The 72089-nt window shown below is 37.1% G+C and overlaps 1 protein-coding gene and 1 pseudogene across 2 annotated transcripts; one reads left to right on the top strand and one right to left on the bottom strand.

Moving 5' to 3' along the window:
* Positions 1–5415: 5415 nt before the first annotated feature.
* Positions 5416–7763, top strand: LOC101721528 (leukosialin-like; annotated as a pseudogene).
* Positions 7764–14193: 6430 nt separating this feature from the next.
* Positions 14194–47759, bottom strand: Arl6ip6 (ARF like GTPase 6 interacting protein 6). 2 transcript variants are annotated; one of them, XM_004835938.3, is made up of 4 exons: positions 47336–47759; positions 45699–45749; positions 36425–36557; positions 14194–15301 (listed from the first exon to the last, which is right to left on the bottom strand). In XM_004835938.3, exons 1-4 carry the CDS (start codon positions 47733–47735, stop codon positions 15208–15210), a joined length of 678 nt encoding a protein of 225 aa, XP_004835995.1. In that variant the 5' UTR covers positions 47736–47759; the 3' UTR covers positions 14194–15207. The 2 variants fall into 2 exon arrangements, with proteins under 2 accessions (XP_004835995.1, XP_021121841.1); XM_021266182.2 differs by lacking the exon at positions 14194–15301 and adding an exon at positions 15311–34253.
* Between the last annotated feature and the right edge of the window lie 24330 nt (positions 47760–72089).

The raw sequence follows: 72089 nt of genomic DNA, 5'->3' as shown, positions 1-72089 counted from the left end.
CCTTCACACTAAAATCAGGAACAAGACAAGGATGTCCACTATCACCACTCTTGTTCAGTATAACTTTGGAAACACTAGCCATGGCAATTAGACAAGAGAAAGAAATAAAAGGAATAAAGATAGGAAATGAAGAAGTCAAATTGTCATTATCTGCATATGACATGATACTCTATATAGAAGACAAGAACATCAACAAACGTGTTCTAGACTTAATAACCAAATTCAGTCAAGTAGCTGGTTACAAGGTCAACACACAACAATCAATAGCTTTCCTCTACACCAATGACGGACTCAGAGAGAAATAGGGCCAATAATTCCTTTCACAATAGCATCCAAAAAACTGAAATACCTAGGAATCAACCTAACAAAAGAAATCAAAGACCTCTTCTCTGAAAACTATGGCACTCTGAAAAGAGAGATTGAAGATGATATCAGAAAATGGACAGACATTCTCTGCTCCTGGGTAGGAAGGATTAATATAGTGAAAATGGCCATACTTCCAAAACTGCTATATAGATTTAATGCAATTCCAATTGAGATCCCAGCAGCATACTTCATGGACCTTGAGAAAACAATCCAAACATTCATTTGGAACAAGAAGAGGCCCAGAATAGGAAAAGCAATTCTAGGTAATAGAGATATGGCAGGGGGTATCACAATCCCCAACCTGCAACTATACTACAAAGCTACTGTGATAAAAACAGCATGGTACTGGCAAAGAAACAGACCTGAGGACCAGTGGAACAGATTAGAAAATGCAGAAACAACTCCACACACACTTACCCATCTCATCTTTGATAAAGGAGCCAAACACCCTCACTGGAGGAAAGATAGCCTCTTTAATAAATGGTGCTGGAAAAATTGGGCTTCAACTTGCCAAAGATTAAAACTAGACCTATATCTCTTACCATGCACTAAACTAAAATCAAAATGGAGTAAAGATCTAAATATTAAAATAGAAACTCTGAAACAGTTGGAACAGAGGTTAGGTAGAACCCTTGAAGACATTGGTGTAGGAAAAGATTTTATGAACAAAACCTCAGTTGTCTGTGAACTAGTACAAACAATCAACAAGTGGGATCTCTTCTCATTAAAAGGCTTCTGGACAGCAAAAGAAACCACCAGCAGTGTGAAGAGACAACCCACAATGTGGGAAAAAATCTTCACCTGCTCTTCCTCAGACAAAGGTCTACTATCTCAAATCTATAAAGAACTTAAAAAGATCAGACCTCCCAAATTTAAAGACCCAATCCAAAAATGGGCATCTGAAATGAATAGACATTTCTCAGACAAAGAAGTAGAAATAGCAAATAAATACATGAAAAAATGTTCAACATCACTGGTCATTCGAGAGATGCAAATGAAAACAATGCTGACATTCCACTTCACTCCAGAAAGAATGGCTGCTATCATGAAATCAACCAATAACAAATGCTGGCGGGGCTGTGGGGAAAGAGGAACCCTGCTCCACTGCTGGTGGGAGTGTAGACTGGTGCAAGCACTGTGGAAATCAGTATGGAGATACCTCAAAGAACTAGGACTGGAAGTCCCATTTGACCCCGCTATTCCACTGCTGGGGATCTTCCCCAAAGAATTAAAAGAATCATACCACAGTGATATATGTGAGCCCATGTTCATAGCAGCACAGTTTGTAATAGCTAAAACTTGGAAACAGCCCAAATGCCCAACAACTGGAGACTGGATAAAGAAAATGTGGTTTTTTAATAAAATGGAGTACTACTCAGCCATAAAAAATGAGAAATTAGAGACATTTATAGCTAAGTGGATGCACATTGAGGCAATATTCTTAAGTGAAATGAATAGGACACACATGTATAAATACCACATAGTTTTTCTCTCCTGTGAGAAACTGAAAGTGTAAATAAGGACTAAATGTATAATAGGTAATGTGAAATAGGAAGAAAAGGGGCAAAGGGGAAGGAAGTGGGAGGGCTAGGGAAAAGGATAGAAGGGAATGGGAGTAATATGAGAAAATGGAAAAATAGGAACAAAATCTTTGTAAATAGGGAGGACTGGAGGGGTTGAAGGGAGGGCTGGGCAAGGGTGAAAAGTAAAAATGAAGAGAGACTATGTAAAGGTGCAAATTTCCAATGATGAATGTCATTATATTGTATACCTAAAATGTACCAATGATTAGAATGAATAATTGATAATGCAAAATAGGAAGAAAAGGTCCAAAGGGGTAGGGGTAGTGGGAGGGGCAGGGGAAAGGAAAGAAGAGAAAGCAAAAATGCTGAGAAATGGAAAAAATGGAAATAAAGTCTTTGTAAATAGGGAAGGGTGGAGGGGGTGAAGGGAGGGCTAGGAATGGGGAAAAAATAAGAACCAAGATGCATTCTGTAAAGGTACAATTCCCAATGAGAAATGTAATTGTGTTGTATACCTACAATATACCAATAAAAGAATTTAATAAAGTGCAAAAAAAAAGTATAAAAATGAGTAATATATACTGAGTAGGAAAGATGTAAGTCTTCATGGGACTCTAACAAGAAGTGCTCACAAAATATTTATAGTAGGCAAAGCATATTCACAGAAGCAGGAGCAAGAATGCAAAGGAAAACATTAGCAATATCCAGAACAGCCAGGTGAAGTTTCAGATCCTCTCTCATTCCGAATAGATATGCTTCATCTCTAGAGTGCAAATCACCCAAACATGGGTAAAATATCTGTTTCAGGAAGCCAAATTTCAATGGGTTTAATTGCTCCCCTAAAACTATGTCCCCTTGGAACATCACAGGGTGACCTCATTTGGAAGCAGCATCTTCGTAGATGTTATTGAGATGACATTATACTGGATTAGAGTAGACCCTAAATCCAATCCCAATATTATGAGACAGAAAAGGGCACATTGAGAAGGTGCTGTGAGGAGAGGCAGAGATCAGAGTGATGCATCCATGAGACAAGGAATGCCAGAAGCTGCCAGAAGCTGGAGAATCCTCCCCAGCAATCTTCAGAAGAAACATAGCTCTGCTGGAATCTAGATTTTTGGACTTCTGGCCTCCGGAACTGTGAGAGAATAAATTTCTCATGTTTTATGCCATTGTTTCAAATTTGTGGAAATTTGTTAAGACAGCCCTAGGAAACTAATATAGTGAAGGCATGTTTACTGAAGGATCTTTCATACTGCACTAGTCACATAACAAAAGCAAGCTGTGAAACCAAGTATAAAAAGTCAAAGCCATAAATTTTATATTTTCCATAAACAATGTCGAGAAGCTGGTACTTAACATTTTCAGAGGCACTTTAGACTTAAAAGAGCATGTTGTGTTATAAATCAGTGTATCAGCATATTCCATTCCATGCTGGCCAAGGGCCAGTACACTATTTCCAGGTGACCCAAGAGATAAACAAAGAGCGACTACAAAACAGTGGCAAAATGTCCCCTAGTTTCAACTTGACCTGACATCCAGATGCTTAGAGATCCTTGACTTGACTTCTAGTGCCAGCACCGTCTAGTTAAGGACATGTGGGCAGGTGTGTATGGCTCAAGAAGAGCTTGTCGCTTTGGGGGAGGGTGGTTTAATTACATCACTGAGATGTACTTACTGTACTTAACAACTTAAGTTTTCACTTAAAGCTGTATCATGAATATCTTTATTTTCAATGTCTAATAGATCTACCTCATTCTTTTTCATGACTACATAATCTTCCATTATGTAGATAAACAAAATATAATCAATGCTCTGTTGTGATCATGTAGGTTGTTTCCTATCTGCTTTTAAAATAATTGTTTAATGGATATCCTTGAAAGCATGCATAAGTAGAACTACAGACTTGAATTTATGCAGGATGCAGAGATTTATTTTTGTTATGGTTTTCTAACAGCCATAGGAGCAAGCCTTGATTGCTAGATGGGGAAGCCACCTATTCTCTCATTTGTTTCTAAGGAAACACTCACCATGTGCTAGAATTTCATATTCAATGTTATGCAACCCTCACAAGAACTATAAGTAGCTAACTACTATTCTTATTTTTCAATATTTTTATTTATTAAATAATTTATGGAAACTTTAGAAAATGTAGGACCGTATATGGAAATAAATAACATAAACTATAATTTAACTGCTCGTATAGAACTCCTGTTTTAACAAATCTTTATGACTTCTTCCTGTGTACTTTTACATCTTTGAAATTCTGCTTTATAAATTTTATATCCTGCTTTATATTTAATGTTTTATGTTCCTCTTGATAAAATACCAATTTTTGAAATACTGCATAATATTCCATTGCCTGTACCATGGTATTGGTCTTTTGGTTTGCTTTCATTATTTCCTACCACAACAAATTACATGATATATATAAAAAGATTTTTCTGTGCTTTATATTACTTTTTAGGATATTCCCCTATAAGTGGAATTAGGAGATAAAAGTTCAACACATTGCCAAACCAAAAGAAAGTTTCATTAGTCACTTACTAAATTGTTTGTACTAACTCTCCAGATACTCAACCAAGAAGGACCACATCCTAAACTGTGAACTTAGTATTTCTCATAGTCTTTTAGCTTCATTGTACCAACATCATTGATTTACTAAACATATTTTTCTTATTCCTATATAATCAGAAAAATGTTAATATAGGACTAAATGAACATAACACTTTGTAGTAAGAGCTCTGCTATAATTACTTTCAAAATTGTTCTTTGATATTTCTGTTCATATTCCATAGTGGGGAGGTGGGAAGAAATATTCTTTGTCCTAGCCACATAATAAGGTTTATTTATTTAATACTAAGAAATTCCCAATTACTTAGGAGTTTCATTGTTGGGTTGCTGTATTTCTACCTGCTATGGGTAGCAATAAGTTACCAAAATTATTTACATTTCTTTTTTAGGATTCTTCTCTCTGAAAAATTATTTTTCTTTATATGTATATCTTTAAAGTCCTAAAACAAGGAGAAACCCTCTGGAGACTCAATAGGGTGGGCGTTATTTTCCCCATTACAAAAGGGAAAAGGAGAAAGGATTTATTCAAAGCTGGCTCGGAGGAGATGGGGGCCCCTTTACCTCACATCGCCGCCTTCCGCACAAGTAGGTCGGGTCTCAGGCTCTTTCCGGCCTCCCCGCCTGAGGAGCAGGGAATGGAGTCCGGCCTGGGCCGCCCTTTTGCCAGCTCCTTCTTCCTGCAGGGAAACTGAGGCTGGAGGGGCCGGAGAACCTTGGTAGTGGCGCAGCCTCCTCCGGGCTGGCGGCCCCGCAGCCCTCAGGCCTCTCCTCTGGCGGCGGAGACGCCCAGTCAGTGAACCCCACGAGCCCTTCTGCACACTGGGGCGCAGGGTGAGCAGGCAGCACAGCCCCAGGTCACGGACACCCAGGCCGGCGAGGGAGAGAGAGGAAACCCAGAGACAAGATCTCACGCTGATGAGGGCGGAAAGGCGAGGTCCCCACCTCAGTAGGTGAAGAGCTGGACTGATCAGGAGGTCCTCCCTCCCCAGCTCGGGTCCCAACTCCTGCTCATCCCTGCTGTCCTGGAAATGGCCCTGTTGCTTCTCTTCTTTGGGAGCTTCTGGAGCCCGCTGGTGAGTCCACAGGAGTCTTTGCCGATCTCCATTTTGGGAAACTCCACTTCTTTGGTCTCGGACTCAGAGACCTCCATGGAGCCAGTGGCGAGGACCTCTTCAGAGCACAGCGCAAGCAATCAGATCTCCGCCCCAGTCCCCTCCACTCCCTTGAAAGACAGCGAGGTGCCCTCTCTTGGGACTTCTGTTGGTGCCAGCACTGGCCCTGCTGTTTCTGAGCCAGCGCCCTCCAAGGTGGATTCTACCCAGAAGCCATCAGAGCTTCTGGAAATCTCTAAGGCAACCAGTGGCCCTGCTGTCCCTGCAGCAGTGAGCTCTCAGGGACACCCCACTGTGACAGGTGAAGCCATGACATTTACCTCTCTGGAAACCTCTGATGGAACCAGTGAATCCTCTATCACCTGGGCAACAAGCTCTCTGGAGACCTCCAGTGGACCCCCTGTCACCATGGCAAAAAGTTCTGTGGATACTGCCAGTGGAACCTCTGTTACCATGACAACTAGCTCTCCAGTGGGACCAGTGGCCCTCCTGTCCCCATGACAATCAGCTCCCCGGTGACCTCCAGTGCGGCCAGCAGCTCCACGGTCTCCAGCATAAAAGTATCCATGGTGACCACCCCAAAGCCTTCCGCAAGCACAAGCACTGAGCCCTCTGGAAGCCCAGGCCAGGGGCGGAAGGGCATCCTGCTGGTGCCCATGCTGGTGGTCACGGTGCTCGTGGCACTGTTCCTGCTGTGGCGCCAGCGGCAGCGGGGGTCCTGACGCTGAGCGGCGGTAGGAAGCACAATGGGGTAGTGGATGCCTTAGCTGGGCCCCGCACAGGTCCCTGATGAGGAGGCTGTGACAGGAGCAGTGGGAGGGCCCCTGGGTGACAAGGGCTCTGGGGTCCCCGAGACAGAGGGATCTGCCCAGCGGCCCACGCTCACCACTTTCTTCAGCAGACGGAAGTCTCGCCAGGGCTCCTTGGCGATGGAGGAACTGAAGTCCGGGCAGGGCCCCAGCCTGCAGAGGGAGGAAGAGCCGCTGGTGGGCAGTGAGGACGAGGCTGTGGAGGACCCTGCTCCCGGGGGCCCCGCCTCGGACAGGGCGGCACCTCAGTGGCTATGAATAACAGGAACCTCCCGGTTTCCACCAGCCTCCCTCTCAGCTTCGCTTCCCCCCATGCCCGCACGGGCACCCCCAGGATTCTCGCTCTGCCCAGCGTCTGCCCTGGGCCCCCAGCCAGCGCCCTTCCACATCTGCATCTGCGTCTAGACCTGGCCGCAGCCCGCCCCTGCTGTTGCAGACCAAATCAGCCTGCCTCCTGGTGAATCCCTCAGTCCCCTCCCCAACTTTCTTCATCCTGGAACCAGTTGCTGAATCGCCTGGATCCCAACCTTACTGACCCACGATTTCTCCGAGGACGCCCCTGGGGAGATCGGATATTGGGAAGAAGGAGGAAATGACAATCCGGCCAACTCCCCAGGACAAAACTTTGTGAAGTGTGCATACGCGGGGGCCCTCCTTGGGACATCCTATGGGAACAGGCATGAGCCCCTCTCTTGGGGCTTCAACCCTCAGGAGGGGCTTGCTCTGGGCCTCCCTGGAGCCTCGGCTGGCTGAGGCTGTCCACCTTTGCTCTGAGGGAGCCTGTGACCTCCTGAGCCCCAGGACCCAGGGCTGCCCTAGCCCAAGCCACCACTCTGCCCCATCTAGGGACTGGGCTGCTGGGACTTCGCCACTTCCCTGGCCGGGGTGGGATGGTTCTCGGGAAGGCTGCCATCTGCGAGGGACCCCTCCTGGGTGTGCTCTCTGTGCAAGAGGTGGCGGTATTAAAGGGACAGTTCGAAGGAGTGAGCACGAGGGGGGGACGGAGGCTGAAGAGGGGCTGCCTCAGTGTGGGGTACAGAGCCACTGGGAACACAGGTGCCCTCACTTTTGCTCAAATATGGACTTATGGGCAACTTTAACTCGGTAGTCTGAGTCTGAGCAAGAGTGCAGGCTTGACAGGCCCAGTGTGTGGTGCGCGCCTGTACTCCCGGCACTCAGGAGGGCCAGGCAGGAGGATCTCCGTGAGTTTAAGGCCAGCCTGAACAACAGAGCAAGACTCTGTTGCAAAAAACAAAACCAAAGGAGAAAATTCAGGCTTCTCAGAAAGACGGAACATGTGACCAAGTGCTGGCTCTCAGCCACCGCATCCCCTCTTCAAAGGCTCCCTCTCTTCAACGCACGCACGCACGCACGCACGCACGCACAGGCCCGAGAGGGGATCTGACCGAGCAGCGGGACGGCGTGGTAAGTCCCGCTGACATCCCCATATTCTAGGGTGGGCCAGTGTCTCCCCTTTCTGCCGCCCTTCTCCAGGCTGAGTGGAGAGGAGGTCGCAGGGCAGCCCACAGGTGGCTGGTGTCCCCAGGCGAAGGGAAGTTTGCACAGAGGGAGTCGTTGAGTCAGAGGGGCAGATGCCAAGACAGACTGACCTACTAAAGGGGTGTGGGAGTGGGAGTGACTGTGCTGGCCTGCGGCCTGGGCAGGGCGGCCCAGGCGGCTCTGTTGACAGTGGGAGAAGGGACAGGTAGCGTCCACAAATCCAGCGGCCCCACGTCTGCGACCCCCCCCACTGGTCTGTGGCAAAGGGCTGAGCCACGCGCGTGGATGGAGCGGAGCAGATGGAAATGCAGCCTGTGCCCCCCGGCCCAGACCAGGCCACATGGAGCGCCCCCCCCCCCCGCCCCGTGCTGTGGGCGCAGCCTGAGGCCCCAACAGCAGAACTCACTTGCAGAAATCCCTCAGGGATACAGCGCTGTGGCCTCAGACGTGTCAAAACATTGCACCCCAGTTACAGGTTTAGACAATACTGCCACTCCCACTCCTTTACAGAGGTGGTGGTTCTGAATCCTGTAGGAAGCAGAGTGGGGAAGGAACCCCAATAATGGTTCCCAGTCCAGAAAATGGCAGATGTTATGAGTGTTAAAGTGGAGGCGCAGGTAGTTTCACCAAAAGAAAAGGCACGCTGCTTCTGAGGGAGGAGTGGGCTTCCTGGGAGCATCTGTCTCCGGGACTTTGTCACCTCCACCGTTGTCTTTCTGGTGGCCACTGTGCCTGGCTCACACCTGGTCCTCAGTGAATGATCACTTGAATGAATGAGTTAATCCCCTCAAGGGGATTTATATTTGTTTTATTTTTCCTCCCTTGGTACTGGGATTGATCCCAGAACCTTCACACTGAGCTATGTTCCAAGGCCTTTTTTATTTTGAAACAGGGCCTCATTAAGTGGCTAAATTGCCCAGGCTGGGCACGAACTTGTGATTCTCCTGCCTCAGCCACCCAGAGTGCTGGGTCTCGGAGATTTTGAAAGCTAAGAACGATTTTGTCAGGCTGGAAAAAGGGAAGAGCATGTGTGTAGAGGGCATGGCGGGTAGAAAAGCCCAATGGGGAAAGTGGAGCAGTTCTTTTTTAGGCAAACATGGAGTAAATGCCTTCCAATTCTGTAGAGGGAAAAAGTAAGTAGGGGCAACAGTAGATATTGTAAGAACAAAATGGGGAAAAGAAAGAAAAGGAGAATGAGAAAAACAAGCGAATAGACAATATAGTGATAGTTTCGAATATATCAGTTCTGAAAATAGTTTTATGTGTATTTTTATGCTTGTCATAGTCACCAGAAATCATGTTTTCAAAAACTATGAAAAAAAGAAAACTAAAACAAACTTTTACTCACTATTTGAGACACTTCTGCAAAATAAAATTTCAATTCTTACTGGGAAACAGAAATACGAACTATGTTTTCATTTTGAAAATATACTTCCATTATTCTTTTTAATTCTTTGTCTCTGTAGATTTATACATGCCATGAGACTGAGTATAAAATTTTATTAAGAAAGGTTTGTAAAAACCTTTTATGGGTTTTATTCTACCTCTTTCAATTTAAAATATTTTATATCAATTATATAAAAAGTTTATTAGATTTCATTATACTTAAAAACATGACTCACTTTCTCTTAACCTGAATACAAATGGAAATTTGCTCACTCTAAAATTACAATTTCATATAAAAATTACAGAATAAATGTCATTCACTTTGTAATTTATGTCAATAAAAACTTGTAACATCCAACAGTGTAGACGTTAGCTGTATTTAATGAAAAATGGAAAATTATACTGTCATTAAACTTTTAGACTGCTTCTCAGCCTTTTGGCTAAGATTAAGTGTAGTATTAAACTTTTAGATTCAGCATACTGACTTTCACCTTAAGCAAATTTTACCAGCACTAAGAATTGTAACTGATTATAACTTGCCTAGAAGTAATAATTATTTTCTCTGTATCTAGCTAAAATACAGATAAAGTCTTATCTTTTTGAAATATAAATTGTGCTGACAAATTTTAACATGATAATTTTCTGAAAGGCTAAAATTTCAACAACAAAACCAACACCTACAAAATTCTTAGGGTAGTTAGGATTTTTTTTTTTTTTTTTAAATTTTGAAGGCTTTTAGGAATTCTTCTTCCCTGGTACAATACAACAAACAAAGAACATCAGGGCTGTTTTGGAGCTGATCAAAAGCCACTAAGTGACTGCTCTTACCGTATTCTCTAAAAAGAAAAAAATATGAATGTGATGAGCCCAGGATGAGCTCATTACCACAGTTAATTACACATCAGCAAATGTAAAACAAAGTTCTCTCTGAGATTACAAGGAGAAGCAGGGAATAAGTGCTGGAAGAGATGTCAAGCAGTGTTATTAAGTTTTATTGGAAAGAAAAGCCTGCCAGGGTAAATGTCAGAAACTAATAGTTCTGTTCGATATCCTTTCATAGTGGTTATACAAAACAATTCTTGATTGCTTTCCAGAGCTTTTTTTCCCCTGTAAGATTAATTATATCTCTGAAGCATTCTACCTTTAAAACCAGAAATATTCATCATTCATGGTTTTATAAGCACTTTCATAAGTTTGCAATGAGCTGAGGATCTTTTTTAAATTCTAAAACTACCAGTTAGGAGCTTTAAAACACTTTTATTATTCTTATACTTTTGGAACTTGCACAAGCTCATTTTAATTCATTTCCTTTATGATTTCTTATGTCACTAGTGACCAGTCTGTAGTAACAACCCACTATCCTCAGAGGTTTTTTAAACTAAGAACTTACATTGAACTTTGGTCCATCTTTTCAGCATGGATTTGAACTGTTTTTCTTGAGGATCAGAATCCCGGAATTTAGTTCAAAGTATGTACCTGTATTTCAGTTTGTTTCTAATATTTTTCTTTGTGGTCCTTATGTACATATTTTGGATTTTCTAATAATGTTACCAGGTTTTGTTCACTTTAAAACATACCATTTTTCTACACACTTGCATGGCATTCTGGGGGTATTCATGTAGTTTTTCCAAATTCTAGTATCTAAGAGAGTTTAGTGTCATCTGTAAATTTGGATATATTTTTGTGCACAGCTTGGTCAGCTCATAAATAAAAACATTATTACTATAAGCACCGATCTTTGATGAATTTCTTATATTGTTGCATATTTCTTTACAGAGAAATAATATTATTTTTTATAATTTAGGTCTAAACCAGTGACTACACATGTAAGATTTTATTGCAGAGGGTTATGATACAGTATATTAATTTATGAAAATATGAACAAACTGTCCCTTAATGACATCATCTATCTGCTTGGTCCAGTGGGACTGCAAATGGTCAGAGCTAAAGGAAATAAGAGGATATGTTTTTAGATATTTTTTATTTCCCTTTTAGCTTTTTGGTATTTGAAAAAAGTTTTAGTACTGTATAAGCAGATTATTTGTACTAGAGAATATTTGCTTATGTGCTTATAGTAGGCTTTCTTATTGTTTATATATTTATAATATGTCTAAGATTTGAAGTCATTTTTCCAAGATCTTTTTATATTTTCCTAAAAGACTTTGTAATTCTATGCATATATTAGTTAATAAATGTCATAAACTATTACTAAGAAGCTGCTTGTGTATAAGCTTCAGCCTAGTTACTGAATACATAAAAAGGAGTCTAAAAGACTTTCAGAAGATAAGTCATTATAAAATAATAAGGGTTGGTGATATATGATAATTTTAAAATTAGTAGTGTAAGAAATGAGTTCTGGGGGCTGGAGATTTAGCTCAGTGGCACCACACCTGCCTCACAACCACAAGGTCCTGAGTTTCACCCCCAGTACTGGAAAACAAAACAAAACAAACAAAACAATGAGTTCTGCTCGCAGGAGTTACAGTGAAACAAAGAGAACCTTTGTGGACAAGTAGCAAATGGTGGTGGAATTAAAACATAATGAATACTTGGTTCTTGCTTTTAAACACTGGAATATAACTTTGGTTAGCTTAAGAATAAAATAATTTTATTACATGCTTAGGGAGTAGCTCACAGAATTGAAGGAAAGGCCAGAGGATAAGGACCATGAAAGGGAAAAAAGCCGAAGAAAAGCTTAGTAGCAGAGATTACAGTTAAAATCATGCTTCACAATGAGTTATGCTTCTGGTTAGGATTCTATTTCTGGTCTGATACTGTGGAAGACTGCTAGAAAACACTGCACTGCTACTGAATAGCATAACTACACATGAATTCTAAATTTTCTGCTAGTTATTGTGGCACCCATTCACAATTCAAAGACTTGGGCAGGAGCATACAATTGGTATGTTACATATCCTAGCAATCAGTCTGGAAAAAAAAAAAACTATCTTGAAGTAAAGGGTGGGAGGGATGGGAGATGGGGGTGCAGTATCAATGTGATACTGAGTTCAAGATAGGGGCAAGAATTTCTGGTGTGCTATTACATATAGGGTGACTATAGACAATAATGTACTATACATCTCAAAATACTGGAAGAAAGGATTTTGAACTTCTTTGCCATGAAGAAATGATGTCTGAGGAGGTAACTATGTTTAACCTGATTTAAATATACACAAAGTATATATGTACTGGAACATAACACAGTACCTAATAAATATGTAAAACTTTTATGTATCAATAAAAATTAGGTATCTAATTTCTTAGCTCTTTTGAATGTATCATGGAAATTTCCCTCCCACAAACACTAACATTACAAAGAATTCTTGCAAAATAGAAATGGGTTTAAGGGTGAATAATCAAAAAGCAAAATATTCCCTAGAGTCTATCCCTCTGCCTGTCCAATGTACACAAACTCATTTAGCACTTCTTCCAAAAAGCTATACTACCTCACACAGTATAAACATTTCCTGTTCAATTGAGGATGCACACCTTCTTCACTGGAAGACTCTCAATTCTCATTCATTGCCATATCTGGGGTCGTAAGGGATGCCCACTCCTCCCCAGGCCTACAGTAACCCTATCACAGTATTCTGTAACCTCACCATTACATTGTACAGTTAGCCAATGTGAAAAATCCCATGTACAGTAATGGGAGAAATTCAGGAAAAATAAATATGAAAAGTTAATATACCATATGACATAGGAGGAAAAAATATGAAACAAATTTCATTTTTGAAACTAGTTATAAAACTCTAGGATAGCATTTGATTTATTTCATCCATTATCTACTCTATGTTCCCCTGACTTGCAGCAAAATTCTAACAAAGGCAGAGATTTTCATCTGGTAGGATGACCAAATTCTCATTTCTGAGAGATAGGTAAAATTGTTGTAATATTCTACTAGCTGAATACTGAATGAGAGTGTAACAAGGCAACTTCCAGCCTTTGTAGTTAATCCATACTTCTTCTGGCTCCCATTGTATGGCAGTAACTTGATTCCTCCTTGGTGGAGTATTAATCACACTAGTCAACACTCTAAAGAGCAATTTTGCCTGTTTACCCAATTGCATAAAGAATTTTAAATGGCCAAATGTAGTCTCAATTTCCAATTTAGTAACTGCATTTTTGTGTAACCTTATTATGTAACCTTTTTGTGTAGAGATTTATACTTTTGTGAATGAAGTTCTTTGGCCAGAAGCAGTATTATGTGCGGAACTTCAATAATATAGAAGGATATAGTACTTAAAGGTCAGTGTCTCTGGTAGACCTTGTGGGGTAGAGAAATATCAATCATACATATACATACATACATACACACATATAAAGTTTTTTAGGCATGAGATTAGGGTTTACTGAAATAAACTGTAATGAAGACCCCTTTCAAGTCAAAGGGTGGAGGAAAGGAGAGAAAAGGGTAAGAATAGATTCACTGCAACAACCACACTGGTAGAAATACTTAAACCATGGGATTGGTATTTAAACACATACACTCATGTTAGTATAAACATTTCAGATAACTTAAATTGAAGCAGCACTAGTCATTTCCAACTAAAGATTTTTGAACAGTAAAAACAGTTGGACTTTTAGAACCCTGGCTTACTTAGTAACAACATTCAGAGGGAGAATGTACTATATTTACATATTTCTCACTTAGCCTGAATAAGCAGTTTGGTTATCCAATGGTTTCCTAAAGATTTTTTTATAACCAGAGAAAGTACCTGTGTAAATCATCAATCTTTCTAAAACTGAGGTGACTTTCTAAACCCTTAAAGGATTTAGTAAGAAAAGGGAAAAATTAAGACACAGTTACTATGCAAACAAAAATTCCCAATATCATAATTACAGAAAAACTTTTAAACAGAAAAATTATAAAACTATAGTTATATGCAAGTCTTATCATATATACATATATGTAGTATCAAAATACCTCTTCTACTTTGATAACTAAGTTTTTGAGATTAAAAATAAATGATTTCTGGGCTGGAGATTTAACTCAGTGATTCTGGCACCTGCCTCTCAAGCACAAGGTCCTGAGTTCGATCCCTGATACCTAAATAAATAAATAAATAAATAAATGATTTCAAACATTTCTACATACAAAACCTTCAGGTTTTCATTTATTCAAAACAAAAGAAATTGAAGTAACCATATGTACATCAAAATAAATATTTAAAATTGTGAAAAATAGAAATAGTAAACACCTTCAAATTTCTCAGTATCTCTTTTTCAGCCATCTTTGCTAAAAAATACATTTATTTGATTTTAAACTTATGTCAATGTTTTTTGCTTTTAAAAAAGAGACAAAATACTTGGAAAAATTGGCAAGTATTAGGTTTGCACCATTAAGTAGTAACATTTACAATTATCTAGATGTCTTAATTTTAAAAACATATAAATTCAATATATAGGAAAATATGTTAAAAAACACACATAAAGAACTATGTCCCATAAAAAATATAAATGCACCTTCTATTGATTATATGGGCAAACTATTCTGACTTAAAAGTAGATTTTATAAAATGTCAGAGTAGTAGGCATTGTTTTACAAATAGAGCATCTAAATAAGATTACTTTTACCCCAACCAAACATTAATATCAAGATTTCTTAGCAAAAGTATAGCATATATACATGGAAAGGCAGGCATTGTCTTGTATTTGTTTCTAAGTCTGATTTCTACTAAAACATTTTCTATAAATTATAAGAACTACAGACACAAAAAAGATGAGGTAAGCATCTTATACTTTTAAGAAGGTCCATGAAACTTAATGCTTAGATATTCCCAATGCTTAAACTCTAGAATGATACTTTAAAAGATCCTCCATAATGATGATTATGACATTATTTGAACCACATAATGGTCTTCTTAATCTTCTGAGTAGACAATGACATTCTTTTCTGATCATGACTTTTGCCAACAATATTGTTCCAGTGTGGGTTTACATGAGGCACCATGCCACAGTAAGAGCAGCTACAATGCCATTCAAAATTGCCATGCTATAACCCATGTGGAAAGAATGTCCAGTCAGTTTCCTAGAGAAAAAGGAAAAACACAAATCAAAAAGGGAAAGCGTAACTTGGTATAAGAGAAACACCAAATTTTTACTGAAAATGCTTTAGACTTGGGAGTATGTTTCCCACGTTTTTACTCATTAATACATAAGTTAAAAACAAATTGGATGTTTTGCAGCATTAGTAGTAGATAACACATCTTAAGTTCTCTTTCAAAACTTCCCTTTAACAGTAATGAAAGCAAAATACTGAATTTCATTCCTATACTTTAATATATTTCATAGTTACTTTGTGCAGCCATAACATACTCAGTAAAAAAAAAAATACGGTTAATGTTTTAATTTTCAAAAAATTACATAAGACACGCTGACATTAATTCCCATCAAAATACTCCCTTTGCCTTAAGTACACTTATACCATTATTCTTGCCACTTTCTAAAACACTTCTGGGGGGTCCTCTTTTATGTCTTTAAGTTGTGCTGTTCAAAACTTTTACCTTTCATGGTAATTTTAACTTTGGGGAAGATCCAAAAGTTGCCCAGTACAAGATCCAGTGAACAATGTGGATCAGGACACACCGTAATGTTTTTATTTTACAGAAGTCGCCATAAACATTTGCTGAAAAAGGGGTGATTAAAAAATAGTGAATATTTAAATAAAATTTATTACCATTAAGACACATTGCCACTAATCTCCCTCAAAACACTCTTCCTTTTGAACACATATCCCACTATTCTTGGCAATGTGTCTTTTACTGTAATAAGTTTTTAAAAATTTAAACACTCACCACATTTTTCAATCACCCCAAGATAATTCTAAGGTATGAATTTTGTTGTATTATAAACATGTTCTTGCATTAATTAGCACTGTGTTTCTATGCTCTCTTGTTCTTATTTAGATCTAACTTAAAATATACAGTACTTCAAACACTTATCCTGTTTGTATCATTTTTGGGTTACACAAAGAAACCTTTTCTTTGAGTACATGTCTAGGTAAATGGTTCAGAGTAAATCTTTTAAAGACATTTCAGTTTTCAACCTGACAGATTACTTAGTTGAAGTGGTTTTTGATGAGTTCCTATGAATCAGCAAAGACATATCTCTTATTTATGACTACTCTGAATGCCAACCAGCTAAGAACTTTACATACACAGTTTCTCTGACATGTTTCCTCGATAACTTAATAGTCTTTCCATTAACTGTATTGCAATAATAATTTTTTCCTTATCCTAGCAAGGATAAGACATACTAAAAAGAAAAAAATGTATGTCCAACTGGTTTGACATTCCTCCCTTCACTAGAGTATATCAAGTTGAAAATTTGTGTGTGTAAAAGTGCACTGTGAATCATAATAAATACATACGTGAATTATAGCTCAATTTTTAAAAGTTTAACTGATGGACACTGAAAGAACCTGAGTGAAGGAAAGTTCTTAGAATAATCTGGGAATACTTCACATTGTAACCATGTCGATTTCTTTTTAAAACTCTACAAATTTAGCACTGACACTATGACACTAAGTTTATATTATACACTAAATGTATAAAAGAGAAATTCAAATCACAACATAAAAACAAAGAGGCAAACTGATACAGACATTGGAATATACTACTGCATCCAGAGACAGATTTATGTATGTATGAAGAGATCTAACCCCAGAAGAATGGAACACCCAATTAGAAGAACCTTCTTTTATTAGGTAATTTATATCCATAAAGCAAAATGACTATAATTTATTTTTGTAACTCCCTTATAATAGTTTAACTGGGAAAACCACATAAAAAGAAAAATTCCCATCAAGAATAAGTAAAATTATAGCATTAGTTATTATTAATACTGTCAAGCCATAAAAATGGATGAATAATACTGGGCCTCACCAAGCTGATTTGATTTTCTTGTCATATCATTTGGATTTCCAATCTAGACTACACAATTGAATGAAGGTAACAAAACAATTTCCATAGTTTCAGAACAATATAAAGGAAATGTTTAACTTTGAACACTTTCCATTTTATTTCAATATGCAGGGATTCTGAAATGGGCATAAGGATCTTTTGAAAATGGCACTACGATTTTTGGAGATGATGGTACAATAACTATTTGTATACAGGAATCTGATGTAGAAATCCAACTCACAATGAAATTTTTTCAGAACTACTGACGTTCTCTCCATATACCTAAAACACACTGTATAGATTAATTTTTCTAAAACATCATTTTGCTCAAAATGCTTTTTGTGTTAACTGCATAAAAAATAAATAAGCAAAGTAAACAATACAGTTAACAAGGACAAGTTTCTTTCTTTTCTTTTTTTTTGCGGTACTGGGGATCGAACTCAGGACCTTGCACTTGCCAGGCAGGCGCAGCGCCACTGAGCTAAATCCCCAGCCCTAGGACAAGTTTCTTAATGATACAAGTTTGACCTACAGCCGGGCATGGTGGTGCACATGGGTAATCCCAGAACTTGGGAGGCTGAGGCAGGAGGACTACTGTGAGTTCAAGGCCAGCCCAGGCGACACAGGGCTACATAGTGAGTTTAAGGCCAGCCTGAACTACATAGTGAGACTCTGCCTCAAAAAAAAAAGTTTGACCTAGGTTTTACAAGACATGGAGTGGGTTGGCAGACAAAAAAGACATGGTATAATCAGAAAAGGACAGAATCAAAAGTGGAATTCACACTTAACATCTTATGCTGCTGGGGATTTTAGCTCAGTGGCACCACACCTGCCTCGTAAGCGCAAGGTCCTGAGTTCAAGCCCCAATACAAAAAGAAAAAAAAAAATCTCATGCTTATCTAGTGAAAATAACAGACCAGGTAAATTTAAGATTTCTTCTAGTTTTAAATTTTTATGACTATTCCAGTTTGCAGAGACAGAATAAGTAAAACATTTTTAAAAATTTACATTGTTCTGCAGTTTTTTTCCTATCTATTTAAAGAGGTAACTGAAGTATTGTAGTCCAAAGAGTTAATCAGTGCTAGTGGTTTAGCGGTGAGCATAGCTGCCTTCCAAAGAGTGAAAGAAACTTGCCGATATAATGAAAATTAGTGAATAATTTAACAAATTTCAAATTTTAAGACCCAATAAGTTCACTTGACCATATAAAATAACAAGCAAAAATGTAAACAGAATTCAATGACAAAAGCAAAAGTTAGGATCCCAAACATTGATTTTACTAGGCTTACATTGTTTTCTACTGCAATACATTTCTGAAACCAAAACGAAAATATAAAACACTGCTCAAACGAATAAAATACTGAAAATACTGTTACAAGGAAAGGCTCATTACAACAGAACTACTTCTATATCTTAGAAGATAAATTGTACAAAGGGTACCATTATCTTGGTCTAGTTCCAAAGACTTCCTTTCTAATAATAAAGACACATGCAATGAAATACTTATGTGGTCCCTGTTAGTGGCTGAATTCAAGCTCTACAGCTAGACATAAGCTTGAGTGTCAGCACTGAGCAAGGAGTATGGAGTCAGAAAAACTGTGTGATCTTTCTGAACTTCAATTTCTTCCTCTATACAATTGAAATAAAAACAGAACTTACCCTTACAAAATTGTGAGGATCAGGTATCTGGCACATAGCAAATGATAGTATTACCTATATAGAAAAGGAAGCTTAGCTACAGAAGAGATTTTTAAATACTCTTGGTTATCTACCTCTCTCTTCTAAGCCAAACACCTAAACCTAAGCTCACCTCAAACCAATAAAACAATACCAGTGTACAAATAAAACTTGAGAGTTAGATGGAAGAAATGCACAGGTGTGTGTGTATATATATATATGTGTGTGTGTTTTGGCTTCACATTCCTCTACTTGTTCATAATCACTTCTACTTCATAATTTCCCAGAGAATATACACTTCTTTTACTTATATCCAGGTTTTATACTGTGGAAATTAATTTCTAGCAATATATTTCTATCAGTATTTAATTGTAACTTTAAAGTATTAAGAATCACATCTTAATTATTTTCATTTTTGGGGAATGGAATACATTTATATATTAGTCTTAAATACAAAATCTAAGACTAAAATGAACTCAATGACTGGCAACGTGACTATACTCTTTACTTTTGAATCACAAATGGACTGAATAAGCAACTGCTAAAAGTGCCAAATAATATTTGGGGTTGTTTATTGTTTTTACATTGGTTGATCTGAACTGAACTCTGTGTCAGTCATAATTAGCAGATACTCTATCCTCCTGGGATTTTCACTCCTATGCCATATTTATTCATGTATTTCTTCTCTCTCACACGTAGTCTCACATGAGAGATGCTTTCATGGCAGAATTCTTATAATTTAAAATAGTAACTTCAATCCCAACTGATTTTGCTTTAAGACAAAGCACTCTTATGTTTGGCAGAATAAGTAATTACAGTTTTTTATTTGGAATCAGAAGTATCTACCCCAACCTAGAATATGGGAAAAAAAATTCTAAGAAAAATTTTAATTATGTCAGGCCTTCCATATCTACAGGTTTCACATCTACAGATTCAATCAACCTTGAATCAAAAATACTTGGAAAAAAATTGTGTCTGTACTGAACATATGCAGACTTTTTCTTGTCCTTAATCCATAAACAATACAGTACACTACTATTATGCATAGTAGTGACATTGCATACGGTATTAAAAATGAGATGATTTAAAATATACAAAAGTATGTGCATAGGCTTTGTGCATTTTAAGTAAGGGACTTTAACATCCTGATTTTGGTATATGTAGGGGTGGAGTTACAGTCTTGGAATCAATTTCCTGTGGATACTAATGGACAACTGTACTTAAAAACATTAATTTCTTTTAGAAACAAAAAACTATATAAATTATTTTGTATACGTGGCCCTATTTATTAGAAACTGCTGAAGAGAAGATGAAGTTGTGTATATGCCACTGATCTTCATCTATGTTAACATAGGTTAGAATTTCAAAAATAAATCTGATTTCACGTTGTCTCTCATAAAGTAAAAATTAAGACATACTTCATTTACCTCTTAATTTTTATTCTAAAGTTCTTTATAACTTTCTCAGCTCCTTTTAATTCTGAAATTTACAGAATGAATATTTCTATAAGGAATATATATGGGAAATAAAAAAAAGAATAAGAATCAGTAGTGCCCTTCAAGGTAACAGAATTAGTGACACAGTGTGCTAAGTGTTAAAAGTTAGGTAAACAGCATTACTGGAACATAAAAGAGCCACTCATCTGTATTATGAAAAAAAATTGGGGTGGGGAGCTTATGAGACAGGTTCTCACTTTGCAGTTCAGGGTGGCCTTGTAGCCCAGGCTGCCTCAAACTTGTGGTGATCTCTTCTGCTTCAGCCTCTGGGGTGCTTGGATTACAGGTGTATATGACCACACCCAGCTATGAAAGAAATTTTAAAGAGCTAATACCTAAGCTAAAATGGAAGACAAGAGATTTCAAGTTCTAAAAAAGCAATAATTTGTGCAGAAGCAAAAGACAATGGAGAGTACAGAAAAGATAATAGTTTGATACAGTTACAGTGAAGGATGTGAAAAGTTAACACTCTCCTCAGAAGTTTAATCACAGCTGTACTACTTATAGGACTATTTTAACCCACCTGAGTCTAATTATCTATTTGTAAAATGACAATCCTCATTAGTGTTCTTGTGAAAATAAAAGAAGATACTAGCAAGTACTTGTTGAACTGTCAGGAGTTTACTGAGCACACACTCAGTAAGAGAAGAGATGTCAGCCATTACTGTTGGTCCTTGACTGGTTAGAGTTGCAGAGAGAGAAGGAAGAACATGAGGCAATATGAGATTTCACACTTGAATACTGGCTGGATGAACTATCATTCATTAACCATGATAGGAAACCCATGAGAACACAGAAGCAGAAAACACATCAATTTTGGATATGCTAAACTGGAAATACCTGTAGGACACTGAAGTAAATTTCCAGGAACCAAGAGGAAATACTAATGAGAATCAGAGAGGTTCTCAAGAGAAGGCCCAACATAATCTACTAGAAAGAAAAGGAGGAGGAAGTGGTATCACAGAAGTTACAACAGAACATCAGATTGGAAAATGAAGATTAAATTTCATAATTAAGAGTTCTACAGGAACTCAAGGAGGAAAAAATGTTGAAGTCATATGAAAAAGGGAATGGGGGAAGAGGGAAAAATTGGATCTGGAGCACTAGAAATAAAATCCAATAAAATCCAATTCTTCATTTATAGCAAGTATACACAGACCTGAATTTTTATATATACCTTGTGATTTTTAATCCTGCTAAATTCAAGTACAAGTTCTAGGAGCTCCTAGAGATTTCTTAGTATTTTCTCTGTAGATGATCATTTCGTCTACATATAAAGATTTTGCTTCTGCCGTGCCAATCCTATCCTAGTTGTGTCATTTTATTGCCAGACTATTTTGGTGGGGACTAGGTTTCAAAGTTTAATGGACAGATAAAGAGTAAGCATATCTGCCCTTGTTCCCCACCTTAGGGAGAAAGCATTGTATCTTTTCCATTCATATAAGGCGTTCTCGTTGGAAGTATGGAGTACATGTCTTTAATCTGTTGAGAAGTTTCTGTTCTACTTCTAGCCTCCTGATAGCTTTTACCATGAACAGCTGTAGAATTTAGTCCAATACTTTCTCTCCAAATAGTGACAGGATCATATGGCTTTCTCCTTTCCTCTGTTAAAACGATGACTTTTGGGGGTGGATCTTCCAATGCTGAACAAACACTGTCATCTCTGTAACAAAAACCACTTTCCACATACTGCCAGATCTGACTTCTAATAGTTTGTTTTGTTAAACAAATTTCTATCTATGTTCATACTCTTTTCTTCTATTACCTTTATCCAGTTTTAGGATTAGCACAATGTTGAGTTCCTAAAACGAGGGGAGAAGTGTTCCTTCTTTTTTCTGCTTTAATTGTTTGATATAATTTATCAGTTAAAATGTATATGAGCCTGCTGTTGTCATATAGGTAGGTTTTCAAGCTAGAAATATACTTTCTTTGATAGGTGCTATTCAAATTTTATATTTCCTCCAGAGTTAGTTTCATTAATTTGTCTTCCAAGATACTTCTTAGAAGTTGTCAAATTTATTTCAAAAAAGATTTTTGTAATATGCTTTCTATATCCTTTTAAATTCTGTAAAATCTGTGGTAATGTCTCCTAGATCTTAATATTGTAATTTTAAAAATGTGTAACTGATATTGTGTAACAGGAAGAAAAGGTCTAAAAGAGCAGGGGAATTGGGAGGGGTAGGGGAAGGGAAAAAAGGGAAAGGAAAAAATATGAGAAGAGGAAAAAAATGGAAACAAGGTCTTTGCAAATAGGGAAGGGTGGAGGGGGTGAAGGGAGGGCAAGGGAAGGGGAAAAAAAATAAGAACCAAGAGACTCATGCAATGGTACAAGATCCCAATGATGAATGTAACTGTATTTTATACCTAAAATGTACCAATAAAGTTAATGGGGGAAAAAAATAATAAAATAAAATCAAGTTTGGAAAGATAGAGACACCTCATCTTTGAGATAAAAGGACTAAGTAGAATGATGGATATGTATACAAGGTTAAGTTTGCACCACACAGAGGGTAGAAGTTAGAAGTAGAAAGTGGAGGAAATCCCTTCACAGTGACTTAATGAACTAGAAAATGGAGATCCACTGAATAGTTCAATGTAGTGTAAATTTTGAATGGCCACAAAAACAAATGACAAAGGATACAGAAAGATAGATGGGTGCATCATATTAGTTGAGACTCTTAGCTCAGACTGTGAAGCTGTTAACTCTAGTTATTTAGAACATGGTTTAGATGACTGAAATCCTTGCCTTCTTCACATGGAACAGCATAAGCCTCAGGATATTTAAAAATGAATTTGTGATCTGCTATTTTCATTATGTTGCTAGCTTTATTTAGTTGTGCCTTCTACCTGAACTTTCTTTTGCTGTCTCTATAAACTTCCAATTTTACAGGACAGGTACTTCATACTTCTTTCTTTATACAAAGCCTGATAAAAGGAAGCTAATTTTTCTTAGAGTTCTTAACAATTGGAACAATATTTGATTTATTTTCTTTGGCTTTCCAATTCTTAAATTTAAAATAAATTTATTTCCTTGCCATTAATTTATATCTCCTACTCTGCTGCTTAGCCCTGGAAAACATTTCCCAGAGCTAACAACAAAGATGCTTACTGTAGACTCACAATCTAAAAAAAGGAGTGAAATGAGTAAAATAAATATAATGGGTTTATAACTGTCATTATATACTTTGTTATAAAAGTAGTAAGCTTTCCTGTTTCTTCTCACAGATAAGGCTAATCTACTTTTTCATTTTATTCATTAAAGCTCAAATATTCAGTAAATCAGTAGGTTTACCAATCAAGTATAAAGTACAGTAATTATTTGTTTTTACTTATGTTTTTCAATATTAAAAACCTCATGTGTCTTATCCTTGTGACTATAACAAGATAGAATGAAACTATCTGAAAAAAATGAGTACCTTATCCTTTTGTCCCTGATGGTATACGAATATATTTTTTGACTAAAAATTAGAAGTTTAATTATCTAATTTCACAGCAGTCTACTAAAGCAGGTATAGGCAAACTAAAGCCCACACATCCTATTACCTGTTTCTATAACTGAAATTCTATTGGAACACTCTTGTTCTTTCTTTATAGATTGTTTATGGTAGCTTTGGTGCTACAATGGCAGAGCTGAAAAACTGTGGCCAAGATCATGTAACCCACAAAGCCAGAAATAACCATCTGACCCTAACAGGAAAAATGTGCTAATTTCTATCTAAAAGCTCCCTTTTCAAAGTTTAGTCTGCAGAGCAGAAATTGCCAGCATCACCTGAGAATTTCCTAAAAATTCAGTCTTGGACCTCACCCTAGACATACTAAACCAGAATCTATAACTTTAGCTATTCTAGTAAATAGCATTATTAACATTATAGCATTCATTATTTAGAAACATATAAATCAGCACAATATAGCAATTAGCAGAATTCTATATAAAAGCTTCAAAGTTAATGTAAGTTTAAAAACAAATTATAAATTGAATAAATATAAAATTTATTTCACTGTATTGTCATGTTCCTCAACAGTGGATGTTAAGATTTCTTAAAAATTGTACATGGCTGATAACTCCAATAAGAAATTAAGCAAGAAACTAAGGAAATATTTTTCCTGTCTTTCTTACATAGATGTCATGTGTGAACTATGTCTCTCATGTTTCATATGAATATACATATACACATATTGCTAGGACAGTGGTTATGTTTTTGTGTGTGTGTGTGTGTGTGTGTGTGTGTATGTATATTTGTATTTCAAAGTAGCATGTTAGGACAAAAATATGATAAAATATTTTTAGAATGAAGTGGTTATAGAATAAAATTTAAATTATTATATTGTTTACCAGATTTTTAAGTATGGTTACATTAGGGTGGGATACAATTTTATCAAAGTCTAAGATATTTTAAATATATACACATATAAAAACCACACACATATATAGGCACATATATATTCAGTTTTATTACTCAAAAAATATTACAAAATAATTGTAAACTGATTCTTTGATCCATACTATAGTGGAATAATATTATGAGCTGTAATTAAAATATCACAGGACTAATTTAATGAAACCACATCAGTTTTTAAAAAATAAAATTTACATAAATGCTAACCCTAAAGTTAAGACAAATTATGTATATGTATTATACGTCTATAAAAACAGAAATATTTTCATGTGCATATATATTTTTTAATCTGGAGGTCTAACCCCCATAACATTAGTTATTTCAGGATTTTAAAAAATGAAACTTTGTGCTGGGCATGGTGGTGCATGCCTATAATCTTAGCACTCAGGCAGCTGAGGCAGGAGGATCACTGCATGTTTGAGGCCAGCCTGGACTACATAGTAAGTTCAAGGCCAGCCTGAACCACATAGCTAGACCCTGTCTCAAAAAACCAAAAAAAAAAAAAAAAAAAAGTAATTAAATAAGTCTTTTCAATCTTTCACTTTCAGATTTATATAATTCTGTGGTGATTTACAATGGGTATGAACTTATTCTAATATAAAGAAAGAGAAAGTTTAACTCAGAGTTACTGTCTTAGCAATGTAAATATCCTCTAAGTTATTACTGGGAAATAGAAAACGCCATTGAAGGAGAAAGTTAGCAGAAACATGGCTGTTTAGTCACTTTAAGGTTTTTGTTTTGTTTTGTTGTGGTATTGGGGATTAAGTCCAGGGCTGTGAGCATGCTAGGCAAACACTATTACTGAGCTACATTCCCAGTCCTTGACTTCAAGGTGTTATGAAAATCCAAGGTAAAGATCACTGAATAAATATTTACTTTAAAGATGTAAAAGGTAAGGAAAAGGTGTATATACAATTAATATTGAAATGTAATGCACCATTAATAAATAGATGATGTCATGTGACTACATGACTACATTGAGCATTTCCTCCACTGGCCCTATATTTAGTCTAATAATTTGCGTTACACATAAATATTGGTTAATGAAGAGTCCATCATTTTAATGAAACACGTTGATTCATCAACCTACATAGCTGTAAGCTACATTACTATGGAACTCAAATTTTCAAGTTTAAAGAGTTTGTCATTTTAAGACATTATTTTCATTAATGTATTTTGCTTCCTAATTATATTGCCAATCTCTCTGGTCCTACTTCCTCTCATATCCTGTAAGGATCATCTACATGGTCTTGATACTTACTTCTAGACCTCAGTTCTGTAATAACTATTTCTCTATACAGACATTAACACCCTTTATATTGAATTCTACCAACAAGAAATTTTAACTGAGTCACAATCCTATGCTAGTGCACTGTTAACCATCATAATGACACAAGGGCACAGGAGGATTCTAAAGATGAGTACAATTCTTTAAATAGACTGTACATATATACATATATGTAAATAAATAGACTATATATGTACATATTTTAAAATATCTCTTATTGTACTAAAAACCTATGAGAGAGAAATGGATAAAGGTACATAGAATTGGATGAAAGTGCAAATATAATCTATGGTCTATTTTACCTATGTTAGCAGTCAATGCAGTTGTAAAGTAAAGAAAGTGAGATATATTAACTTTATTCACCAGTATGTCACGGTAAAAAAATGCATGCTGCACACTGCCTGGATTACACAAAGTACTTATTTACTAGGAAGTCAGGACAAACAGTACAAAACTTACAAGAAAAATGAGATCCTCAAACCTTAAAATTTTATGAGTTAAAAATATTTTTTAAAGGAAATAACCGAGTGTTGACAAAAATTTATTTTGCTCAGAACAAAGCTTAAAACCCACTATTATCAGCATTATTTCATAAAAAGGATCTTAATATCAAAGAATTTTTTAAAAAGAACAGAAAGAGTAAATATGTAAGAATAGGTAAGAATTACTACCCAAAACAACAGGCAACCTATGGTAGGCCATAGTCAAGACTTTGAGCGGCCAGGGATTTAGCTCAGTGGCTTTGCTGCCTGCTGCGCAAGTGCAAGGGCCTGAGTTCAATCCCTGGTACCAAAAAGAAAAAAAAAAGACTTTCAGCTTGAAAAATCTTAAGCAAAGCTAAGCTTTGGCACCATATATCTGCTTTTGCCGTCTGACTTATCTATTGCTTTACCTAGTAAACTTATACAAAATGCTAAATGACTTGCTCAAAAGTCCTTCTGCTAGTATATGGGAAATAGGGTGGATTTGGAAACCACTTTCTATGATTTCAAAGCCCTTTCTAATATAACAGGATGTCTCTCATAATTTATAGAATGCTGAACACACAGAACGTGTTCCAAGTGCAAAACCGGTCAGTGCTTTCTCTCAGGTAATTATCAGTGCTGTTAAGTGTAGACACCAGTGCCTTTTCAATAGCGCACAAATACACATTGTAAATAGCGTGAACAAGCACAACGGCAAACAGGTGGAAATACTCACTAGTCAGTTATATCACATTATGTAAGCAAGAAAACCAAGACTAGTCAATACAATTTCTTCAAAGACTGTTATATCTATGTGTGTCTCTACTCAGAACAGTAAAGGAATAAGGCAAGGATATATATTATATATTAACCCCTTATTTTCAAAAGCTGTAGTACATAGCACCATTAATAACAGGATTGCAAATGATTGCTCCAAACAGTCCCTAGATAATGAAACTTCATATTTAGCTATCAATGCCATGAACTATCTGCAATTCATGATCTATCTTTTTTGTCAGTAGCTTTTCTCTTTTACTGCAATTAGCCATCTGACATCTGTTTCATTAGTTCATGGCAATAAAGAATCTGATTCACCAAGGAGGCAGAACTCCAAAATCTGTATGAAGGAGTAGTAGATTCAAATCATTTTGCTCAGGGCGCTTGGAAAAGAAACTTCTAATTTAAACACTAAATCACCCACTTCTCTTGACCTCCAAGGCTTATATTACTGCTCAATATAAGAACCTACATTTTTCTAATATGCATTTACAAGATTTTTCTCTTTTTAACTTCTATTGTGAAGAGCAAGAAGTCAGAGAAAACCCAAATAAAAAACTAAGGTTGTAAAAAAGTTATTACAATACAGTAGTATCTATCCTAAATTCTGATTTTCCAGAAAATTCACGTAACATTCTATTGTCTGTTGCCCCTTAAAACAGTTTAAACAACAAACGTAAGCTCACACACAACTTTCATGAAAATTCAAATATACTTAGCATCTAATTTCATACAGAATGTTTTACACAGGAAGTAACACATGTAAATCAAGTAGATGACATGTGTTAGTCTATAAAATAGTTACCAAAAAGGAAAAATAAAAATCAACTTTTAATTATATCTTTATTTTAACCAATATTCATATTGTAAAAACAGAATTTAAGGTCATTAAACTCTACACAGAATTATGTTCAAAGTTGAAACCATTCTTATAAAACAATTCATTCTACACCTCAGAAAGGCTCATGTGTAGTTCTAAGATTCAAAATGAGAAGACTTTCAGCATAGAAGTCAATAGAGGATTGATGAAGAACTGAGACATTCTCCAAAATCTACAATGTTATGACTACAAAACATGCTATTTCTACATCATTTCTCAAAAAAAAAAGAAAAAACAATTATCAGTTTCTCAATAAGTTAATAATCTAAGCTTTGGATGCAAACATGGAATTCACCAAAAATCATACACTTTTATCTAACCCTGGATTAGCTTAAGCTTGAAATTTCTAGCAGCACTTGTTATCTGTAACAGCCCATCCTTACTTTAAACACAAGCATTGATTTTTTTTCTCCTTGCAAATAAGTCTCTTTAAATATCTCCAGCATAAAAGTTTTATCTTATTGACATAAAAAGCTTCCTTGCCTTAGTAATTCCTTTCACTATCAATTTCATTTAACATGCTAAGGAAATCTCTAGGTACTAAGGAGTGCTTGTCACTTTGTGTTTGTTATGCAAATTAACTGTGGATTTAAAATGAATGAAATCAACTTTACTTACCAAAAATAGCTTATTTTGTAATCCTCATTTATTTTAGATTTATACCCCTACAAAATTAATGTCTTAGCATAAAGGTTATAGGAGCAAAAGCTGTTAAATTTTATGTTTTTTCCATGTTAGCAAAATTAAGACTTTCATAACCACTACTGACTGCAGTTGGCTCCTGATCTGACTACAGATAAATTTATTAACTTTGTAATTTTTCATAGTACTGTTACTATTTTGACACCCAATTATAAAACTAGCTTTCTATACTGTGCTTTTTTTCTAGAGCCATCAGTTATGCTATCATTTTTCCACCAAACTTACTGCTAGACTATAAATATTTCTACCACGGTTAGGACTTTCAGTAGCTGAGCAGCTTTTATTTCTAGCACATGAAATAACTAAAAACCTGTAGCAACATTATTTTACCGCTAGATGGGGCTTGTGCACAGGTAATGTGAAATATGTGCAGTCTGAAGTGGAGAGAACTGGTTGCTGGGAGAAAAATGAAGAGGACAAATATCGTGAGATGTTAAGAAGAGATTTTTAAAATTGAATTTAGCAGCATTACAGAAGCAAAGCTGCCACAAAGCAAAAGCTCAGGATGCTTTTTAATTATCAATAAAATGATAGTGAAATTCTTATTAATTCATTTCATATTCAGAGGAGGTGGTTGGTTAGTAAGGCAAACAAAAACAATTAACAGGTGAAGGTCTATTATACGCAAATAATTTGACTTTGTGGAAGTTGCTTTAACTCCTGGAACTTGCTTTTTTTCATGTGTTAAAAAATGGGGCCATTAGACTAATGGGTGGTCTAAACCACCCACTGTGGGTGCTTTAGGAGGGGCTTGGTTGCTCTCACTAGGTTGCTAAATTTCCCAAATAGGGCTCAAACTTTCCATCCTCCTGTCTCAGCCTCTTAAGAGCCTTGGGATTATGGGCCTGTACCACCACACCTGCTCCCCATCTTCTTTAACAAGAACCTCTAGTTCAATGCATATCTTGTATCTAGCTTAAGGAGGACTTAAAAGGTCTGGTCCCGCCACTAGCTCATCCTAGAGTGAACCCCAAGATTACCTCTAGATTTGAATTCTCTTTGTATTATTTTTGCACGGGTAGGCGACAATACATGGACATATTAACTCCTGGAAACTAATTACAGCAGAAAATCACAATGTGAAATAATGCATACATTGTTATATTAGCCTGCTTGGAAATTAGACAAAACCCAATGAATGAGGAAGGAAAATTAAAGAGACAATTAAGGGGCTGGGGATTTAGCTCAGTGGTTCTGGCACCTGTCCTGCAAGTGGAAGGACCTGAGTTCGATCCCCAGTACCAAAAAAACAAAAGAACTAAAAAACAAAAACAACGAGACAATTAAACCAGAGATTTTGATTAGGTAGTATTTGGGGAAAAAAAAGGATAACACATTATAACTTAATGAGAAATAAGGAATGCTATTTAAATACTCTGAAGAATTTAACCTTCCTCTGCCTTTTGATTTTTAATATTGCAGTTACTCTTAACAACTAAGACAAAGCTCTCCATATAATTTAGAGGTATATGAGACCAAATATACAAAGAAAATGATGGCTTACCAATAGATATTTATATATTTGACAATGTATCTTTTTAAGTCAGTGAAGTTCGTATATGCATGAAACCATCCTGAAAAATATTCCTGCTGAAGCCCATTAAGTTACTGTTCAAAAATACATTACTTTATAAAAATCATGTTTATGTAAAAATGAGTTTCTAAGATATATCAAATATAGAATGGAAAATATAAAAAAATAAAAAACTATTTTCTTCCTAATCTCAATATCTAATAAATTGACCCAAATTGTTGGTTTCATTAAATATTTCACTAAATATTTACTAAGTATCAATAAATATCACTTTTTCTTCCCTTAGGGGGTTAATATGTTTCAGAAAAAAACAACTGACAGCCACAATCTTCTTGATTTCTTTCCCCACAAATAGTTAATCTGTTTTAAAAGAAGTCAACATGCCTTAGTTTCTGAGGAATAGCAAAATACTACTTTTTAATCATCTAACAAAATAGTACGTACAGTGGTTCCAATTTTGATTTTAAAATTAATATACTAGAAAGATGTACATTAAAATGCTGGTAGCCATCTTCCCTGATTATTTCCATTATTTTTCTTTGTTTTTTTTTTTGAGATAAGGTCTTGCTATGTATTTCAGGCTGGCCTTGAACTCACAGTGATCCTCCTGCCTCCACCTCCCAAGTCCTGGGATTGCAGGTGTGTGCCACCACACCCACCTTGCTCTTCTGAATTTCCAACAAAGGACCAGAATTACTTTTGTATAATCAGGAAAACTTTATATTAACATCATTATATATTTTACATAAGAAAATATATGTTTCATTTTTACAAAAATGTAATGTGGTGTATTAATGAAATGTATTCATTTCATTTCTAAAAAAAATTATGAAGAATTCAACTTTCTTAAAAAGGTTATTTCCCTGTACAAGGACTCACTCTACTGGTGACAGAGAATATACAGTATATTCTAGAATTTCTGAATTGCCTATTTTCCACAAACACTAGAGGGCAGTATTTTCAGTATCAAACTCAACTTCCTTCTATTTGTGTTTTTTCGTTTGTAGATATATTTCACTTGTGGATATAAATATATTTTGTATTTTATATTCATTTGTATATATTAAATGAATTTTTTTGCAGTACTTCAGATCAATTTCAACCCTGATTTTTTTTTTTTTTTTTTTTTTTTTTTGAGACAGGATTTTGTTAAGTCATTAAGTTACCCAAGCTGAGCTTGAATTTGCAATCTTCCTGTCTCAGGTTCCCAGAGTATTAGGATTACAGGCATGTGCCACCACACCTGGCTAGAAAATATATTTTGTATACATATTTCAAAACTATTTGTAGAGTTGTATTAACACAAATACATAATCTAAGACTGTGATCTGACATTCTCATTAAAACAAATATTGAAAAGATATCTTTCACTACTGCAGTTTAATAAAAAATCCTACATTTTCAAAAATTAAATACAATCAGTTAATAGTAGATCCTTATGAGAACACCAGAAGACTTTTCTCTAAAAAACTCCAAATTTTATTATTTATGAGGCTTATGAATTGTGGTGGTCATAGAAGAGAAAGTGAGAGGGGAAAATAATATTCCAGGAAGAAAAATGTGCCAAGAATAAATAAAGTTCATGATGTCTCAGAATTACATAATTTACTTGAGGGATACTAAGGTAATGTGGCACCTGGCTACAGAAACCATATAGTGCTAGAAAGTATATGCACTGCAGAAATAAGTGAAGATGAAATTGGAAGAATAAGGCAGGGTCATTTGCTACACTCAAGAGTTGAACTTTATATTAAAGGCGATAGAAAAGCCACTGAAGAGTTTTAGATAAAAGACAGCTGTAAATAGATTTGTTTGGTTTTAAATAACAATATGTAGGGCAAATGAGAGGAGTAAAAGTTTGGAGGAAAAGTTAAAAACACAGGCCGAAACCTTAATAGTGCAAAAACACTAGTGATGCAAAGAGGAAGTCTTCCAGTATCATTTGAAAACACAAGAAGAACTAGACTTGGTGAAGTTGAACGAGCCTACTGATAAGGGTTTCAAGCTTTGGTGAGTGAATGAAAAGTGTCTTAAGGACTAGAGATTTTAAATCATTTTTATGTGTAGATCCTTTCTGATGCCAGGCAGCAAATATGGACCTATACCTAATACCTGGAAATATGGACTATAATTCAGGGGAGAAGTGAGATGCAGGTAAAAGAAAAAAATGAGAATTTTTTTTCATCTATGAGTTTACTACATGAGACTCATACCCCTTATTAAAATAACTGATGTCAATAGGCAGCAAAAGAACATAAATTTGAATTGAACTCTTTATCTCTCAGCGACGTAAATTCTCCAACTGAACGGTACCCATGTGAACTATGAGATAGTATTATATTGTTAGATATAACTTTTAGTCTAATTAATTGAGAGTATTAATTAATTTATCCATCTCATGGACTCATAAAACTTATTTGCAAGTACACAATGTTTCATATACCCAAAGGGATTTATTCACACATTTAAAATACATACATACACAAATATAGATATTCACATTTCACTGAAAGTGAAGCTAAATTTTTTAGAGATTTATGTAAGGCAGAAAGATATATGGAAGTGTCCTAATGAAAGCCAGTAGTACTAATGATTAATAAGTTATCATTAGTGTAGCTTTGCATTTATAGACTCCCTCAAATACATATTCTTATCTCTACGACCTATCCAAGAGGTAGACTGAAGCTGGAGTAACAGTAATAGTTAACAACTATAGCAACACGCCATAAATTTAAAGGAACTTATTTACTAGCCTTCACCAACTCCTTTTCAACCACCACCTGCAGAATAAATGAAATCTTTGATCATTTCACTGAAAATTAATATTTAAAACTGGAGTCTTCTTGATACTAGATCACTGCTTACTGAATTTTCCCAAATTCTTTGAAATACAGACCAAAGAAATTGAACACTATTTAACTATAAAAAGCATCCAATCTGGTCTAGATCTATAAACTGGGTGCCACAGATGGTTGAAAATATTATACAAAATATAAATCCTGAGGAAAAGTCCAATCCAGTTATTAAACTGTTTTGAGTCTAACCATTTGTTACATGAATCTTGTAAAACATTCAAACTGTTAATATTAATTTTACCTTTATAAACTTTTATATTTCAAATTCCATCTGAGGACAATCACCAAAGTTTGTTTTTAGATAATTCCTTGAACTTCATATTTAAAAATTATATTATCTAGTGAATATAAAGTATTTCATTTATCTAAAAGAAGACCCCATAAATTAAAAATCTTGTGTCATTTGTTTCTTGTAGAGAATAAAACCTCAACCCTGGGGCATCACAGGAAATTTTTTAAATGGCACATTATGGTGGGTGTATAACACTCACATTTATTATTTAGAAGTATTTCTATTGATGAATTATTTTAATTTTATGTTTTATTATATTAAATAGTCTGCACATAACAGGAAAATATCAATAAAATAAAATATTAAGTTTTTAATATGTAATGAGTGTTTAGAACATCAGCATTTTCAACATCAACTGTTTGCTTACTAAATCTAAAAAGTAACAGCGTGTGAGCTACAATGAAAATACAAATAAATTCTACCACAAAACTAATCTTTACTTCAATTATCACACCTAAGGCAGTTTTCACAGATGAGAACAGCATGTTCCATACACAAGTATTGCTTACACTGATAGCATGTGTTTTGTTTCCTATCTTCTTTGGTATGACATACTTGACATCTTGCTAGTCTTCCTGTTTCTTAGGAGGTTCTTGTGTTGTTTCAGTTGTTTGTTCATTGGTCTGCTCCAGAATTCTTCTGTGGAGTTCTTTGGGCAGATATATACTGTTCTTCCTCTGTTGTAACTGATCATTTATCAATTCCAGTCCTAACTGTCTAAGAAAATTTTTCCATGTCATTTTGTGCTTGTTAATTTTCTTTGTCAACTATGAAATCAATTATGCCCGACACGTTTAGGATTGAGTAAAACACAACCACTGGCCAACGCTTTTTTGAGTGACATCATCATTGCTGCATAACTAGACAACATCTACTCCACCTTTCATTTTGATGCAAAATGTGACCCTTCTGGCTTCATTTGTGTTGAGGATTCACTATCCTTTTTTGTTCTGAGACAGGGTGGGTCTTGCTCTATAGTCCAGGTTAGCCTTGAACTCACTATGTAGCACAGGCTGACCTTGAATTCACAGGATCCTCCTGCCTTAGCCTCACAAAGTGCTGGGATTACAGGTGTGCACCACCATGCTAGGCCTATCAATCTTATCATTATGGTGTAACAATGACAATATCAATATTACTTTTTCTTCACCTTAAGTAGTCCAAGCTAGACTGGAACTCACTGCATAGCACAGGTTGACTTTGAACTCACAGGATCCTCCTGCATCAGCCTCCTGAATTCTGGGGTTATAGGTGTGCATCACCATACCCAGCTTCACTATCAATCTTATCATCTGGTGTAATGTTGACAGTATCAATACCAGTTTGTTTTTCTTTGCTATGGAGGCCAATGTTATGTCTTTCTGAAATCTAAAGATTGTACTGTACATTTCCCCATTGTGAACTTGCAACGTTTTTTTAGGCATTTCAGCTTTGTCCTTGCAAATAGTTTCTGTGCTGGTCAACTGGTGTTCTTTCAGCAAATGTAGTATCAATGTGTAAATAGTGAACCAACTGTCAAATGTGACATTTGGGTTACTTTTTTCTTTTTCGATTTTTTGGATTACTTTTTGAAATATGTGCAACAAGTCTGTTCACAAAGTCAGACAGTTTATTACTGCACAAAGAAAGACCTGGTGGCTGAGTTCAAGGATAAATTTCTAAATCCAAGGTGTAAAATGTCTTCACATCTACCAGGGCATATATTTTTATACCATTTTTAAAGATTAATTTGACATATATTGCCAAAAGCTTCAACAAGCACAAAATGATGCAAACTGTTCGTCAGTTGTCATGTATTCGGACGATAAATTGCTTGACAGTTCAAAACAAACCTTTCAAAAACTGAGCAAATAGCAACCAAACTGTCGGATTTTTCCTTTCTGGCAGGTCTTTTTGTGGTCAAAATGCAGGAAATTTTGAAGGAAACCAAATCTCTTGAGTGTCATTATTGTTCTAAAAATCTCAATGCCACATCTGTCACTTCTCCATAAATTCTCTAGATTCTGATGATTAGAATGATAAAGTCCTGCTATAAAGGCTTTTAGTTCTTACCAAGTGTCATCATAAACATATTTTTGAGTATTGTTATAGATGCATATAGAATGTTTTACTTGTATTTCATTATTAGTGTATTTCAAAACACCTTGTAGCATATCATCCGTTACAATTTCCAACACTGAATCGCAGTGTTGGTATTCCAGGCAATAGGTTTCACCCCTGGAAAGAACCTAATAACATTTTTGGACCTAGTTCTCACATTGGATTGTTCAGATATATGTGACCATTTTGTACCATTCTGACTAGTCAGATATTTATTTAATTACTGTTTTCTTCCTCAGCTAAATCAAGGACTTCATTCTGTACTTCTCTATCATATCTTGCTAACTTCTTTGGCTTACACAATAGAAGTCATCATCGGTAGCCAAGTCACCTGACAACTCACTTTCAACCTCCTCCCAAAGTTGTAAAAAAGATTTTCACGTGATATTGTACTGAATTGGGCTAATTCTACCAGAAAAATCAATAGAAAACATTTAATTAAAAAAATACATCTATAAATACACAAAAATGTAACATGGTATGTAACATGGATAGAACTCACCTGTTTACACTTAAGACACACATGCATACACCTTGCCATTTGTCGTACCAGTGGGTGAACATAAAGACTGCTTCCTGTATTCCCCCAGCGCAGCTACTGAGTCACACAGCCGACTACCATTATGCTAAAGTACACATTGTGATTAGACAAGTATGGCATAGTTGTCTGCTACCCTGAGTGAGGAGCCAAGTTATAAATGAACAGCTTCTTGCTTCTTTTAGGCTTTTCAAACAAGTTGAAATGAGTTAGGAAAAAAAAAAGAAACAAACAGGAATATTGTACTTACTTGAACCTGGCAGGTGAAAGAGGAGTAGGAGGAAACATTCCCGGTTCAAAAGAATCAAAATACGTCACTGTCCAAGAAAAGCTACAACACGAGAACCCAGCAGTTAGGGATATTATAAGGAGAGTCCAGAATCCTTAATGAGAAAAGAAAAGGGTATAAGTTAAAAGTATTAACACTAAAACAATTTAAACTAGGGTCATGTTCAGAAGAACATGTGTATTTCTGGTCTTCTGAATTATATGTAACCAGTATCTCAGTAAGAGATTTTAGTACAAGCTAATTTTGTACTTGTAGAAGTATAAACTATTGAAGTGGGGATTTAGCTCCATGGCACTAGCACCTGCCTTGTAAACGCAAAGTCCTGAGTTCAAGCCTTGGTATCGCAAAAAATAAATAAATAAATAATAAATAAGTAAATAAAAAGTAGTATAAACTATTAAAGCACAATTAGAAGACACATCACTGAATATTTTAATGAAATTATAATATGTGGGAAGGAAAATTCAACTTAAGAATATTTTCATTTTTATAAAATGCAACTACAGGAAAAATGGTTAAAAAACCTTTAAGATATCTGGACATTTTTTCATTTAATTTCATGAATCATACCTTGTTTTCTTTTACTACTTAGTACTAAGTGATTCCTTTCATTCTACACCATAGGACATATGAATCAATTGTGGAGTATCTCTTCACAGCTTCCCTATGAAAATCATAAACTTAATCTGATTCCTTTGTGTGTGGGGCACCAATTCTAGGGCCTTGTGTATGCAAGCAAGTTCTCTACACTGAGCTACAACACCAGTCCTTTCTATTTTGAGATAAAAGTATAACTAAATTGCCTAGGCTGGCCTTGAACTCTGGATCCTCCCAAGTAACTGGGATTACAGGTGTGCGCCACTAAACCCAGCTCCAAATTTAGTTAGCTTTGCTCACTCTTTGGATTCTCAATTTACCAGTGAGTTGGGGGTCCCAGATCCTACCCATAGTCAATTTGAAATTGTGTATTTGTGTATTTTTTCCGCAGAAATCAAGTCAAAAGCATGGTACTATAGTGAACTCAAGGGAAGGCTTGAGTAGTGCAAGAACAGAAAACATAAATGAAGTAATGACAAGAATAAATTAACTTGAACATTTTCAGATACTACTCATAGTACAATTAAGGATATTAAAAGGACAATGACCTGTTTTATGGTTTAGATCTGGAGTGTCCTCCCCCCAAAAGCTTCATGTGTTTGGATGGTGAGTGGATCATGGGGTTCCTACAAATGTGCTACAAATGATGTTAGTAGATGGGGGCTAGAGGTAGGTCACTGGGGGAGTAACCTGGAAGGGTTTATCTCCCTTCATTCTCTGCTTCCTGGCCTACATGAAATGAGTAGCTTTCTTCCCTAGAGTCCTTTCCTCATGCCATTTCTGCTTTGGAGTCAGCCTATGGGTTCTATTTTTTTCTGGTACCAGAGACAGAACTCAGGACCTTGCGCTTGCAAGGCAGGAGAGATGCCACTGAGCTAAATCCCCAGCCCCAGAGTAGGCCTATGATGGACTAAAGGGCCAAAATAAGTCTCTCATCCTTTAAAAGTTGTGTGTGTTGATACTGTGGTCTGACAAAGTGACTAAGATAACTTTTTTTTTTGAGAATCTAACTCCATGATCAGTGGCCTATCTTTAGCAGGACTATAATAGTTTTATTTTAATGGCAAGTTTTCAAACTTCTTTCATTTATTCATTTACTAAACAAAATACATTGAGCAACTTCTGTGTTTGTTGCTACACTGCATGATAGGCAGAATAGTGAACGAAATAGAAACCACCAATGCCTTCACAGAGTAATTATGGTGAACAGAAAATAAATGTGAAAAAAAACTAACTGTAACTGTGATAACTGTTTTTGAATAAATAAGATGTTACTTTTCTAATCAGAATTCAGATTGAGAACATGAACTTTTTTTCTTGGAAAGAAAATGCTTAAAGTTTACATGATAAACAGTAATAGTCAAAGGGAGACTAATCCTACTTGATATAGAAGTATACTATAGGACTCAATATTTGAAACAGTGGTACAGTACTGATACATGAATAGACCAGAAAAAAAGCAGAATACAGGGTTTAGAAGAAAGGCCAAAGAGTTAATTACAGCCAGGTATGCTGGTGCATACCTGTAATCCCAGCACTTGGGGAGAATGAAGCAGGAATATTGCAAGCTTGAGTCCAGCCTGGGGCAAATTAATGTCTAGCAAGAAGCCATCTCAAAATAAAAAGTAAAAACGGATGGGATGGGTTGGGCATATAGCTCTATGTAAAAACCTTAGGTTCAATCTCCAGCACAGGAAAAAAATTATTCTCTATACTGTGCCATTATTTATGATGAAGACTGGAAACAATTAAATGGTCAGCAATGAAGGTATAGCAGTCCCCCTTGATCTATAAGCCTTGTGTTCCAAGACCCTCAGTGAACACCTGAAACTACAGATAGTATGTGTATGTGCATATATATATATATTTTGCTGTAAGTGCTGCATATCTTATACATGTAAGTTTAATTTGTAAACTAGGCACAGTAAAAGATTAATGTTAATAAAACAGAAGTCATAACAATTAGTGTAACAAGTTATGTGAATGCATCCTTGTGTCCATAATACTTCATCAGCTGCTCTAATAAAATAACTACTTAGTGATTAATGGGTGGGTAGCACATATAACGTCGATATGCTGGACAAAGGAGTAATTCATGTCCCAAGTAGGATGGTTCAAGATTTTTAAAAATGCACAATTTGAAACTGCAGGTAAGGGGGTACTACTGTATCTTGGATAATTAAGTACATCCATATAATACCATACAGATGTAAAAAATAGTAAAGAAGCAATTTACTGTTGCAGAAAGACCCCCAAGACACACTGATGAACCAAAAGATGAATTAAAAAAAGAAAAAATTAACATACCATATAGATACATGTTATATTATACATGGAGAAATGAATATAAATTGAACTTAGGTATTAATAAAAAATATCTGAGAGGATTTAGAATTTAACATTGATCTTGTATAGGGAGAAGAAATCACTTTGGGGAACAGAAGCCTTTTCTGTATTTTTTGAATTTTAACTAAAAAAAAAAAAGCTGAAAAGTAAAATTACAGAAAAAAAAATTCATTAAGACAGTCCTTGAATATGAGAGCCAGGGAAGTTGTATTCTAATCTATGTGGGATTATATTCAAACTGTCTCCTTTAATTTACTAAGGTACAACTACTAAAGTATAGGTCCTATGGTTCCAGAATATGAGGAAAAGGTTCAAAACACCAAAGCAGCTTTTATTTTAGCAAAAACAGGTTAAAAAAAATGTGCAGTGTACTATTTGTAAACCATGGGAAACTCAGTAATCGACTGATGAAAATGCTCAAGTGAAAACTCAAAAACTGTGGAAAAGTATTCTTGAAGATTAACTTAATGTTTTCTTCTGATAGCTGTCTCCCACCCCCTTTTCAGAGATATCTGGCTCTGTGTCATCGCCCCAGAAGAGGACAGGAAGGAGAAATAGCCAGAGAGTGTCTCTCTGGCTTCTATGTTGCAAAATAATACAAAAACAAGTTTACAGAATAATGAGGGGTACAAGGGTAAACACAAAATGTCTTGAATAGACATTTGAATAGAAGAGCTAAAATAGCTGACTGGATTACATATAAAATGTTTGTGTAGAACAGAGAAAAAGAGAATGACTTAAAGATGAGAAAGATGTCCCTTGTTTAAGAAACTTGTATGTTTTTACTTAGATGAATTTATGAGAGGGGTGCTGTTGCTGAGGCTTCCTGCCAAAGCCATCCAGAAGAGGCCACACTACATAGGGAGTGGCACATGGGTCCAGGCACCAGTGTGCAGGTACTTCTGCCCTAATTAGGGCACAGAAACAGGAGATAGTCCTGTAGCTGAAAGTGCTACAACTAAAAGGCCATTCAGACCAGGATGAAAGATGATTCAACATCAACTCACTGTAGCAAATGTCTTAAAAGACCAGAATGCACCTCCATCCCAAAATTCCTGCACAATAATCAGCCTATAGAACCTCAGCTCAACCTAAGATTGGATGGACAGAATTTCTCAGTAAAGGCTGAGTTATAATCTCGCAACCCAGTGAGATCAGAACAAAAATTACAAGATTTAGTGTACAATTATGATTTATGGGTGGCTATGTTGTTAAATAGCTCTTATTTGCTACAATTTAGATCCTTACCTCTCAAGAGGGAATAAGCAACAAGATTACTGTTTACATATGTAAAGATTACATAATATGTAAAATCACCAGAATAGACAGTCATTAATGCATGAAAAATTGAGTATTTGTACTTGGGAATAAATGAAATTTCTAGGTATCTTTTTAAAAAAGTAAAGAAAGATACAAAATAACATTTAAAAATAACCAACTATGAGGCTCTCTAAAGCAAATCAAGCCTTTCACTCAGGTATTTTAATAGGGTACCACCTGACAAGTGTTAAAAGAGTATTCTTGGTTTTTTCAGAAATGACTACCATTGTACATTCTCAGTAATGCCTCATATTGGACATTTTAATTATTTTATATTTTTAAAATTAACCAAAAGCTGCATCATTGATAAATCATGCCACAATAATAGGGCTAAAAAGAGTACATTGTAATATTGTGGTCTAGTAGTGCTTACAAGTCTGGAAATTACTCAACTCCTTTATGAATAAGCAGAAAAACCAGAGGTTAAAAGCCAACAGCAGAAACTTGTTACAAGTCAGTATCTCTAGAATCCTCAAACCCAAATAAATGAAGGTTTATAATCTTATTTTACTAAGAATTTACTAAGGATATAAAAGCTTCAGAAAGCATATAAAAATGAAGTTAGTCATTCAGCTTAGAATGTTATGTCACTCCTAACAACAATCAGCTAAGAGTTTGTGCATCTTTCCAAAAACATACACATCTTCATAATATAATGTGGAGCTAGTGATAAAATGGATATATTTTCTCAATGTATTTTCCACAAGTGGGATTGTTGCCAGAAAAATGTTTTGCATTTTGCTTTTCCAATTATATATTGGATACCTTTCTTATCAGTTGCAATTATTATTCCAGTGTTCACTTTTTAAAAATACGCAAGTAACATTCTTGTACTTAAGCATAAAATACTTCTATGTAAGACTATTGTTATTTTAGGACAAGGAATTTTTATGCAAAATGTCACAGTCAATGGCACATAGAAATTACGTTGAGACTTACAGAACGCTACTGGGCATGGTAATATGTGCCTGTACTTCCAGCTGTTCAAGAGGAAGAAGCAAAATTGCTTGAGCCCGTGAGTTTGCAATCAGCCTGGGCAACATGGCCAAACCTTATCTCAAGATAAATTTTTCAAAAATATGCTTCTGAACCTGACATCTTTGGTGCCTGTTATTTCTTAACATCTCTTCTTTGGCAAGAACCAGATTCATAGCAAATCGCAGTATCAAGGGCTATTCTCGTTTTTGAACTATTCATTTAGACTATATTATGACTGAGACAGTTCCAGGATGCTGTACATTTAGAGAAGAAATGACTGACACTGAGTTCAAAGATGCTAGCTCATCTGAAGAGTTTTATCAGCGGTTCCTCAGCGCAACAAGACTCTTACTATCATGATTACTTGATCCAGAACATTAGAAACATGATAATAATTACTAAGAGAAAGCACGTGTTGGAGCTGACCCACTTAAATGTTCAGAAAAATTCACTTAGTTTCTTCCTTAGTGAATAACCAAAACCTTGAACTTGATTTTTGTTTGTTCTGTGGTGCTGAGGAATGAACCTAGGGCCTTGGCACTAAGCTGTATCCCCAAACCCTTCAGCAAGTTGTCAAGGCTGGGCTCTGACTTGTAGTCCTCCTGCCTCAGCCTGAGTGCTAGGATTATAGGCAAGCACCACCATGCCTGCCCTGACTTTGACATTTTTTTTTTTTTTTTTTGGTTTTTTGAGATAGGGTATCAATGTAGTCCAGGCTGGCCTTGAACTTACTCTGTAGCCCAAGCCAACCTCAAACTTGCAGTGATCCTCCTGCCTCAGCCTCCCGAGTGAAATTAAACTTTGCAACTATACCGAGTGGTAAAACTTTGCAAACATGAGATCAGTATAAAGGCCAATGTGCAAAAATTAAGTAACTCAGCACTGTACATAATTAGTACAATCAATTTGGCCTGAGAATAGTCTTCAAGAGGAATGACTGAAATGCAATATTAACTAAATTAAGAAGTCTTAAAAACTACTCTCCTTGAAAAAAATAGGCTAACCTTAAGGGATTGTTTGCAGAACAATTACACAAAGGAGAGTCCAAACTCTAAAAACTCTGTAGTGTGACTTCATTGTTATCCAGATAAGATTATGGAAGATGAGTTCCCAGACCAGCTTGTAATATAAAACCAGCTTGTAGTATCAACCACTGCTGGCTAAATAACCTCACCAGTAAAAATGTACATGATTATGGCCTAATCCTGTTAGCCAACAAAAATCAATTAAATCCCAAATGCTCTAATGGCAAGTCACCATGAACCTGTTTGTTTTGTTTTAAGAAAACTATCCGCAAAGCTTCCCAGGAAAAATTCTTTTAGGTAAGATGACCAAAGCAGTGTTATCAACTCCTTTGAGGTTAGCTTTCCTAACAGACATTTTGGACTTATGCTGTTAATTTTTCATCTGTCTTACTTTTCTCATTGCTGAGACAAAATATCCAACACCCGAAGTTAAATGAGGAAAGGTTTATTTAGCTCACACTTTTTAGACGTTTCAGTTCATAGGTGGCTGTCTCCAAGGCAGGGTGGCATGGTAGAGGGGCATCACAGAGGAGAAATAGTTTGTGGCAAGCAGAAGGCAGCAAAATCATCTAAGCAGCTAGCAACAAGCAACTAGGGACAGATTCTTTTTTTCTAAAAATCAACTTATTCTCCTAGAACAGAGGCAGTCTGCAATAAAACAAGTCACTGATAACAGCATCAAGGCATATTATGTAAAAAAAAAAAGTAATACATAAAATATTTTATCTAGCTCGGATTTCTTTTTTTTTTTTTTGGTACCGGGGATCAAACTTGGGACCTTGCACTTGCAAGGCAGATGGCAGAACCACTGAGCTAAATCTCTGGCCTGATCTAACTCAAATTTCTAACAAAGAGGTAAAATAAATTTAAGAAAATACAATGAAATCATCGCTGTATGGTAAAAAGGCATATGCCATTTTTTAAAAATCCAATGGGTAACTTCAACAACAGATTTTTTATTAAAGACTTGGGCTGTTTCACATGAAAACTTTCCTATCAACTACAGAAAAGAGTAGGATATAATTTCACAGGCATTTCTTCAGAGGTAAGACAAGAGACAATTAACTCAGAGTTGACAAAGTTTGAGAGAACTGGCCTATGTTTTCAACTACCCACAGTTTTAAAAATTTTAACCAGAAGGGCCAGGGATTTAGCTGTGATATAACAGATATATTTACTATATATATAATATATATATATATATATATTGCTTTAAAATTGCTTTAATTCCCAGGAACATGATTGAATTAGCCTATTAGGTGATGTTGGCTATATTTGTTCTCCACATGATCACTGTTTCCAAATAAGGGTGTCTTGGCACAGCTGTTGTTCACAGTTTTTGTGCCAAAAAAAATGGCAATTTTGCTCATTCCTGAATCTTGATAATAAATTTATGTTAGGGTCAAAGACTTAGATATTGATCTTCCTATTTGTTCTTGCAGTATTAAGTATCTATCACACATACCTAAAAGCAATATAAGATTATTTAACTGGATTGGAAAAGGAGGCAGGGAAGTGACAAAAGTTCCACTATACTTTTTTATATTGAGCAAGCCATTCCTTCAGACAGCAATTGTTACTGTCAAGTATAGTTACACAGGCTTGTAATCCCAGCTACTGTACTCAGGAAATTGAGCAGGACCCCTAGTTTGAGGCCAGCCTGAGCAACTCAGTGAAATTCTGTCTCAAAATAAAATAGAAAAGGTAGGTATGTAGCTTAAGGACAGAACACTTGCCTAGCATGTAGGAAACCCTGGGTTCAATTTCAGTATTGCAAAAAAGTTAAAAAAAAAATCATTATCCATTTTATTTATAAATATGAAATCAACCTATTTGATATCAAATAGCAACAAGTTAGAATTCATGCCTAGTTCACAGTTTCTTTCTTCTGTATTGAGAATAAAATGCTATGAAAAGTCCTGGTTGTTTTCTAGAAATGAAACAGTATAGCAAAATTGATAAAATAAGTACATTTTCACATGCAAGAAGTTGACAACACCATAGCTCAAAAAAAATTTCCACAGAGTATCTAACAAACTGCATTATTTGTAGCTCAGAAAAAATTCCCACAAGGTATCTAACAAACTAACTTCATTATTTAAAGATAATGGTTTCCCCTTTTGCAAAACCAGATAGACCATACTTAGTGTCACTGTGATGGCATTAGCTTACAGAGGTAGATTGGAGTTTAGCAAAGATTTTGGAGTGGAGGATGTCATGCATATCTAGAATAATCAAATGATTTGGTCATCAGATCAATGTTTACAGCAAACAGAAGTAAAATATATAAAGTTCTAAATCCTCCAAGATCATTTTGACAGAGTAAGAAATACAGCATTAATAACCTTTTTCACTGGAAACTACAGTATAGCATTTTATAGACACTGCAGAAACTCAGGTTTGACTCCCCTGGCCATTAACTTTACAAGTATGGTCAATGATTTCTTACTTTTATTTATTTATTTATTTTTGGTACAGGGGATCGAACTCAGGTCCTTGCGCTTGCAAGGCAAGAACCACTAAGCTAAATCCTCAGCCATCTTACTTTTTTTAAAAAAAAGAAGTTGCTTATAAACTATTTGAACTTAAATTTCTCCTGAGATTTGAGTACACTATGAATGTGGGTAAAGTTTGCAAAGGTTTTGTTTTTAAATTCCTTAAGAGGTCTGAAGAGCCTCTACCAGCAGGTAATTAGAATATGCAAGTATGTGTAGGACCTGAATCATATAGTTATGTTCAAAATGCTTCACACAAATAGTACCTTATAAAGTTATGGCAAATGTGCAAAACATACATTTATATACATAGATGTGTATATAAGAAATCTAATCACACACATGCAAATGAGAAACATGACTAAATCAACTGCAGATGGGAATACAGTATTTTATTCCAAAGTTTGTACAGTTTAAATATAATTTAGGAAAACAAAAATTAGCTCAAAATCAAATGAAGTGACAAGTTCATACCTAACAGCCCAGTATCTACATCTTCAGTTTTCAAATTTTCAGCATGCAACTCTGTAAACATAAAGAAAGGTTTAAGTAGAAAAGCAAGATCATTTCATAATTTGAAAAGTAACTCCAAGACTTGGAGGACATTGTAGAATTGTACAAAGTGCTTTGGAGTTGTACTGGGGTCAAATTCTAATTTGATTTACTAGCTATGTGACCTTCAGTACGCAAATAAAATCTTTGTTTTGAAGACATTTTATGTGATACAAATTTAAGGACATACTAGATTTTGAGTTCAGTTCCTTTCTCCATTCTCCAAAGTATCATCAATGTCTTCTGCAATGAATTTCCATTTAGCTGGTTACGTGACTTTGTAATACAAAAGTGATCTCTCAGCAAAGAGTAATAAACTATAAGACAAAACCGTTGTCTTTTTTCTCTCTCTCTCTCTCAACACCATCAGTTTGCAGAGAGAGAGGAAAAAAAAAGGGTCAAGGGAAATAGAGAATTGGCAATGGTTGCAGAGGAAAAAAAAGGGTCTGGAGTAGTAACAGGATTCGCAATAGCAGCCAAACATTTAAGATTGATAGTTTACATGGAATACCATATTGTGAAGAGGTAACATTCACACGATAACTTGCCAATCTGACTTTTTTAAGAAAATCAAGTATGGTAAGCTGCTAGAGGCCATCTGCAGCCCTCTGTGGGGCTAAGAAAAATAAAAACTGGAGGGCTTGGGCTGTAGCTTACTTAGCACATGAGGTCCAGGGTTCAATTCCCCAACAGTGCAAAAGATTAAAAATGGAGTTAATTAGATTTAATTTTAATTAGTAAAGTAAAACTAATACATTGAGTGACCAAGTAGAGAGTGCTTTTTATACAAGAAAGTTTTTTCCCCCTCTTTTGGTTTTTTCTTTTTCAATAATTTGGCCAAGGTGATCCAGGGAGATCTGAGGTGGCCAGTGAGATCTGAGTGTTTCCACTGCAATAAATATCTAATCATACATACATTAATGCAAGCCTTGGAAAAACTTTCACAGCACACCCATTTTTCTTCCAATTTGACCAATATTTCAACTTTAGACAGAGAAAAATGAAATTAGTCAAGGAAGATTGTATCTCCTGCAATAAAACTGCATGTTACACCTAGCTGCAAATAATACAAAACTGTGAAGCTACTTATCTACAAAAGTAGAAATCGGGTCTGCGGATAGAAACTCTTATCCTTCCGGAATTCTCAGTATATGGATGAATAAGAGGATAGTACACTTTTAATCATTTGTGGAGCAAAGGTTATATATCTGTGTGTACATATTTACACACATACACAAATGCACATAATCTATTTTAAACGCATGCACTTCTCACCAGCTCCCTTTAATGGTGAATGTTCTACATTTTGCTTAATCAAGCTAATATTTCACTGACTTTAGTACCCACTTAATCAAAACACTTTAATATGGGTCTTCTCACCAGGCCCAAGCAAGCTCCATCTCTGAAGAAAAAACAAAGGGGACGAGCAAAAAAAGGTACACATAGGGGCTAAGTGGAAAGCGGCTACCCACTTTTAGCAGAGAAGGGGGTGGACGGAGGCCACAGCCGCCTCCAGCTCCACTCTTACTTCAGATACTTTCAAAGCCTGTGCTCAGTACCTTTAACGACCAGGTAGGCGATGGCCAGGAAGAAAGCGAGGACGGCGGCGAACAGCAGCGAACAGAGAATAGAGAGAACCTGGACGGGCCACCCGCGAGACGGGATTCGGCTGCCCGCAGCCGCAGGGAAGATGCCGTTGCGTTTGTCCGGGAGGACCGGCGACGCATCCCCGCCAGGCGGGACCAACCGGCCCCTTATGGGCTCGGACGAAACCCCGGCCGAGAACTCCGCCCTCAAGTCGCGGGCCACTTGATCGGCTCCTTCCTCTAGGTCGACTTCTCCCTCACCCCAACTCTCCCCCTGAGTGAAGATGGAATTCAAAGGCCGAGAGAGAGGGACCGGGGTGCCCAGCCGGCGGCTCCGCGGACCTACATACCTCCCGCTCCCCACAAACGACATGGCGGGAAAGACTAACCCACAGCGAAGGACGAGTCTCCCAACACTCCGCCCCGCCCCGCATCGGCCAATCAGAGGCCAGCGTCACCGCAGCCTCTACCACTGTGCCCGCGCGCGGGGGTGCCAAGAGCGCCGGATCCAGAGCCCCGCCCGGAGCTGTCCGAGGGAAAGAAAACTGCAAAAGGGCCAAGACGTGCTGAGGCCGAACGTAGCCTAGTGTAGGCCAAACAACTCCACCACCACCGCTTCGCTTCCAGGCAAGCCCTCGCTCTGGCAGCCCCAAAGCATACTCTTCTCGACCCCGGGTCCTAGCATCCGCCTTTGCCACTGATACACGTTTGCCTAGCTTATTAGCTCGCTCCCTTCTTCGTCTCTAAATTCACTGTTCTCCCGCTTCCCCCATTAAAGGCAGCTAAGTGCCCTGCGCTCTCGCTCAGCCTTAGCTGCCCAACACCTTCTCCCTTTCAGGTTGCTACCCCCGCCCCAACCACATCTTCCTCCCTCGCTGCCCGACACGCCTCCCTCCCGTTCCCTCCTGGCCGCGGGGAGCCCTTGGCGCCCCGTCTAGAGCGCCGCTCCTCCGGACCCCTCCCCTCCGCCTCCAGCGAGGCGCACGCACCCCGGGAGGCCTCGGCTAGCACTAACAGCTGCTGAACCCACCCCGTACCACCCTACCCCGCCCTACCCTTGGGGGCCTCAGGTTTTTGGGGCGCACATTACTCGGGCCGGAGGTGAAGGTGGCAGGTCCCCACGGCCCCACCCCCTGTGGAGTGAGCCCAAATTATGATAGAGACACATACACATGATCTTGGTGTCCTTTTCATGCCATGGAATGAAGAGGACTCTGTTGGAGTTGTTCGGGACGCGAAGATGAGTTAGACCACGAGAATGCCGTTAAGTGGACGAGCAGAGAGCTGCAGCTCACAAGGCGAAACGGCAGCTAGTCTCTGTTGCCCGTTATCTTTTATTGAGGCAGTGTACAATGCGAGAGCGTGAGAAACGTGAGAGTTTTACAACCAAGGCCTTGGGGCTGTTTTCTTAGAAATAACATCTTGAAAGCTTTCGTACCTAATCTTGAGCTTTCCCAAAGCAGAATACTCATTCTCTCAGGAGTCAAGGTCCCAGGAACAGAAGGAGCATCGCATGCAATGCTCCCTGGATGTTATCTCGCATGCGAGAGAACATCTACTGTTCCTGGCACCGTTTCCCCAGAGTTCACCTTAAACAACATTCTTCTCTACACTCTGTGAGTTCAGGAAATTATTTCTCTTTAGTCCTTTGATTTAGTTGCTACTCCTCCCCAGTGTTGTTCCATAAAGAATTCCCCAGTTATTTCAGCCCATGATGACCTTTGACATTTTTGCCTGAGATTTTATTTTCTCAGTTGGATGAGAACCTATCTGGTGCAAGTGGTTAGTCCTCAGCTGACTTATCCAAACCAGCACTGGTCACTGTTGCACCCAGTGAGAAAGAACCAACCAGAGGCCGATATTAAAGCCACACAGGAGTTTATTACCAGCCAGGACCCGAGCCGAGCATCGGACTCGATCCTCGACTGGGGGAAGACAAACATGTTTTATACACCTTTGAGGTCAACAGTTTCTAGGCCCCCCCTATGGGATAGAACTAGTAAAGCAAGCAAAAGGTACAGAAGCAGAACGTCCTGCTGTTAGAACATTTGTAAAACAATAGTTAATTAATTGTTATTTCTAAAGAGAGTTTCTAAGGGGAGGAGGTTTTTAAGCTTCCTTCTTCTGAGTTCATCTAAAGGGCAGGCAGGTGGGTCAAGCAGCAATATGGAGTCTGTCTTGCTAACTAGGGTCTTTCAGCCACATTTTACATTTTTTGGCAGTGTTGTGGTGGCTGTGATCTCTCTTTTGTATTTTGTGTGGACCTTAAGAGAGCATCCACTGTACTCATGGCAAACAGAAATTGTGTACAGAGGCTACTTAAGATGAAAAAAAAAAGGGAAATGGCAAAGACTATTATGACACATCACTAACTTGTCACTGGATCTCCACTGGTCACATTAAAGAAAACTGAGTTCAACCAAGTACAGGGATCATTGTGCCCACTGAGGAGTGGTACTGGGCCACAGCCACCCTGTGGCATTAAGATAGGAACCTCTAGCAAAAGTGACTTAAAGCAGTAGACAACTTCTGTGAGGTGCCCTTTAGAAAAAAGGGGGAGGAATTTATCAAAATTCTTCATAAAAAAAGTATCATAGAGTAGATTAGCAATGCAAAGCTACTTCTTCAAAGAAAGTTCCACTAGAGAGTGACATTGTTTGAATGTGTCATCCAAAATTCATGTGTTGGAAGCTTCATTCCCCATGGCATTATTAAGAACTGTGGTCCAAAAAAGGAAAAATGGAGCCCAGCAATGAGGAGCAGAGTTGCTCCTACCACCAAAGAGGTGAATTTTCTGGGCCAACATACAACTGCCCCCAGCACCCAGGAGCAGAGCTGAAACCGAGCACCGAGGAGGTGAACATTCCAGGCCACTGTACCACCACCCCCAGTGCCGAGGAGGCAAGCTGAACAGGCACCAGCTGCAGAGCAACCCCCCCCCGCCCCCTCAACGGTGCGGTTAAAATGAGAAGACACGTAAACAGGTCTCAAAACCAGACTTCCAGAACACCTAAAGCAACCCCAAAGGGAAAGAGACGGAACACTCTGATATTCAACCATCTGGATATCCTGAACTGGCAAAAAAAGAGAATCTGGAAAAAATGAAAACAGAAATGATTTCTCAGATAACAGCAGAGATTGTGCCCATAGTGAAAGACATGATTAACAAATCTAGAGAGGACACACATAAAAAAAATAGAAGCACTAAGGAACATGATGGAATCCCAACATAGGAAACAAATGGAATCCATAAAACAGATGCAAACAGATTTCCAGGAGATTAAAAACTCCACTGAAAATTTATGCAGCAGAATGTGCCAATGTGAGGACAGAATTTCAGATATAGAAGATAGAATTGCAATTAGTGACCAGGAAAAGAAAAAATTTTTCAAAAATAGTAAGGGACCATGAGCAATCAATCCAGTAACTGCCAGACGATGAAAAGAAGAATAACATGAGACTGATCAGAGTCAATGAAGAAACAGGAGAGAGTGCAGATGACATTAAAAAAAAAAAAAACTGTTCACAGCAGTGATGGCAGAAAACTTCTCAAGCAGGGGAAAAGAACTTGACATACAGATAAGTGAGCTATATAGGACTCCAACTAGCGTTGATCAAAGAAAATCTACACAAAGGCATATAAGAGCTAAAATTCTAGAAACCCAACAGAAGAAAATTCTACAAGCAGTTAGAGAAAAGAAACAAATCGCATACAAAGGAAAGCCCATCAGAATCACAGCAGACTTCTCAACACAAACGCTCAAGGCAAGAAGAGCTTGGAGTGATGTATTTCAATCCCAAAAGGAAAACAGCCTCCAACCCAGACTGATGTACCCTACAAAACTATCTTCCAAAATTGATGGAGAAATAAGATACTTTCATGACAAAGAGCACCTTAGGAACTTCATGAATACCAAACCAGCACTCCAAAAATTTTAGACAGTATCCTAGGAAAAGACAAAGGCTCACAACCCCAGAGTCCATCAGGGATGACAAGAAATTAAACACAAAGGGGGAGAATCCAACAAAAAGAAAAAGTCATGGAAATGATAATACATATCAGTTATAACCATCAATGTTAATGGTCTCAATTCATCAACCAAAAGAAATAGACTGGCAGAATGTGTCAAGGAGCAAGATCCAACAATATGCTGCATACAAGAAACATACTTAATTCGAAAAGAAACTCATAGACTGAAAGTTAGAGTGGAAAACAATACTCCAAGAAATAGGAACCCCCCCCCCAAAAAAAAGCAGGAGCAGCTGTCCTATTTGCAGATCAAGTGCATTTCAAACCAACACTGATTAAGAGAGTCAAAGAAGGACACTACATCCTTGTAAAGGGAATAATCCAACAGGAAGAGATGACAATCCTAAACGTATATGCACCAAACACTAGTGCACCAAACTGTATAAAACAAATACCAATGGACATGAAAAATCAAATGAGTACTACCATAATATTAGTGGGGGACCTCAATACCCACTATCACAAATAGATCAACTAGACAAAAAATAAGCAATGAAACACTAGAACTCAATCAAACTCTTGAACAAATGATCTCAACAGATCATTACAGAGTGTTCCTCTCCACAAAATCAGAGTACACATTCTTTTCAGCTGCACACAGGTCATTCTCCAAAACAGATGACATACTCACTCACTCATAGAACATGTTTAAGTAAGTGCAAAAGAATTGAAGTTCTCCACTGTATATTATCAGGCCATTGTGTGATGAAATTGGAGATCAATAGCAAAAGAAACTGCAAGAATTTCATAAACACATGGAAATTCAACACACTTCTGAATAACCAATGGGTCACAGAGGAAATTAAAGAAGAAATCATACAGTTCCAACAATTAAACGACAATGACAATACAACATATCAGAATATATGGGACACAATGAAAGCAGTCTTACCAGGGAAAATTCATAGCAGTGAATACTCATATTAGGAAAACAGAGTGAGCACAATTAAACAACCTGATGCTGCTGGGGATTTAGCTCAGTGGTTCCACCACCTGCTTCACAAGCACAAGGTCCCAAGTTCAATCCCCGGTACCAAAAAAACAAAACAAAACAAAAAACTTGATGCTGAACCTCAAGCTTCTAGAAAAAGAACAGCAGCACCAACCCAAAGCTCATATAAGGGAGGAAATTATAAAGATCAGTGCAGAAATCAATGCAATGGAGACTAAGAGAGCAACAACAAAAAAAATCAATGAAACCAAGAGTTGGTTCTTTGAAAGAATAAACAAAATCGACAAACCCTTAGCCAACCTTATCAAAAAAAAAGGAAAGAAAAAGCCCAAATCCTTACAATTAGGAATGAAAAGGGGGAAATTACAATGAACTCAGCAGAAGTCCAGTGGATCTTCAATACTTACTTTGAGAACCTATACGCCAATAAGATGGAAAATAGAGAAGAAATAGACAGATTCCTAGATACATATGAATTAGCAAAGATGAACGAATATGACTTAAAAATTCTGAAAGACCCAATATCAACCAATAAAATTGAAAATGGAATTAAAAACTTACCAACTAAGAAAAGCCTTGGTCCTGATGGCTTCACTGCTGAATTCTACAAGACATTTAGAGAGGAATTCCTGCCACTACTGTTTAAACTCTTCAATGAAATTGAAAGGGAAGCAATACTCCTAAATTCATTCCTGGAAGCAAATATCACCTTGACCCCCAAAGCAGAGAAAGACCCAACTGAAAAAGAGAACTATAGGCAGTCCTGAGGTCACCAGTTGCGCTGAAAACGCATAATCAGCCCGCAGACACGGTCCCAAGGTCACCAGTCATGCTGAAAACACCCAATCGGCCTTCTGCAGACACGCAGGTCTGCGGACACAGTCCCGAGTTCGCCAGTAGCACTGAAAACACTGAATCAGCCCACTGCAGACAGGCAGGTCTGCGGACACAGTCCCAAGGTTGCCAGTCACACTAAAAACACCGAATTGGCCCGCTGCAGACACGCACATCTGTGGACACGGTCCCGAGTTCGCCAGTCACGCTGAAAGCACCAAATCAGTCCACTGCAGACAGGCAGGTCTGTGGACACAGTACCGAGGTTGCCAGTCATGCTGAAAACACCGAATCGGCCCGCTGCAGACAGGTGGGTCTGGACATGGTCCCAAGGTCACCAGTCCCACTGAAGGCACCGGGTCAGCCCGCTGCAGACAGGCAGGTCTGCGGAAGCGGTCCAAGGCTGCCAGTTGCACTGAAAACACTGAATCAGCCCGGGCCCAGGCAGCAATCCACTGGACCCCTGCCCTTCTCCTTTGGCCTCTTCTCTGTACAGCCACCTGCTTCCACACTACAAAGACACAGAGGACACCCGACCACCAGACCACTCACTGTACTGGAGCTAATTAAGTTCTCAGCATTTAAAGAATTCCTGCCCAGAGGTAGGGGCTTCTGAGCCACCATCCCACTGCTCCTGGTCCAGAGGAAGGGGCTTCCAGGCCACCATCCCTACCACTGCTCTCAGCCCCTGGCCCACCTCTCCCAACTCAGAGGAGGTGAGCCACTTGGGCGTCAACAGCACACACACACACACACACCCCACGTGCCCCCAGTCAAAATGAGAAAACACATAAATAAATCTAAAAACCAGACTTCCAGATCACCTAGAGCAACCACAAAGGGAAATGAGATGGAACACTCTGATACTCAACCACCTGGACCCACTGAACTGGCAACAAAAGGGGATCTGGAAAAAATGAAATCAGAAATAATTTCTCAGATAACAGGAGAAATTGAGCTCCTACTGTAAGACATGATTAATAAATCTAGAGGAGCTAAGGAACAGGATGGAATCCCAACATAGGAAACAAATGGAATCCATAAAACAGATGAAAATAGATTTCCAGGAGATGAAAAACTAGATTGAAAATCTACACAACAGAATGAGCCAATGTGAGGACAGAATTTCAGATATAGAAGATAAGATTACAATTAACAACCAGGAAAAGAAAAATTGTTTCAAAATTATAAGGGAACACGAGAAATCAATCCAGCAGCTGTTAGATGATGCAAAGAAGAAAAACATAAGACTGATTGGAGTCAATGAAAAAACAGGAGAGAGTTCAGATGACATAAAAAAAACTCTTCACAGAAGTAATGGCACAAAACTTCCCAAGCAGGGGAAAAGAACTTGACATACAGATAAGTGAGGTATATAGGACTCCGAATAGCCTTGATCAAAAAAAATCTACACATAGGCATATCATTGGCAAGATTTCAGAAACTCAACAGAAGAACAAAGTTCTACAAGCAGTTAGAGAAAAGAAATAAGTCACATACAAAGGAAAGCCCATCAGAATCACAGCAGACTGCTCAACACAAACCCTCAAGGCACGAAGAGCTTGGAGTGACATATTCCAAACCCTAAAAGAAAACAGCCTCCAACCCAGATTGATGTACCCTGCAAAACTATCTTTCAAAATTGGTGAAGAAATAAGATACTTTCAAGACAAAGAGCACCTTAGGAACTTCGTGAATACCAAACCAGTACTCCAAAGAATTTTACACAATATCCTAGGAACAGACATTGAGGATCATAACCCAAGGAAGCCCAGCAGAATGAACCCATCTGGCATGACAAGAAATTAAATGTGAAGGGGGAGAACCCAACAAAAAGAAAAAGTCATGGCAATGATAAGTCAATACGTTTCAGTTATAACCATCAACTTTAATGGTCTCAATTCACCAATCAAAAGAAATAGACTGGCAGAATGGGTCAAGAAGCAAAATCCAACAATATTCTGCATACAAAAAACACACTTAATTCAAAATGAAATTCATAGACTGAAAGTTAAAGGGTGGAAAACAATACTCCAAGCATCAGAAACCCAAAATAAAGCAGGAGTAGCTATCCTCTTTGCAGATCAAGTAGATTTCAAACCAACACTGATTAAGAGAGATGAAGGACACTACATCCTTGTAAAGGGAACAATCTAAGAGGAAGAGATGACAATCATTAATATCTATGCACCAAACACTAGTGCAGCCAACTATATAAAACAAATACTAATGGACATGAAAAGTCATATATGCACTAATAAAATTGTAGTGGAGGACCTCAACACCCCACTGTCACAAATAGATAGATCAACTAGACAAAAAATAAGTAATGAAATACTAGAACGCAATTGAACTCTTGAACAAATGAACTTAACAGATGTTTACAGAGTCTTCCACCCCACAAAATCAGAATACACATTCTTCTCAGCTGCACATGGGTCATTCTCCAAAATAGACCATGTACTCACACATAGAACATGTTTAAGTAAGTGCAAAGGAATTGAAGTTATCCCCTATATATTATCAGACCATAGTGCGATGAAATTGGAGATCCATAGCAAAAGAAACTCAAAAAATTTCATAAACATGTGGAAATTGAACAACACACTTCTGAATAACCAATGGGTCACAGAGGAAATCAAAGAAGAAATCAGACAGTTCCTTCGATTAAATGACAATGACAATGCAACATATCAAAATCTATGGGACACAATGAAAGCAGTCTTATGAGGAAAATTTATAACAGTGAATACGCATATTAGGAAAACAGAATGGGCCAAATAAAACAACCTGATGCTGAACCTCAAGCTTCTAGAAAAAGAAGAGCAGGACAAACCCAAAGCTCAAACAAGGGAGGAAATTATAAAGATCAGAGGAGAAATCAATGCAATGGAGACTAACAGAATGATACAAAAATCAATGAAGCCAAGAGTTGGTTCTTTGAAAGAATCAAGAAAATTGACAAACCCTTAGCCAACCTTATTAGAAAAAGGAAAGAAAAGGCCCAAATTGTCACAATTAGGAATGAAAAGGGTGAAATTACAACAGACCCAGCAGAAATCCAGAGGATCATCAATACCTACTTCCAGAACCTATACGCCAATAAGATGGACAACACAGAAGAAATGGGCAGATTCCTAGATACATATGAATTACCAAAGTTGAATGAAGAAGACCTAAAAATTCTGAACAACCCAATATCAAGCAATGAAATTGAAAATGCAATTAAAAACTTATCAACTAAGAAAAGCCTGGGACCTGATGGCTCCACTGCTGAATTCTACAAGATATTTAGAGAGGAACTGCTGCCACTACTGTTTAAACTCTTCAATGGAAGTGAAAGGGAAGCAATACTCCCAAATTCATTCCTGGAAGCAAGCATCACCTTGATCCCCAAAGCAGAGAAAGACCCAACCAAAGAGGAGAACTATAGGCCAATCTCACTAATGAACATAGATGCAAAAATCCTTAATAAGATACTGGCAAATACAATGCAGAAGATCATCAAGAAGATCATACACCCTGATCAAGTGGGATTCATCCCAGGGATGCAGGGATGGTTCAACATACACAAATCAGTCAATGTAATACACTATATCAACAGAGCCAAGGACAAAAACCATATGATTATCTGCATAGATGCAGAAAAAGCATTTGACAAAATCCAACATGCATTTATGATAAAAACCCTACAAAAAATTGGAATAGATGGTCTCTACCTCAAACTGATAGAAGCCATCTATGAAAAACCAACAGCCAATATCATACTCAATGGTCAAAAACTGAAATCCTTCACACTAAAATCAGGAACAAGACAAGGATGTCCACTATCACCACTCTTGTTCAGTATAACTTTGGAAACACTAGCCATGGCAATTAGACAAGAGAAAGAAATAAAAAGAATAAAGACAGGAAATGAAGAAGTCAAATAGTCATTATTTGCAGATGACATGATACTCTATATAGAAGACAAGAACATCACCAAACGTGTTCTAGACTTAATAACCAAATTCAGTCAAGTAGCTGGTTACAAAGTCAACACACAAAAATCAACAGCTTTCCTCTACATGAACAACAGACACACTGAGAGAGAAATAGGGCAAACAATTCCTTTCACAATAGTATCCAAAAAACTGAAATACCTAGGAATCAACCTAACAAAAGAAATCAAAGACCTCTTCTCTGAAAACTATAGCACTCTGAAAAGAGAGATTGAAGATGATATCAGAAAATGGACAGACATCCCCTGCTCCTGGGTAGGAAGGATTAATATAGTGAAAATGGCCATACTTCCAAAATTGCTATATAAATTTAATCCAATTCCAATTGAGATCCCAGCAGCATGCTTCATGGACCTTGAGAAAACAATCCAAACATTCATTTGGAACAAGAAGAGACCCAGAATAGCAAAAGCAATTCTAGGTAACAGAGACATGGCAGGGAGTATCACAATCCCCAACCTGCAACTCTACTACAAAGCTACTGTGATAAAAACAGCATGGTACTGGCAAAGAAACAGACCTGAGGAACAGTGGAACAGATTAGAAGATGCAGAAACAACTCCACACACACTCAGCCATCTCATCTTTGACAAAGGAGCCAAACACCCTCACTGGAGGAAAGATAGCCTCTTTAATAAATGGTGCTGGAAAAATTGGGCTTCAACTTGCCAAAGATTAAAACTAGACCTGTATCTCTCACCATGCACTAAACTAAAATCAAAATGGATTAAAGATCTAAATAATAAAATAGAAACTCTGAACCAGTTGGAACAGAGGTTAGGTAGAACTCTTGAGGACATCGGTGTAGGAAAAGATTTTATGAACAAAACCTCAGTTGCCCATGAACTAGCACAAACAATCAACAAATGGGATCTCTTCTCATTAAAAGGCTTCTGGACAGCAAGAGAAACCACCATCAGTGTGAAGAGACAACCCACAATGTAGGAAAAAATCTTCACCTGCTTTTCCTCAGACAAAGTTCTACTATCTCAAATCTATAAAGAACTTAAAAAGATCAGACCTCCCAAATTTAAAGACCCAATCCAAAAATGGGCAGCTGAAATGAACAGACATTTCTCAGATAAAGAAGTAGAAATAGCAAATAAATACATGAAAAAATGTTCAACATCACTGGTCATTCAAGAGATGCAAATGAAAACAAAGCTGAGATTCCACCTCACTCCAGAAAGAATGGCTGCTATCATGAAATCAACCAATAACAAATGCTGATGGGGCTATGAGGAAAAAGGAACCCCGCTCCACTGCTGCTCAGAGTGTAGACTGGTGCAAGCCCTGTGGAAATCAGTATGGAGATACCTCAAAGAACTAGGACTGGAAGTCCCATTTGACCCTGGTATTCCACTGCTGCGGATCTTCCCCAAAGAATTCAAAGAATCATACCACGGTGATATATATGCACCCATGTTCATAGCAGCACAGTTTGTGATAGCTAAAACTTGGAAACAGCCCAAATGCCCATCAACTGGAGACTGGATAAAGAAAATGTGGTTTTAAAAATAAAATGGAGTACTACTCAGCCATAAAAAATGAGAAATTGGAGACATTTATAGCTAAATGGATGCATATTGAGGCGATGCTCTTAAGTGAAATAAATAGGACACACATGTATAAATACCAAATAGTTTCTCTCCTGTGAGAAACTGAAAGTGTAAATGGGGACTAAAATGTATGATAGGTAGTGTGAAATAGGATTTAAAGGGGCAAAGGGGAAGGAGGTGGGAGGGGTAGGAGAAAGGAAAGAAGGGAATGGAATTAATATGAGAAAATGGAAAAATAGGAACAAAATCTTTGTAAAGAGGGAGGAATGGAGGGGTTGAAGGGAGGTCTGGGCAAGGGTGAAAAATAAGAACCAAAAGAGACTATGTAAAGGTGCAAATTTCCAATGATGAATGTCATTATATTGTATACCTAAAATGTACCAATGATTAGAATGAATAATCGATAATACAAAATAGGAAGAAAAGGTCCAAAGGGGTAGGGGTAGTGGGAGGGGCAGGGGAAAGGAAAGAAGGGAAAGGAAAAATGCTGAGAAATGGAAAAAATGGAAATAAAGTCTTTGTAAATAGGGAAGGGTGGAGGGTTGGAAGGGAGGGCTAAGAATGGGGAAAAAATAAGAACCAAGATGCATTATGTAAAGGTACAATTCCCAATGAGACCCTGTCTTTTTTTTTTTTTTTCTGGTACCGGGGATCGAACTCAGGTCCTTGTGTTTGCACAGCAGGCATCGAAACCACTGAGCTAAATCCCTGGCCCCAATTCCCAATGAGAAATATAATTGTGTTGTATACCTACAATGTACCAATAAAAGAATTTAATTAAAAAAAAAACTGGTGCTGGGATGAGACTTTTTAGGGTCGTTGTCATGGGGTGAATGAATTTTACATGAGAGAACAACAGGACTCTTGGGGAGCTAGATGCAGTAATGGTACAGGCTGAACTGTGTCCCTTCCAAATTTATGAGCTGAAGCCATCACCCATCATGTAGCTGTATTTGGAGATAGGTTCTTCACAGAGGGGATTAAAGTTAAATGAAGTTATGAGAACCAGACCTTAATACATGCATTGGTGCTTTTATAAGAAGATATGCTAGGGATCTCTCTCCACATGTGCTCAGAGGAAAGGTGACATGAGAAGACAGAGAGAAAGTGGTTGTCTACAACCCAGGTAGACACCTCCATAGAAATCTGATTTTTTCAGCACTTTGCTCATGTACTAAGTATTTTAAAAGAAGAGAAACATATTTATGTTATAGTTCAGGATGATAGAAATGTGAGGCAGTGTCTCAGTGGGTCCGTCCTCTCTTTCTGCTGGTTGATGGCTGTGCCAGCCATCCTGGGCCACTTCACCCCATCCTGGGCTTCTGTCCCCCCTGGCATTCCTCCCTTTGTCTATGTACTCACATTTTCTTCTCACAAGGAAAAATCACCTTAATCCCATCAAAATTTATTGTAACTTGACTACATCTGCAAAAATTCTGTTTCCAAATAAGGTCACAGTAGCATGTACCAGAGGATAAGTCTTAAACATGCCATTTTTGAGGGGGAAGAGACAGAGTTAGTAATATAATTTTTTTTAATTTTGAAAATGTGCCATGGTGATGTAAGGTGACAAAATCAGAAAAAGTTGAAAATGGTGAAGCAATAAATGAAAAATCTTCATTATGTTTGCAACTTATTTGCAAATCCTAAATTATCCCAATATAAAAAATTTATTAAAGAAAGAAATGAAAATGTACTTTGTGAAAGCATGCCTGGAAGAATTTTAAGGAAATATGCTTAAAACAGGCAAATTAGCAAGCTTCCCTACATCTATCTGTAATGCAAACATACTCTAACTGTGTAATTGTAAATCTCCAAAATATATATAATAAAGGTTTTTAATTATATAATTTCTCATTAGACATCTTTGCTGAAGTCTTTATCTTCCAGTGTGATCACAATAAGTCAAATTATGGTAGTAGGTGAAAGATTCCCTTTTCCTTCCTATCTATGTGGCCTCATGATAAATGATGCAGCAGAAATTCAGTGTAAACTCTCATGATGAAGAGGGAGCAAGAAATTGTAAGTTCAAATATATACAAATATTTTCTTTTTAGCTTTATAACTTTTATTCTTAACTGAGAGACCTTGAGAGAAAATAAGAGCATAAGTGAAAATAGGGTTGCAGATGTCAGGGATATGTACAGGCTATTTAGGTCTGCCTATCTGTCAGGGGACACTAGGGCCCTCTCAACAAGAGACAAGTCTGCAAAGCATGTGGATAGCAAGAGGATAAGGCACTTGTTTCCAGTCTGAGAGACCAAGGGTGGTTGCAGAAAACCATGTAGAGCTACAAAGATCTTGAAACCCCCTGGCCAGGCAGGAAAGTTCCTATTTATGAACCAAGCTGGAGAAGTGAAAAAGTTGATAGCAGCACCACCAGGTGATACAGTCATATGGTAACTTAGGGTAAGACAACGTCTGTATATCTGACTCACTCAACACCCAATAAATGCATTTGCCTGGAGTGAAAATGTAGGTATTATAAATGCATGGAAGTCTGGAGTGAATGTGCTAAAGTGGCAACTTTATGTCCTAAGCCACTCAGTGGGAGCTCACTGTGGCTGCAGCATGTTAGAATGATCACCCAGTGTTTGAAGATATTCTGATTTTCAAGAGAATCAGAAATTTAGATATCAGTAATAGTTCAGTTAACAGTTCAAAGGAAAAAACACATTTAGAATGACAAAAGCAAACTACTTAAGAGGCAATTAACAAAAGTATTAGAAATGGTATGAAACAACTTGAAACAGAGACAGCATTGTACACATTTCTTGAGAATGTCGATGAGCCCAGCCATCATGGAATAATTTATGAATGTTGTTCAGAAAAATAGAAACAAAATTACCATAGGTATCAATATGTCCAAGGAGAAATCTATACACCCATGTTCATAGCAGAACTGTGCACAATACCTATGATATGAAATCAAGCAAGATGTTTCCATCAAATAAACATAATGTGTATGAAAATGCAGTGTAACACTCCTCATTCTTTAAAAATAAAGAAAACTTAGGCCAGGGATTTAACTCAGTGGTTCTATCGCTTGCCTTGCAAGCACAAGGACCGGAGTTCGATCCCTGGTACCAAAAAACAAAAAAAAGAAAGAAACCTTATCATTTGTGACAATGTTTAAATGAAAGACACATAGCAGAAGATCTAATTTATATATGGAAAGTAAAATTGGTGAACCCATAGGCTAGAGTAGCGTGGTGGTTATTAGGGATTAGAGGGGATGTCAGGGAAATGTTAGATATAAAAACAATCAGTCACATAGGAGGAATAAATTCAAGAGATCTATTATACCACATGGTGACTCTAGGTAAAAATAATCTATTTTATCCTTCAAAATTACTAAAAGGAGTCAATTTAAGTGTTCTCAATACAAAAACATGATAACTACGGGAAATCATTTTTGCTAATTAGCTTTATCTATTCTTCAATGTATACATATTTCAAAATATCATATTTATATGACAAATATCTATGTTTACCTGCCATTGAAAAACATGAATCAATTTTAAAAATCAATTCCATAGAACACTGATATTCAACAAAAATCTAAGCTTAGTTTTCAGCTACTTTAAAGTTACCTTCTAAGTACATTAATATTTAATGTGGATAAGTTAATTTTAGTAACGTATGAACTTACTCCATACTAGTTTAGAGAGAAAAAACATAACATATGCACCACATCAGCTTCAGCAAAATATATTTTTTTTCCTTTCTTTTGGTACCCAGGATCAAACTCAGGACCTTGCAGGATCAAGGCAGGTGGCAGCACTGAGCTAAATTCCCAGCCCCTCAGCAATATTTTTCTAAGGAATGAGGAACTAAAACACTGACTTTTAGCCTTACTGTTTCAAGGGTTGTTATGCATTTCATGTCAGTGAACATAATTATGTTACGAAAAGGAGCTAAAGAACCAATGAAAGTCATTCCTTGTAGTCATTAGACCCTTCACCATCATTAACTTTCTCTTTCTTAAAAAAGTTAAAAAAAATTATTCTTTGCTATTTGAAAATTGTTATTTAAAGCAAACTAGAAAACAACAAATAGTATATGCAAATAAGACATCCAATGAGGAGCCAGTCCCAGCACCTGGAAGGAAACTCCCTGCCTCCATCCCAGGCTCCTAGGGCAGAGAAGGTGAGCTACGTGGGCGCCAGAAACAACGCCCCCCCCCCGGGGGAAATTAGAAGACACATAAACAAGCCTCAAAAACAGACTTCCAGATCACCTACAGCAACCCCAAAGGGAAACAAGATGGAACACTCTGATACTCAACCACCTGGACTCTCTGAACTGGCAACAAAAGACGATCTGGGAAAAATGAAATCAGAAATAATTACTCAGATAACAGCAAAGATTTTGCTCATGGTCCAAGACATGATTAATAAATCTAGAGAGGACACAGATAAAAAAAAATAGAGGATCTGAGGAACATGATGGAATCCCAACATAGGAAACAAATGGAATCCATAAAACAGATGCAAACAGATTTCCAAGAGATTAAAAACTCCAATGAAAGTCTGCGCAGCAGAATGAACCAATGTGAGGATAGAATTTCACATACAGAAGATAAGATTGCAATCAGTGAGGAGGAAAAGAAAAATTGCTTTAAAATTATAAGGGAACATGAGAAATCAATCCAGCAGCTGCTAGATGATGCAAAGAGGAATAACATAAGACTGATTGGAGTCAATGAAGAAAGAGGAGAGAGTACAGATGACATAAAAAAAACTGTTCATAGAAGTGATGGCAGAAAACTTCCCAAGGAGGGGGAAAGAACTTGACATACAGATAAGTGAGGCATATAGGACTCCAGCTAGCCTTAGTCAAAAAAAATCTACACATAGGCAGGCGTATAATAGTTAGGATTCCAGAAATCCAACAGAAGAACAAAATTCTACAAGCAGTGAGAGAAAAGAAACAAATCACATATAAAGGAAAGCCCATCAGAATCACAGCAGACATCTCAATGCAAACCCTCAAGGCAAGGAGAGCTTGGAGTGATGTATTTCAAGCCCTAAAGGAAAACAGCCTCCAACCCAGAGTGATGTACCCTGCAAAACTATCTTTCAAAATTGATGGAGAAATAAGATACTTTTATGATAAAGAGCACCTCAGAAACTTCATGAATACCAAACCAACACTCCAAAAAATTTTAGACAATACCCTAGGAAAAGACAATGAGGATCACAACCCCAGGAAACCCAGCAGAATGAATCCATTGGGAGTGACAAATTAAAAGCAAAGGGGGAGAATCCAACAAAAAGAAAAAATCATGACAAGGCTTTTAAAACTTTTAACTTCATCTCCCTAATGAGTGTATAATTCAATCTTATTATTGTACTGATTAGTATTTTTCTGATTCTAGAGTTGCACGCCATTCCTTGTGCTATACTGGCTATTTATCATCTTCTTATGTCTACATTTTAATTGGGTTGTCTATTAATGAGCTCTAAGAATTCTTTATATATTCTGCTCATAGGTTATATGCATTGTAAATATGGTCTGTTTAAGGACTACTTTTCATTTTAATGATGTCATTTAAAGTTCTAAATTTTGATGGAATCTCATTTATCAATTTTTTTCTTTTATACATCATGTTTTTTGTATCCTAGGTAGTTCTTGCCTACCCTGAATTCATAAATATTTTCCCTTATAATTTCTTCTTAAAGTTTTATACTGTTAGGCTTTCTTATTTAGGTTCATAGATCCCTTCAAGTCATTTTCATGTATGTAAAAAATGGGTTGAAGTTAATTTTTTATATATGGATACCAGGTGTTCTAGTGCCATTTGCTGAAAATACTATCTCGTCCTCAGCTCTTGAATTGAGTTTATAGTCTATAAAATGCTAATGTTAAATAATCTTTCAAAACTCAGTGGACCATATATGTGTGGTTCTATTTCTAGATTCTCTGTTTTATTCAAATGATCTACATGTCTTTCCTTACACCAACACTGCCTTGATTACTGTAGCTTTAGAAGAAGTCTTAAAATTAGGTACTAAATGTCTTCCAACACTGTTTTTGTTTTTGTTTTTGTTTTTGTTTTTAACTTTTCTAGGTCCTTTGTACTCCTACATAACTTTTAAATTTCAATGCCCAATTCTTCATTTATAGCAAGTATACACAGACCTGAATTTTTATATATACCTTGTGTTTTCTAATCCTGCTAAATTCAAGTACAAGTTCTAGGGGATCCTAGAGATTTCTTAATATTTTCTCTGTAGAAAATCATTTCATCTACATATAAAGGTTTTACTTCTGCCGTGCCAATCCTATCCTAGTTGTGTCATTTTATTGCCAGACTATTTTGGTGGGGACTAGGTTTCAAAGTTTAATGGACAGATAAAGAGTAAGCATATCTGCCCTCGTTCCCCACCTTAAGGAGAAAGCATTGTATCTTCTCCATTCATATAAGGCGTTCTTGCTGGAAGTATGGAGTACATGTCTTTAATCTGTTGAGAAGTTTCTGTTCTACTTCTAGTCTCCTGATAGCTTTTACTATGAACAGCTGTAGAATTTAGTCCAATACTTTCTCTCCAAATAGTGACAGGATCATATGGCTTTCTCCTTTCCTCTGTTAAAATGATGACTTTTGGGGGTGGATCTTCCAATGCTGAACAAACACTGCCATCCCTATAACAAAACCACTTTCCACATACTGCCAGATCTGACTTCTAGTAGTTTGTTTTGTTAAACAAATTTCTATCTATGTTCATACTCTTTTCTTCTATTACCTTTATCCAGTTTTAGGATTAGCACAATGTTGAGTTCCTAAAATGAGGGGAGAAATGTTCCTTCTTTTTTCTGCTTTAATTGTTTGATATAATTTATCAGTTAAAATGTGTATGAGCCTGCTGTTGTCATATAGGTAGGTTTTCAAGCTAGGAATATGCTTTGATAGGTGCTATTCAAATTTTATATTTCCTCCAGAGTTAGTTTCATTAATTTGCCTTCCGAGTTACTTCTTAGAAGTTGTCAAATTTATTTCAAAAAAGATTTTTGTAATATGCTTTCTATATCCTTTTAAATTCTGTAAAATCTGTGGTAATGTCTCCTAGATCTTAATATTGTAATTTTAAAAATGTGTAACTGATATTGTGTAACAGGAAGAAAAGGTCTAAAAGAGCAGGGGAATTGGGAGGGGTAGGGGAAGGGAAAAAAGGGAAAGGAAAAAATATGAGAAGAGGAAAAAAATGGAAACAAGGTCTTTGCAAATAGGGAAGGGTGGAGGGGGTGAAGGGAGGTCAAGGGAAGGGGAAAAAAATAAGAACCAAGAGACTCATGTAATGGTACAAGATCCCAATGATGAATGTAACTGTATTTTATACCTAGAATGTACCAATAAAGTTAATGGGGGGGGGAAAGATGTCCAATGAAAAGACATACTATGAAAAGACATACTACTTTACTTAAGAAACCCTAAAAGATTCATAAAATGCAATCAGAAATTGTAAAAGTTAAAAATACAAAGTGAAAGTGGCCAGGAATTTAGCTCAGTGGTCCTGCCGCCTGCCTTGCAACCACAAGGACCAGAGTTCAATCCCTGGTACAAAAAAAAAAAAATACAAAGTTAATACAAACTCAAATTAGTAATAATCTTTTTTATTTAATCCCCTGGAAAGTTTTGTATATGCTACTAAGAAGTCACATTCACAGATTTAATTTTTGAAAGTTCACCAGCAGTCTTTGCAATACCAAGGCATAAAGGACTTTATACAAATACTACTGTAAAGATCAGTGGAAGAGATGGACTTTTGCTCCATTCAATGGGTCTTCACCAAGGTATCTGTAAGGCTGAACAAAAGCCATAAGTAGAAGAATGTTATTTTCCTCTTTATATATATTATAAATAGATGAATGCATTATACTGTAATACACACACTCACTTATATAAAATATGTACTACCCATTGTGAGCAGAAAACCAGAAATGCAATATTTTTTGTAATTTAGTGTACACAAGAATCACTTTTACACTATGGAACCACACTGGAATTAATAAAGGCCATTTTTATATGATTCTGAAGTAGTTATGAAGTAGTGTTTTTTTTAAAGAAAAAAGTAGCTTAGTCTTTGTCATATCAGAAAGTATTAAAATGTTTGTATTGTAAAACAAAAGTTATTCATAGTACTCATTTCATAATGCTATTAGAATTATATATGCATACATATACATATATATAGTGTCTAGTATAATTTGTAGACATAAACAATTTTATTTATTAAGAGTAGTCAATAACATAATCATATAAGTGGAATCACATTACATGTTTATGGCAAACATTTCCTTTTATAGTTGGCTAAATCATAAATTTTCAGACACTATTCCATTAAGTGACATTCACTTTGTTTCCAGTATTTTTGTCATTACTAACAGCATTGCAAAAATAAAGCCTTAAATGGATATCCTTATTTTAATTGTATGAAAAAATTCTCAGGATTAGAATTGTTGGGTCAAAGAATCTGTGAGGCTTTTTATTATTATTAGTAGTAGTAGTAGTATTTTTTCACACTATACTAGATTATTTCTCCAAAGGCCAATACATCTCTTTCAATAGCAGTGATTGAAATAAGCTTTTTCTCTGTATTCCCATCAACAACAAATGTGATCTATTTTAAAATTTAGACGCTCATCTATACAAAGTGATATGGCAATTTTAGCTATAATTTGAATTCTCTAGACATATTGATGAATTTGCATATTTAAAAAATGTTTGCCATTTTTCATTTTATGCAAATATTCTTTCCATAACTTTTTTCAATTATGCATTGAATATTGTTTACACACATATAAAAGGTACACATATATTAAACTTTTTCATGCTAATGCATTTTATAAGAATAAATCGGCATTTTATAGATTTTAATACTTGACATTTTAATTTTTTTGCTTACATTGTTTTATTGGTACATTTTAGATATACAATAGATTTATATTTATAATTTTTTGTTGTTGTTTGCAGGGTTGGAGACCAAACTTACATTCCATATACTTTTTTTTCTTGAAACTGGTTATTGAACCCAGGGCCTTCCAAATGAGCTATATTCCCAGCCCTTTCTAAAATTTTTATTTTGAGACAGAGTCTCATTAAGTCACTAAATTGCTCAGGGTGCACTCAAACTTATGATCCTCCTGCCTCAGCCTCCCAGAGTGCTGGGATTACAGGCAAGCAACAGCAGCTCAATTACATTTTATATACTTTTAAGAGTTCCAGCTTTAACCCTTTGTGTCAGACTGTTATTTCTTATATGTCATATGTAATATTTCTACAATGAAACCTTACTTTTTCTATTATTTCTAGTTATCTAGTCCTTACTTAATTATGTTTTTAAAAATAGAAAATACATCAATTAATTTCACCAAATTTTCATTTTGTTATGCAGCTTAACAAACTTTTCACCATTTTCGGTTTTTCAACTTTTTTCTTTTGTTATACTTTCATCATAAATATATTCTATATGTGCTTTTGAACTGTAAAAAAAAAATTCTCATTTCTGCTATGGGCAGAGTCTGTGATATACTGTTTCCCTGGAGTCCCTATCTTTCCATCATTTGTAAGGTAATAACTTTAAAATATTTATTCACTTGTTACTCAGTTTTTTCTTAGCTCCTGGATGTACCATGGTTATTGCTCAGCATAAATATGTAACTTATAAAAGGATGAGTCACAGGTGGCAAAAGCTGTTATATATTCTGACTATGGGTATGCACTTATAAACAAACACATGTATGCACAGGAAAACAAACATGAAAATGCATTCTTTCTTTGTATTGCAAGAGGGACCAAAGGAATGCACCTGTTTTGAACAATAACAAATGTATCCCCCTCACCTCACTGGGTTATAGATTTCCATTCTCATCACTGTGCCTCAGAGCAGCTTCCTTATCTATTCCAAAAACAGGAAGACATTTAGACACTGAAATTAGTCCAACAATATTAAAGCCATGTGACTCACTGGAGTTTTCTGGGAGGAAGAAAATAATTACTGGGCAATACAGCACACCTTCCCTCCAGTGCCTGAGAAGCACTCTGAGCATCTAGAAAGACTCCCTCCAACAAGGAAGGTAAGCAGGTACAATGTAAGGCACAGAAAGTCTTTCCTAACCTTTAAATATATTTCTTAAAGTTGCAGAAGCTATTACCAAATCTTTTGGACGGAATGATACTGGCTCCTCTCACACGCTAAGACCCCTTGGTGTGGTAAGAACCATGAGTACTGGGCTGTTTCTCCCAACCCCACACCGTTACCCTACCTAGACAGACTCAGTGCATTGGCGCAAGATGGAGGTTCACGGACAGAAAAGGGAGCACTATGGGATGAGGGAGCACCTCGGTATTGCTGGGTCCTCTTGGAAAAAAAGATATGGAACATTCAAGCTTTCACACTTTCAGGAAAAAAAATAACAAACATCAAGCTCAGGAAAGGAAACCAAAACTGTGAAGAAAGATTTAGGTCAGAGGATACAAGACAGTAGAAATGTAGGCTGAACACATCTAGAGAGCTGACGTCCAACAGGAGCACTGTAGCAATACCCTGTGCACTGGATTCCTACTAAGTGAGTTGACTTTACCTGTTCTTGTGCCCCAGATCCATGTGAGTCAAGGAATACTGTAATTTGCTTCACAACTAGTGACATTTTCCTACCTAGGTATATCCCATAACATCATGTTGTGTACCTTAAATATACACAATAATTCTCCCAAAACAAAGAAAATGTAAAGTGTCACCTTTACATTCTTTTTTTTTTTTTTCATACGGAGGATCGAACTCAGGTCCTTGCGCTTGCGCAGCAGGAGACGAAACCGCTGAGCTAAATCCCGGGCCCAATTTGACATTCTTTTAGAAGAATCATTTCCGTTTTAATAAAGTGAGGTCCCAGTCATAATATTCTCCTGTATGGTCATTGGTACCTCTGTCAGAAATAACCGTGGGCCTGTTAAGCTAGAGGCCTCCATACAGTTGCAATATATTTCGTTCTCTAAAAATAATTTTCATTTCATTATGGCCTTTCCCCCTTGCATGAATCACAAACCTCTTATCACAGGTTTTGGATCATGTCCTACTGTTCATTAAAGTAGAATATTCAGTCTTGGTTGCAGGCACCAGTCTGAGCCCCCCAGCTATCAGTTCTCGAACAATCTACTGACCAAAAGAGGTTGGGAGGTCCAGATAATTCACTTTCAGGTTAAATTTCATCTCTTCCTATCAAATGTGGTGGACAAAACGTTCTCCTCTTGAGAAAACTGACAACAGAGGACCTGGGTTATGGATCAGCAGACCATACAGTATAACTTTCCCTCCTCTCTGTGTGCCTTTCTCAGCAGTGCAAAGGTACCCAATCTTTATCCATCCTGTCCTTTCCCTGCTTTTCCCTTAGAATGCTACACACTTGAATGAAATTGGCACAAGGCTAAGTCACCCCTGGTGTCACCATGTAACAATTACCCTTCACACATGAAAACAACCAGGTCTTCATAATGCACTGGAGGGCTTTCTGAATCTTTCCAAAAATATTTATTTTTCCTTCCATCTCCCTATAAAGTGCTTTTCATCTTTCATCTCAACTGTTTCAAAATGCCATTCCTGTCATTCTTATATCCTATTGCCAAAAGATCTCCCTAAATTTAAGCTAAGCCTGGCCATCTTACTTGTCTCCTTGGTACTTTAATGACTGTGAGTCATCTTCCCAGTGAATATAAATGCTTCATAATCTGTCATTCCCTTGCCAGCAGCCTCTGTCTTTACACTTAACTTTCACTGCAGAGCAACAAACATGCCATCCTTTACACTCCTTCACACTTTCACACATCTGTCCCTCTCTCTCCCTACAGTGCACCTCGCTCACTTCTTTGAACTCCTATCTTAGCACCTACTTCCTGTTCATTTGAAACTTGAAGCTATTTCTGTTGTTGTTGTTGATTTGTTTTTCTCCCAAGAAAACCCTTATCCTGTAGACACATTAGAAAGACCACAATTTGGCTCTGACCTGTAAGCCTCTGTATCTGTCTCTTTTTCAAAATCCACATGAGGAATCTGATGAGAAGTGCCAACAGAATGATTCCAAAGATCACAGAAACAGTGAGAGCCTTGTGCCCTAAGAAAAAGGAAGCATCAAGAGAGATGATGATGTCTGAGCTGAATGATCCAGATCCTAGTTACTAAATATCTCTTTCCTCAGGTACAGGACCCCAAAGTAAATCCAAGTCCTCAGGACTTCTTTGGACCCAAACTCTCTGCACAAGAAGGGTGCAGCTAACTGGTCCCGAACTCCTGAGCCCCACACTGTACCTGGTGCTGGTGGTGATTCTGATGTTCCTGTATGAGAGACGAGAAAGAGATGGAATCCGGGAGCCACAGAGTAAATATTTCTCATGTCTTTGGATAGAAACAGCAGACAGCATCCCCACCGCACCCCCTGTGCCCTCCGTCCTGGCTTTACAGGACACACTGCAATGCCCACCTTCTTTGGTGGCCAGTTGGTCTAAGCTCCCAGTTCTTGGCACTGACCTGGGAGGCACCACACTGCAGCATCTTCCTTATGCCCACAGTCACTGTACCCCATCATCCTTCGGGGCAGTCCCACAGGGAAGACTCATTTCCTCTGCACTTCACCTGAGCCACACAGGTCCAGTTCCCTGACTGAACGCTGCCTCTTTCAGTGACATCACAGACTGGCCACAGCCCAGCTGCCTGCAGACCACCTATGCTTTGCCCAGATCGCAGGAGTCATTGCACACCAACCCCAAGGAGCCGCCATGCCAGACCTCCATGCGGCTGGAGCACTGGGCACGATGGTCCTGATCTTTAAGCCTTATCTTGTCTGAAAAATCAGAGACACCTGGATTATTTCTGAGAAGTTTGAGGCTTCTGTAAGACTGCAGGAGAAAATTTAAAACCATTTTTAAACTCTGTTTAAAAACTTTATTTCATGTGCACAAGTTTTCAGAGTTTATGTTGTTTACAAAATTTACCTTCTGTGAAAGTGTATGTCCTTTTAGTAAACTACTGTATTTCATAAGAATCATGCATAAGAATCATAGTGAGACTCAGAAAATGTCAAAAGAACAAAATTAACATTGTAACTGTGAAGTAGCCATTTTCCCAAACAGACAACCTACCGAATGGGGAATATTATTTGCCAGCTACTCCTCCATGGACCAACATCTGGAATACATAAAGAACTCAAAAAAGCCTAGATACCCCAAATTTTAAAATCCAATAAAAATGGGCATCAAAGTGAATACACACTTCTTAGAGGAAGAAATGAAATCAGCTAATAAATATATGAAGAAAGGTTCCATGTCAGTGGGTATATGGGAGGTGCAAATTAAAAC

This window comes from Heterocephalus glaber, unplaced genomic scaffold, assembly GCF_053883595.1.
Source record: "Heterocephalus glaber isolate CG9 unplaced genomic scaffold, H.glaber_assembly_v1.0 deba00000347, whole genome shotgun sequence".
Taxonomy (NCBI): Eukaryota; Metazoa; Chordata; class Mammalia; order Rodentia; family Bathyergidae; genus Heterocephalus; species Heterocephalus glaber.
The sequence above is the reverse complement of the archived record's forward strand: the minus strand, read 5'-3'. Positions and strand labels throughout refer to the sequence as shown.

Excerpts from the sequence above, each read along its gene's own strand:
- Arl6ip6 (XM_021266182.2), bottom strand. The coding sequence starts at position 47,735 with ATGTCGTTTGTGGGGAGCGGGAGGTATGTAGGTCCGCGGAGCCGCCGG. Across the intron at positions 36,558-45,698 it reads TGTAGATACTGGGCTGTTAG|GATTCTGGACTCTCCTTATA; the intron begins GTATGAACTTGT and ends TTTCTCATTAAG. Across the intron at positions 34,254-36,424 it reads CTTTCACCTGCCAGGTTCAA|ACAGTTAGGACTGGAATTGA; the intron begins GTAAGTACAATA and ends AAATTTTCTTAG.